This window comes from Dermacentor silvarum, chromosome 10 (assembly GCF_013339745.2).
Source record: "Dermacentor silvarum isolate Dsil-2018 chromosome 10, BIME_Dsil_1.4, whole genome shotgun sequence".
Taxonomy (NCBI): Eukaryota; Metazoa; Arthropoda; class Arachnida; order Ixodida; family Ixodidae; genus Dermacentor; species Dermacentor silvarum.
In genome coordinates, this window is record NC_051163.1 from 80447449 (window position 1) to 80519537 (window position 72089).

Sequence of the window (72089 nt, forward strand, 5' to 3'; positions counted from 1 at the left end):
CAAACTCATCCTTATGTCTTGCTCAATATTCTGCTATGAAGTTTAGCCAAGTTGTTATTGAGGTGGCTCGTATAGCAATTGCATTATTGCGGTAACTGCGCCTTTTATTTTAACACTACACAGCACCATACACTCGGCCTGCCCATTGTGTACTTCAAGAATTGGATGCGCACAATCCTGTGCTATCAAGTCTATAAAAGTATCTTGGCTGCTCCGTCGCATTGTGCGTGAATAATTCAAAGCAGTTTTGATCTTCCAGTGAAAAGTCCGAAACCTCAAGTCTCACATTTCGGATGTTCGGTCATTTGTATTTAAGAACGTATTCTCCATCATAACCATTTGCGAATCAATCCGTCACAGACGACTACCAGGCTGACATCGCCTATCTGCAACGACTGCAGTAAAATCATTGTTTTCAGCATGTGTGAGCCCTGCTATGACCTGCAAGCAGTGCCACTTCATGAAAGCCAGTACGTCTGCTTGACAGTAAAGCCCATGAACTTCACATTGACACCGAAGACAAAGAAATCAACTTGCATGAGCGCAATTCAGCTCCGTGTTTCTTTTGCTATTTCCGACAAGGCACGGACTCAGGGCTCAAAGGAACCTCCAAAACAGCCACCGGAAGTCTAGAGGCACCTATTGAGATTGACTGTGCTCCTAAGGGGGCATGGAGAATCGACAAGGTGCTCTGGATACCACCACCAACGATGCGGCAGGCAGCAGCCCTGTTGAGCATACGATCCCTGACCCAACATCGACGACTCAGTGGCCCCCGCTCACGCTGCGTTCCTGGGCTGACGCTGTCGAAATGACTTAACTGCACAAGAAAGCAGAAAACCCTTTTTTCTATTCTCGCTGATGACTCCAATTACCCTACCGATTGGGACACGGAACAGCAAACGCGGAGGCAAGGAAAACAGCTACGACCGCGGGAGCTGATAAGCACGTGCGCAATCGATACTGGAAGTGTGGCTTTGCAGAGGACGCTCTGCAATGCGGCTCAGATTCGGATCAATAAATTGAGATTACCAGCCAAACGCGCATTGAAAAGAGCTCTGCGCAGGCCATGAAAGCCACAGAAACAGCGAACATTTATGCGAATGAAGTTTCGCAGGACACCACCACTGTAATAGTCAGACCTATATAAGACCGCAGCGTCTATTTTGTCAATTCCAGACACGGTGCTAAATTCAACATTTTTTTGGGTAGCGTTTGGCTTGCTGTTGTGCCCTAAGCCCTGAACTTCTGCATGCTAAACGGATTTCCACATGCTAAGCCTCATGGTTTAGCATTTGGAAGTCCGCAGCAGGATCTTTCCAGCGCGTGCGCGTCACCTTTGTAGCCCTCTGCTTTGCTATTTTTTGTCTGCCCAGGAAAGAACTCGTGCAATCCACCTACAACTTGCGGAAACGGTCTCAGTTTCTCGTCTATGTCGTTCTACTCTTTCTGTAGAATCGACTGATGTTCTCTATGCTAAGCAGAATCGGATGATGGTCAGATCCGTCTCTATTTCCTTGTCGCCTGGCTCAAAGAACGCCTCCATAGCGAAACACCGGCCACCATCCGCAAACAGCTTCCCTCAAACATCATTGCCGTGGATATTCCTGCAGATGTAGTAACGCAACCATTTCTAAAGTTGGAGAAACTCGGCCCTGTTCCAGGGCAAGCCTACGTCGCTCCACCGAGAGGCGCAGTCAAAGGCGTCATATATGGCGTAAGCAGAGTTTACTGACGAAGACATTCGCGGTACAATTCACCAACTGCAATGCGGGCAAATAATTTTGGATGCCTACCGGCTTAGTAAAACAAAGCAGACTGTTCTCGTGGTGTTTGCCGGAAATAAGCTCCCGCGTCACGTACACATGGAGTATATTGCGCATCAAGTGCAACCTTTTCGGCCGAGGCTATCTTATGCTCGCACTGTCAAAGGATTGGTCACAAGGCGAACATTTGCCCTCATGAAGAAGGATGTGGCAGATGCGGAGGAGCACACACTGCAGGCGAAATCTACGCCGCTACGAAACCACGCTGTTTACATTGCCAAGATGAACATGTTACGGGTGATCCAAGCTGTTCACACTACAAGCGCGAACTTCTCATCTGTTACAAACAAGCTGCGCAGCTGTCACTCACCCGCCAGCAGGCAATTGCCAGAAATAAAAGTGACACGCGCGCTAACAAATATACGCCATCGGAAATCGCGGAACCTGGAGCAAAGTTAATACAAATGTTCAGATATTACCAAACGAACTTCTTCATGCGGAGGCACACTTGAAAGAGCGCCAAAAAGGGCCTACAAGGCAACCTTTGTCCAAAGGCACTTTGACACAGCTGAGAAGGAAATATACCGAGGTCGAACGGGACGGCACGATTGATACAGCAGAAGTAAAGAAAACTTTCGTCCAAGAGCACCATATGAAAGAGCGACAAAACACGCGGCCGGACAATAATTTGTCGACTGCCACCTTATCACAGCTATTAAGAGATGTAGCCAAAGCTATGTAACAACGCGAAGCTGAAATACGCGACTTGTTCGATATTCAATGGCGGCGGCTCGAAGTACTACTGGAGCGTATGCCGAGCGCTCTCATGAATATGCAGCAAACGATGGGCCAACTGGCAGCTCATATTCTAGCGCTAGAGTAACAGATACAACTCCGCGCGCCTACCGTAGCGAGTCTCGAAGAAACAAGAGGTGAACCAGGCTTAGCGGCTCGCCTGTAGATACAGTACAAGCTCAAGCATGAATCAGCCCCATGATACCATTCATCAACCACGTAACCGAATGCCCGTGATCCTCCATCAAGAAATGGACGCCCCACCAAGACTGCAGTTGACTGGCTAGAACAGATACCTCCAACCTAGTATACCACACATGCTGAAGGGCCGCCACATGGGCTCAAACCTCACCGCTAGAGTTTCAGCTGGCGTGTTCATCGACAACCGCCTTCCGCAAGCTGAGATCGACACCCTGATGTGTGCACACCCCACCGTGAGATCGTTCTAATTGCTATGACAATAGAAAATTCCCGACACACAGTTGCTTCAGTTTATATACGACCTGGTTGTCAGCCCGGAGACGACATGAGTTGGGTGTCGAGTCTAAAGCAGAGATGTCCCACTAGACATATCATTATAACTGGCGATTTCAACGTGCCACATACTCAGTGGGGTTTCCGAATAGACACAGCGCGCGGCAGAGCATTCATAGGTAGATGCTATGGAGAAAAGCCGACTTCAACATCACCAATGCCTTTGTAGTCTACACGAGAGCAGCGCTACATGCAGGCCTCGCAGGACTTGCGCTTACGTTGGCAACGACAAAAAAATAGAGATGGATCTGACCATCATCCAATTCTGCTTAGCATAAAGAACATCAGTCGAACCTGCAGAAAGAGTAAAACGACATGACAAACTGGGATCGTTTCCGCAAGTTGTAGGTGCATGGCACTGGTTATTTCCTGGACAGACAAAAAATAGCAAAGCAGAGGGCTACAAAGGCGACACGCACGAGCTGGAAAGATCCTGCTCCTGACTTGCACATGCTGAACCTAATAGCTTCGAGGCTTAGGGCAGAACAGCAAGCCAAACGCCACCCAAAAAATGTTGAATTTCGCATCATTCATAATCGTGCGAAGGCAGCAACCGGAAGATATGCGAAGGAGCTTTGCCGTTCGCGCTAACATCGTACCTGCAGTAGACTAAACCATCGTACTAACCCTACTCGTTTATGGCGCCTAGCATCTAGATTGATCAACTCGTCCAGGTAAAACAGCCCGCGCGCAGCATTGCCCTCAAACAGGAACTATCACAGCATGATTGCGTCAATCACAGCATGAATGCAGCTCGATCGGCAGAAGAAGTCGACGCTTTCGATGCTCACCTGTAGCTCCGACAACATAGACAGCTTGCACTACAGGCGCTTCTGCCCGAAGGCCATGAGCCCCTCCTTTCTGGGCTTCCACACCGGGAACGCGTGGCACTCCGCCGTCTACGCACCGGCACGGCAGTCACGTCTGCTTTCAAAGATCAATACATTGACAAGTCGCTTGACCCCACCTGTGGAACTTGCACCACGGGTGTGCCAGCCACAGCACAACACCTGCTATGGAGATGTCCTGGCCTATCCTCACGGCAAAGAATCCGCCTTTCTGGGTTACAGAGCTCAGTCACACTAAACGACTAGATCGCTCCAAAAGGGACTCCTTAACACCGCAAAGCTATATATGACAGCTTGCTGATCTACCTTATGATGAGCTAAACAACTAACCTAGCCAGCCTAGGCACGTCACCGGAAAAACGACTGCGGTTGCCTTTTAATACATATCTTTCTCTCTCACACACACACACATTCACGCCGTTGGTGTCCATAATTTCTGTTCAAGCCAGTTCGACATCGCTAGTTTAAGTGCACTTTTAGTAGTGACACCTGAGCTTTTATTTACTACCGCCGATTTCAAAGCTATATGTGAACTATGGGGAGGCTTGAGGAGGGATTATCAGCTGACGCGAGTACCAGCCTTGGCGTCGGATCATGAGCACTGCTGCCTGAACGACGGCAGTCTTTAATTCCTACGTAGATTGACTTATAGTATCTGTCCGAATGTAACGTTTCTGTCACGCGGCCTCAACGACAGCGTGCAGGAGCTTTCCGACGATGAAACCCGTGGCATTAAACGCACTTTCACTCATATTATTATCCAAGCCCTAGACAAGTTAAATACTACTACCGTTAGGCAGCGCATGAAAACAGACAGACACAGACAGACAGACGCAGACAGACGTAGACAGACACAGACAGACAGAAAGCTAAGCCTTGAAAAGTTCGTGAAGTACCTTAACATTGGTAATGCATTAACAAAAAATCCACGTTTTCCTTAGTACCGACAATGTATGTTCTCTTAAACTGGCAGTAACGATCAGCTCCAACCAATTAATAATTGCGGCTAATATTCTTGGAGTATCTATGAATCTAAACATTTTCCTCTAAGGCCAATCTAAGGCCTATTGGGTAGAGGATCTCTCTGACATCTCTGGCTATGAGCTATTGTATATTTGCCGCTCTTCTATAACAAAAAAATCATTCTTTAAATTTCTACGGTCAGGATGAAGTCCAACAGATCTCTTATATATTCAGCCAATCTTGTCGAAATATGAATTCGCGCAAGCCCCACATGGCGACTTCGCTGCTGCTGCATAACCAGCGCACCATGCCCAGAGGTAAAAATTAGAAAGACGCCTCATGCAAGACGCATTTCGGGGGTTGTAAAACGGCTTTTCAATAATTTGCCGCAGTGCTAATGGTATTCATCTTGAGGTGGGCTCTGTCAGATTTTGTTTTGTTTTGTTTTGTCCAACCCAAAGAAACCTTGGCCCACGCGTCTATATGTTAAAGGAACGAAATCAATCTTTACCTAACCTATCACCCTGTTCCGTCCAAATTTAAGCTCGGTGTATCAAGTGTTTCTCCCAGTACACTGGAAAGACCCGCATATACGACATTTTCGATCGCTTAGAGGCTCACTAACAGCGTAGCTGTAAAAAAAAAGGAAAGAAAACACCTGCAGAATCTATGACCAAAGGCCACGTAGATTTCAGCGTGATCTGAAAGATTAGCAGTCGACTTTATAGCGAAGAAAGGTTACGTAGAGATTGCACCACACGCAGTTGAGCAATTTTTTTAACGAACAGACTAGTATTTAAATACCTCGTGTAAGCACCCAAAAGTGTTTCTGACTCCGGGCAAGAGCAGGTTAGCTACGACCATTTTGTTTGTTACGATCCGCTTTAGAAAAACATGTCTCGCAGTAGATGTCGCACATTAACAACGTAAGCCAATGAACGGTGTCTTTACTTTCGCCTTTAGAACAGCTTGCCTTCATTTGTATAGAGATTATTATCAAACAAATTGAACAGGCGCCGAGATGAGAGAGCGAAAATAAGGTAGGCGGTTTGGTCACTACGGCTGCTTGCTATCCCTTTAACGACCTCTTCAACATTTCGTCTATCACGTGCATCGCAACTTCCACTAGAATATCATGTCGATACTGAGGCCTCAGTCTAGCTTGGAAGCTGAGCTCAGAAACTTGTTGCTTTGCCGCCTGCATGCCTCGGCAAACATAGTGTTGAATATGCCAATGACTAATCCATTTTGTTTAATGTCTACGGCAAGGACATGGCCTTTGCCCTAGAATGTATGAATAATGTACACTAAAAGTTCCAGCCTGTGTCTTCTCTAAGAAATGAACTAATTGGTACCCCAAAGAATACCTCTGTAAGTTTGCTTACATTTAGACGCGGTTGCTCAAATTTATTTCGGGGTATGATCCTAGTGCTTAGACTGCTTTTATTTCCACAATAATAACTTCCGCCGCAGTGTTATAACTAAGCCTAAATTGACTCTTTTTGTGAACATTTATGATTATCGTTGAATTTCGTTAACAACGTCAATAATGGCTTCTGAAACGAATGACAACTTCTTCCACTGCAATGATTTATTTGAATAATTTCTCGCTTCAGATCATGGTGCTGTTGCACTTGCAAAGTTTCCGTATATCGTATAGTTGTGCTTGCGCAATTTTAGGGTACATACAAACAACCGCGTTAACAAACGGGTGGTGTTAGCGCTCACTTTTGATGCTCATATGAAAATTGCAGCTGACAGTGATTTCAAATTATATATTTTATTTATGCACTGATGTGAAGCTTACCAGCAAAGCAAGTGGCTAATAAAGTACACGAGTTTATCAGAAATTTGAGCTCAGACCACGCGTACCTACGCAGATCACTGAAGCTATGTTTCAGCAGCCAACGTTTCTGCGTACACTGTTGCTCTGATCTCGGCATCCTGATCTCTCCAACAACCATGAAAGCATCTTGCGTCGTATCGGTAGTATTACTTGCAGGTAAGAAATCATTGTGTATTATCTTCCCTAGGTATTAGCAATGAGCATATTCCGGATGTGATGCGTAAATAAATGAAGCTGCACAGAAAATATTCACATTGTTGAGATTGGTGCTGTTGTATATATATATATATATATATATGCCATATATTTAATAAATATCGGGCACCTCGATACGCTTTCTTATCGTTCACACACACACACACACACATATATATATACATATATATATATATATATATATATATATATATATATATATATATATATATATATGTCTCTGTGTGTGTGTGTGAACGAGAAGAATATATATATATATTATCTTCATTTTTATGATGCTCAAGGTATAAATCAAATTTAGGATATTCCCATTTCCCATTTCTTTAACAGCGCACATGTTCGTTGCCGCAAGTTCTTTTGCGTATAGAGACAGCTCTTATTTGCAGAAGTGACATTTTCTAAAACACAGAGCATTTGGATTGATTTCACAGGCGCATGACTGTTGATGCAAACTCCACAGCGTGTGCCTCTTTGCCCTTTGTACAGAACAGTAGGCATTCCGTATTCGAGGAGACATACTGACAAAGTGGTACGAATAACAGTCAAGTTGCCCTCAATTACATGCTTCTACACTCTGACGTCTCAGTGACAATAGGGCGACTGGCTATATGAGACTAGTACCAATCATCATCATCATGATCAGCCTATTTTATGTCCACTGCAGGACGAAGGCCTCTCCCTGCGATCTCCAATTACCCCTGTCTTGCGCTAGCGTATTCCAACTTGCGCCTGCAAATTTCCTAACTTCATCATCCCATCTGGTTTTCAGCCGACATCGAATGCGCTTCCCTTCTCTTGGTATCCATTCTGTAACCCTAATGGTCCACCGGTTATCCATCCTACGCATTACATGGCCTGCCTAGCTCCATTTCCTTCGCTTAATGTCTACTAGAATATCGGCTATCCCCGTTTGTTCTCTGATCCACACCGCTCTCTTCCTGTCTCTTAACGTTAATCCTAAGATTTTTAGTTCCATCGCTCTTTGTGCGGTCCTTCACTTGTTCTCGAGCTTCTTTGTTAACCTCCAAGTTTCTGCCCCATATGTTAGCACCGGTATGGGGCAGAAACTTGGAGGTTAACTTGGAGTATCAATACCGCAGTCCTAGTGTTAATGTTGCGATGAGCTTTTTTTTAAAGTTTTTTTTTCAAATGACTCTTCTTTTTTGACGTTTTCTTATATATATTTTTTTCAAACTGGATCCGGCGATTCGGTGCAGAAGAGACCGGCTGAGAGATGAAGGCGGTTAGCGCATGCGTTTTCATTTGTTCCCCTTCGTTTTGTAGCCAACGTTTTTCTGCGCAGGTCCATTTTAACGCGATAGCGTTGAGGGCCCCGTGTCGCAGAAAACCCGGCGTCGGCAACCGGCGTAGGCGTGTGAGTTCGGCGGGTGGCGGAGAAAATCATACCCAACCAACATGACCCCGCAGGCCCTCCCCGTGGTGCAAGGTTTTGGTGAACAAATATTTCTTTTTCTCACAGTGAAATCCGTCATAAAATTGGTAAAGTGTCCTCTTTACCAATCGGCGTCAGGTTCGCCGTTGGATTCGCCGTCGTATTGTTTACCAATCGGCGTCGGATTGTAATTTGAATGTAGGATAAAACCTGATTCTGCTACGAGGAAACTCCTACATAAACCCATTTTCCAGCATTTCTACCAGACCCACAACTGTACGTTCAGGTACTTTACTTTCGAAAATGATATCCAGATGGCGCTCGCATCCTAGGCAGGTCAAACGTTCTGCGGTGCATGTGAAGAAGAAGAGGAAACGGTTGAACACCTCATACTTTTCTGTAAAGGGCTTAACCCTACACTGCGAAAGCAACGGGGCTGATTTTTTTCAAAGCATTGGGGTTTAGGGACAGTGAAGGCAAAATATACTTTAAGCGGGTAGAAATAACCAAACGGAGGTTATTTGATTGGTGGAAAAAATGAAGGCTGGGGTGAAATTTCACCCACCACAAAGTACAAAATATGTTAATAGTCATGGCTAGATCGCGTATGCCACCGACCGTTATAGAGGGGTTCACCCTCATCGATCCATCCGGTCAAATTGGGACTCCGCCTGCTAATTCGTTTTCGACACGTGCGCGCGTCGGGGCAATAGCAAACAATTAATAGAATAATAAAGAAGGTGCTAGGGCCTTCACATTTTAATATAAGACCACTAATATTGTCCCTGGAAAAACGTCTTTCCAGCAATACATTTCTGTTTAAAGAAATGCTTGGTCTTTGGTAAGCTTGGTCTTTGCAAGCTGGCTTTCCCACGTTCAGTGTTGCACTGAATGAAGCCTACTTGCCGTATGCAAACGATGTGATGCGAACGTGTCCCGATAACGCTATTGCGCTCTACTCTTAAAGGCGATGCTTAACCGTCCTCCAATTTTTATCAGCTTCATTGCTGCGTCGGAAATGTCGCGCTGGTGGGGGTTACTATCGTGTTGGAATTTTCCGTTTTTCTTTCCGAAGTGCACCTATCCTCTTTTGTCATGACGTACACATTTATTTGTGAGACTTAATATTGCTATTCAGTGTTAGCAAGAAAAAAATTAACCGCCCCTTCCACTCGATGAAGATGGTCGAACAGCGAAGCTGTGTCAGTTACACTGAGTGTTACACCCTGAAACTCAATGTTGAGGAGCAATCTATCTTGAAAATCTTTTGTTCCGCCATTCTTTCACCTCATTTTCACTTTTGCGTGCTTCGCGCGGTGATCATGCTTTAAAAAAAGACGTATGGCCTGCCGCATCAGGCCGGCTGCAATGGCAGCGAGCGTCCGAACCGTAGTTGCATTCACGGCCGCTTGGCTGGCCCGAACAGCGCTACTTGCGGGAGATGGGATGCGTCGGCGTCGACGGGCGATCGCGTTCCTAGTGAGTGCGGGGTATGGGACGCGTCGGCGTCCGCGGGTGACGGTGTTCGTAGCGCTACCTCACGCTTTTTTTCTACAACATTCCCAGACAGGAGTCCTTGACCAAAGCTCCGTACATACAACCACTAACGCGAACCCCTCTCACACCCCTATCTCCTCGAAGCTCCGTACATACAACCACTAACACGAACCCCTCTCACACCCCACTCCTCCGTTGACCTACTTTTTTTGCACATCGCCACTGGTTGGCGCACCCTAAGTCTCACCCTCCAACGCGAGTATTGGATGGCGCGACTTACGTCAACCCACCTCCCCGTTCTCCTTTTCATCTGCAACCTCTCACAGCGTTGAGCTCTTCCTTTCCTCTCCTCTCCCGATAGGTCACGGGGTTTTTACTGAACCGACAACGACGCCACAGTGTCCGCAGACGAAACTTCGCTGTAAAACCCCGCACAATAAGCTAAGCGTTGTGAGAACGCCGACTTAATTAGCGGCATCACAGCCAACTGTGGAATAAGAAGACGAGGGACGCGCAAACAATGAAGCCAGGGACGCGCTAGCTGCCACTGAGTGCCATTGGGCGCGGCCGGTGGAGACTGGAGCCTGCTGAAGGGTACTGTGGGATCGAGCCGTTTCCCACATTGGCAGCCATAACGTGGGGTCCCGACCACGCTCCGCGATGAACCATAGTCGTGGGGAAGGCTCACGGCGCCCGTACCACAGCCAGTAGCGACTCCTACTCCGGCATGGTGCGTGGTCATATCCGTGGCGCGAGCTGCACCTCTGATGTTCAGTGACGAGCGCTTGCGCCGGCTCCTCCTCCGTCGCCGTCATCGAGCCTGACGTGGGACCTGGTGCCGGCGTTGTCTCCTACGCGCTGCTGCAGTACCCGCCGGCGCCGCCGTTCGAGAACGGCACCGCCGGCGCAGATGACGTCATAAGCGCGATGGCGCCGACACCACTTCAAGAGCGGCTCCGTCCTTCGCCGCCGCAGTGCGCGGTTCTACACAGACGGCTCGAGAGGACGTGGTAAGCGGTGTCCAGTGTTCTGGTAAGATTTCGGGAGCTCGAGGCCAGTTGACAGCGGCGGTGGCGCCGTTGGAGCGACGATCGGGATCATCGGCGATCTTCCCCTCCTTTTAGCTGACCTGCGTGCTGCGGTGCGGATCAGTCTCTGTTGTGGCAAGGCATTGAACGGGCGGCGGCTCCTTCTGGCGACCTGTTGTGTCTACTCGTCAAAACGAGGTCGGAGAGGAAAACCAGACCAGGTGTGCGTCATGGGACGGCTTAGGGCCTTTAGGTTCCTGCAAGACCTAACCTCTGAGGCTCCACTACCTGGCTTGCCCAATCTGTGCGAGGAGTCCATCCAGGAAGCCAGCCAGGTTTAGGGCCGGCGGGTTCCTGGAAGACATTGGTGTCTGAGACGTGGCCGGCTCCTCCGATCCTCGTTCGGGGCTTTAGCAGTCTATAAGGTTCGCCCGCCGGTAGGGGTGTCATTCTGTCGTTGCCAGCCACCGTGGGCCAGTGCCGTCAGTGCCTTCGCAGAGAGAGCGGTAGTGTGGGAACGCCGACATGATTATCGGCATCAGAGCTTACTGTGGACGAAGAAGACGAGGGACGCGCGAGCTGCGGCTGGGCGCCCTTGGGAATGCCCGGCCGAAACTGGAGCCTGCTGGCGTGGACTGCGGGATCGAGCCGTTTCCCGCAGCGTATATTGAAGTTGCTGTTTACGGAAGTGCCTCCATTTCGTTTCATAGTGAGGATTATTACTACACTCATCAATTTTTCTCAAGGCACTATCACCCTACCTTTAACTTTGTCGGCCCAGGCGGTCTCAGGTGTCTTCTTGCCACCAGGTGCGGAGCCCCTTTCCTCGAAGCGCACCTGAGCTTCCCTTGACTTGGAACGGCTTCCTTCCCTGGATTGCGAACGACGCCTGGATCTAGTGCGGCTCCTGGAGCGTGAGCGCCCCCTGGTGCTCGGGTGATGGTGGGGCGCCGGCGGCAGCTCCTCCAAAGGCGCCCTCGTTATCGACCGGGATCTGTTGCGTTCTCTCCGACGAAGTCGTACAACGTACGGGATGTGGAATCTTTGCTTACATGACTTGTCACCAGTTGGATGATCCCCTTCACAGAATTTACACTGAAGCACGCACACATGGTCCTCTCCTGGGTTAACAATCCCACATCCTCTACATTGAACAAAGTCTGGAGTCGGGTACACATCTGAGCGGTGCCCTACCCTTCCGCAGGTATAGCAAACGTCAAATTGCTTCCTGAATAGGTAGCATCTCACTAGAGTGAAGGTAATTATGTTCCAGGAAACCTTAGCGGATGAAGTCAAGCTTACTGGGTACAAAACGACATGTAGGGGCAAAGAAACAGGGAGGGGATTGGCAACCCTCATTGATAAAAAGCTACCATACATAGAGCACAACATTCACCTTAGACATTCCAAAATTCAATGTATTTTAGTAGAAATAGTGCTCAAAAGGAATAGAGGCAAGGCGCAAAGCATTTTCTGTCTGAACATTTACAGTAGTCCCAACGACATGAGACAGAGCTTTAGAGCACTCTTCAACAAGGCACTTTCGGTTGCCAAAACTGCCCCGCTCATTATTGGAGGGGACTTTAATGCCCCCTATCACACATGGGGATACAGCTGGAATACAAAAAAGGAGAAGGGCTGTGGAGCCGTGCCGTAGATCTGGGGCTACTGCCTGATCACTGATCCAGCATATCCCACCCGTTGTGGCACGTCCACATGCAGGGACTCCACACCTGATCTCACTTTCGTTAACAACTCAAGAGGAGCTAGTTGGGAAATTTCGAATATGGATCTCGGCAGCGATCATTATATCTTACATATGACCATAGGCATGCCGAGGCAGGAAGCTAGATTCTTCAAGTGCACAGACTGGGACCTCTTCAGGAAAGTCAGAGCAAAAAGAAGGGAAATGGGAACATTAGGGGCTGAGAAAGAGCCCTTTAGATATGGGTCAACCAGCTCAGAGAGGACGTCAAAGAGGCCACGAAAGAAAGTAAGACAGAGGAAAGCGTTGAGATTATGGATAGATTAGCAGGCTGGCGCACTTGATTGAGGCCAAACAATCTATAGTACAAAGATGCAGAACGCAAAGACTCAACAGAAGGCTTAGGAAGAAGATAGCGCAACTAAATAAGCAGATTGAGGAGCACTCAAAGACACTCGCAAAGCAGCAATGGGACGAGATCTGCAGATCAGCTGATGGTAGAATTAAATACAGGGGTAACTGGAATCTCCTCAAGCACTTGCTTAACGAAAATCAAACAAAGGTGAACAAAAGAACAGCAATAGCTAAGTTGGTTCATCAAGAAAGTCGGGATAGAACTCAGGAGGAAATCATGGATCGATTGGCTGCCAAATATCTCCCGCTTAAGCGACCGAAGCGATGGTGATGAGTGCTATGAATATTCTGGTGGGAAATGTGAGGAAATGGACCGCGACTTTTCGGAGAGCGAAATCAGGGCGGCTCTCCACAGTCTTCACGGTAGGTCGGCGGCGGGAACCGACGGAATAACTAACAAGATCCTTAGGAATCTGGATGATGAATCAATCACTTATCTAACTGACCACTTCAATTATCTCTGGAAAAAAGGGGTATATCCGGAGGAATGGAGGGTGGCCAACACTATCCTCAAACCAAAACCAGGTAAACAACTCACTCTAGACAACCTCCGTCCTATTTCGCTAACATCATGTCTAGGTAAGGCTATGGAACACGTTATTCTCAATCGACTCACGAAATACGTTGGACAAAACGACATTTTACCGTACAACTTAATCGGCTTTCGCCCTGGTCTGTCGACTCAGGACGCTATGCTCCTGATCAAGCACCAGCTCATACATGTCCAGCCCAGCGCACACGAGAGCGCTCTTGGGTTTGGACGTTGAAAAAGCCTTTGACCGCATATATCGTAAGGCCATACTTGACGTTCTCTCTGCGATGGGGCTAGGCAAGAGATTTTTTAACATGGTTAAGGACTTTCTCGGAAATAGGTCTGCGCACCTCATGTTGGGGGAGCTTAAGTCTGAGGCAAAGAACTTGGGAAATAGGGGCACCCCGCAAGGAACAGTACTTTCGCCCATGCTATTTAATTTAGCAATGTCTAGGGTTGCCAGAAATTTGGAGAAAATTGAGGATATACATTACGTGATATATGCTGACGACATAACCATATGGAGTGCGAAAGGGTAACGTAGGACAGACGGAGACCAGATTACAGGAAAGTGTATATATTATAGAGAATACACTGAAAGATATGGGGCTGAAATGTTCGGCAGTCAAATCGGAACTTTTGGTTTTGAAACATCGTAGAAGAGGTCGAAAACCAAGAGGTTACATCCCGACAGATGAGCCCAGAGTGAACTTACACACTCACGAAGGAACTACAATCAGGCTAGTCGAAGGAATCAAAGTTCTTGGATTCTACATAGAAGTGAATAATGCGAACTATAGAACAATACAGCATATCTCAAATAAAACCGATGAAGTAATTAGGCTACTAAATAGAATTACCAATAGACACAGAGGCCTGGGGGAAGACAGTGCTTTGAGGCTAGTTCATGCTTTTGCTCTCTGTCATTTCACCTATGTTGCTGGATTATTCAAATGGACGCATGTAGAACTTAGCAAACTTAACACGATGATTAGGAAGCTCATTAAAGCTACCCTAGGGATACCGATTAACACTGCAACCGAGAGATTGATGAGTCTAGGGGTGCACAACACAATAGAGGAAATTGCAGAGGCTCAGCAGCTTGCGCAACAGGAAAGATTGACAAAAACACGAGCCCGCAGGAATATACTACAGGCAATAGGGGCAGAACTAAATAGGTCAAGGCGCCCACTGGAGGATGGAGTGGAGTTGCGAGCTGAGGTTAGGGATCTGATTAGAACCACCCCCTCCTTAGAAACATGCATCCAGAGCACAATATCAAAAGGAGAAAGGCAAGAGCTAAAGCACTCTTGCGGGAGATACAACAGCGGAATCAACAGGCGGCTTTCGTAGATGCTGCCTGGGTGACAGGGAAAGAAGCATATACTGCCGTAGTAGCAAACATTCAAGGAAAGGTGCAAGATGCCATAACTGTATTTACCAAAGATTCCATGGTGGCGGAGCAAGTGGCAATTGCTCTAGCCATCAGGAACAATAAATGGACTTTTATTTACAGCGATTCCAAAGCTGCTATAAAGGGTTTCGATAAACGCTACGTGGCCGCGGTTGCAGTTAAACTTATTGAAAACACTATGCGTATGAGAACTGAAATCCAATGGTTTCCTGCGCATATGGGAGAAGTGGACGAGACCCGGGCCAACCTCAATGAGGTTACTCATGACTTGGCACGAGGACTTGCTAGCCGTGACAGTCACAACCGAGACGTCCACCACCAGGCCGGGGAATTTAGAGATTATTTGTTAACGTATAACGAGATTACTAAACACTACTATCTAGGATGCAGACAATTTCCATTGCCACATTCAAAGCTGAACAGGGCTCCGGCAGTTTCAATGAGACTATTACAAGAAGGAACTTATCCCACCCGGTACCACCTTGTTAAAATGTATCCAGAAAGAGAGGTCAAGAAAGATTGTCATGCGTGTAATGGCATCATTGGGATCAGACACATGCTCGCGGGATGCCCTGCGACTCTCACCAACCCTGAACAAGAATGGCTCCATTGGAAGAAGATGCTTGAGAGTTCATCTTTTCAAGATCAGCTACGGGCTGTCCAGAGGGCCCACGATGTCGCTGAAGCGCTGGGCCTAACAGTGCCATCGTGGGAGTGGCCCGCCTCGACTTGAAATAGTCGAGCCTCAGGACTTTTGTAAATAAAAAGTTTTTACACATACACACTACCGTGCTTCAGCTGGTCGACCAGCGAATTTCCGCAAGCATTGCCGAAATAACAATTTTCCTTTCTCGGCGATGCTTACAGCTAATAAATTAGACGTGCGTACACTTTGAGCTAGGGATTCAATTCTATTCTTTTTATGAAGCAATACAGCGTGACTGCCTGTACAGTGCAAATATATTTCATAGTGACGTAATTGTGATGACTCAATACAAAATGCACAAGGAGTCATCGTACCGCTTTAACTTGTTTATAAATGAGTCTCCTGCACCTTGCAATAAATGTGTGTCAATTTGACGCGTTTATCCACAGTCAGTCATAATTAGTAATTAAAGAAGCTTATTAAAATTATTAGGTGTTTATATGAACTAAAATTTTCTCTTATCTTTATTTATGTTGTCACTTCCTCTTGTTTTTATCTCCTGGGCGGCACATCACTCTAGTGCGTATGAGCCAACTACTCTGACCGCATCAATTATAACACATCAAGGAAATGTGCGAACTCTCCAAGCTTTGTGGTCATCTTGTAGTGCCAATCATAACACACATACGCACAGAGATGGTATGGTAATTTACAGGTGCAGATCACAAGTTCTTTTTTACGTTTAGCTGAAGATAATTCTTAAAAAATTATGACGGAACTTACTATTGGGATAACAATAGATACTAACATAGTAATTTAGTCTACGCAAGACCACAATATTGATGTCATTTCCGGTTGTCTGGCGTTATGTTGCAGGATGCCTGCGGGCTAACAAAGTGGATTACCAACCGAACCTCCTCAATGCCCTGTTTGGTAACGTAATGAATAACAGATTCCCACTAAAGGACATGTATTTCACTATACGCCCAGATGGAGAACCGAAGAACAGTACGCTGTACCGCTTCAACTTGACGAATGGAAAGATGCAGAATATTGGACACCTGCTCAAACCAAAATACAAAGAAAAGGTTTGATATCTGCGTGATTTAGTGTGATTTCTGTGCGCATTTAGTTAGGCTACGTTTTGTTTTGAGCAGACTATGAAGGGGTATTTTAACTCCGGTTTAAAAATATATATTTTTGAGCGTGATGTTGACCCAGCATATTTGTACGCTTACACACACACACACACACACACACACACACACACACACACACACACACACACACACACACACACACACACACACGCACAAATGAAACTGGTAAGCTGCAGTAGCTAACATGGATTAGTTGCGACGGAAATACAAACCCAACAGGTCAACTTTCAAGCATACGCATTTACTTTGTCGAGGTGGTTAAACATGTACACGGGTCGCAACAATGAAGATTTAATAATATAACTACGTGTACTACGCCTACCAAACCGCCCAAAAGCGATCACAAGCTGTTTGTTTTAGCTGGGCCTGTAGAATAGGAAATATATTACAAATGTACTGAAGAACAACGCGCAGTATGCACTGCTTCGAGAAAGACGACGACGGCGAGTTGGGCGAAGCCTTGTACCTGTGTTGCCTGAGCTGTGTAACCTCTCGCTGCAGTGCTCTATGCTCTAATTAATTAAAACAGAGCGCCTCTGTGCCGTTGCCGACCGACCTGGAACTCCGTAGCCGGACGCTCCCTCCCGTTTCTGCCATGCCTGAGGACACCGCGCAGCCCGATCCTTCCGAGGCATCGCCTGTTGTCTGCTCCAGTGCTCTCCGCCAACGCGATCTTCCTGTATTGAACGGCACCGACGACCATGACGTCGAGGATTGGCTCTCGTCATACGACCGAGTCCGTGCGCATAACAAGTGGGATGACAAGGATAAACTGACTAAATCATCTTCTATCTTTCTGGAGTCGCTCATCTCTGGTTCCGGAATCGTGAATCCGACCTTTCCACCTGGACAGCATTTACTAATTGTTTAAAAGAAGTCTTCGGTCGCCCTGCTGTGCGAAAGCTTCGTCCGGAACAGCGCTTGCGTGGTCGCGCTCAGCAAAAGAGTGTAAACTTCACCAGTTACATTGAAGATGTCGTTGGTCTTTGTCGGCGCATTAAACCCACTATGCCAGATCTGAAAAGATAAAGAATGTCATGAAAAGCATAGATGATGATGGGTTTCAGATGCTCTTGGCGAAAAATACTCGAATGGTTGACGAGGTGATCACCCTGTGCCAGAGCTACGACAAGCCCCGCAAAGAACGCCTCACAACGCGCCGACCTGCCGCGCCGGACGACACGCTTTCGGCCCTAACCGACAGTTTCAATGGTGCTCCCGCCCACTCTTCGTTCCTCAACAAAGTCAAACAATTCGTTGGAGAGGAAGTCGCACGTCAACTGTCACTTCTGCTTGCTACCCAGTCGTCTGAATCCTCCTTGTCTCCGAAAGTACGTCGGGTCAAAGACGAACAAGTCAGCCACGCACAACCTCTCGCTTATCAGCCACCTCCAGCGCCGGTTCCGCTCACGTACGCTGCTGTCGTGGCCAGTCCAATACATCCGCCTGCAGTTCCGCACTACACGCCCACAAGCGGTTTCTATGCGTCGCCTTCTGAAGCTGCGAACTACATGCCCAGAAGCGACTTCGGCGCGCTCCGCAGCCCCTACACCCGGCTCAGCGTTGTGCACCTCAGCCTGGGCCCCCTGTTCACAATCCGTGGCGTACCCAAGGCAACCAGCCCATCTGCTACGCGTGTGGCTTTGCTGCCCACGTGGCACGATTTTGCCGCCGGCGAGGTTGCGTACCCTCTCGATACTGCGAGACCACAAGGACCGGACTCCCTGTCCCGCTATGTCCCACCTGTTCCGCACTTCGCTTCCTCGTCTCCTGCTCATCGAAGTTTCACCACTCGTCGGTCTCCATCTCCCCGTCGACGTTCCCTGTCCCCCATTATCTGCCGCCCTCCAGCTGTGGAGAAAGCTAAAAGGCGCAGTTCCGGAGGCAAGAACTGCGATCTCATCGAACTGCTCAAGCCCTCGTTTATTCCATGCGAACATAATTGAAGTTTATGCGGAAGGTATCGCTGTTCACGCGCTTGTCGACACCGGTGCCACGGTGTCAGTGATTACCGACCAGCTTCGCCGTACGCTCCGAAAGGTCGCGACGCCGTTTTCCGCTATTTCGCTACGTACAGCAAGCGGTGAGCCAATTGATCCTGTATGAACTTGCACCGTCCGTGTCGCCATACAAGACAGTGTATATCACATTGAGTTTGTTGCTCTTCCCCGCTGCTCGCATGCCATCATTCTAGGATGGGACTTCCTCTCTTCTCGCAGCGCTGTTATTGATTGTGCCCGCGCAGAATTTGCGCTGATTCCATTTTGCGGGAGTCTTTCTGAAGATTTGCCTCTATCTTATGCTAGAGTGTTCGTCGCCGCCGCACCGGTATCCCTGCTTTCTCTTCCGCCCTTGTGCCCGTTTCCTGTGCTGCTTTCTACGATTCCACAGTTCTCTTCACGCCGTCTAAACTTCAGCACGCCGTCATCCCTTCTTGCTTCCCTTTGCCGTCCTTCCTGTTCGCCAGGGCTCCAACGCACTTGACGTTTCGAATCCGTTTTCGTGTCCATCAAGCTTACACCATGGCGAGTGCATCGGGTGTGCTGACAAATTTGAGGCGAGCTTTCTCTACGATCTGCCTGATAACTCGACTCCTCTTCAGCTTGACGCCATGGCTCTTCCTGTCTCTCCGTCTGAGCCATCATGTGACAGAACGTTTGCTCGGTATTGATCCGAACCTCACTCCGAGTCAGCGCGCGCAGATCATCGACCTCCTTACCCGATTTCGCACTTCTTTTGACCTCCAACAACAATGTTTAGAACGTACCACCACAGTCGTTCATCACATCGACACAGGTAGCCATGTGCTACTGCGGCAGCGTCCATACCGTGTGTCCGCGACAGAGCGCCGTGTCATCGACGAGCACGTAGGCGACATGCTTCAACGCGGCATGATACAGCCTTCCCACAGTCCTTGGGCCTCTCCAGTAGTGCTCGTGAAAAAGAAAGATGGGACAACTCGTTTTTGTGTGGACTATTGACGCCTCAACAAGATAACCCGGAAAATGTATATCCTCTCCCCCGTATCAACGATGCACTGGACTGCCTCCAAGGCATTGAATTCTTTTCGTCCTTAGACTTATGGTCTGGCGCAAGTCCCGGTGGCTGAGTGAGATCGCCCGAAAACGGCATTCGTTACGCCTGACGGCTTATATGAATTTACTGGGATGCTCTTTGGCCTATGCAATGCGCCTGCCACATTTGAAAGAATAAAGGATAACATCCTCCGCGGCCTCAAATGGCAAACATGCCTTTGTTATCTCGACGACATTGTCATCTTTTCCCCGGACTTTTCTTCTCACCTGCTCCGACTCGAACGTGTCCTCACTTGCCTCGCCAATGGTGGAATCCAGCTCAACATCAAGAAGTGTCGCATCGCCGCCCGACAGTTAGTCATCCTTGGCCACGCTGTTTCGAAAGATGGTGTGCTTCCAGACCCTACCAAACTCCAAGCAGTCGCCGAATTCGCCCGACCAAAGACCACCAAAGAATTCCGCAGCTTCATCGGATTGTGCTCATACTTTCGCCGTTTAATCCGCAACTTCGCCACCATAGTAGCGCCTTTGATGCAGCTTCTCGCGGTTAACCTCTCGGCCTGATCGCCATTTTGCGATGCCACATTCACGACGCTGCGTCGTCTTCTAACCCCCCGATTCTGCGTCATTTCGACCCAAGCGCACCAGCAGAAATTCACACGGATGCTAGTGGTGTCGGCATTGGCGCTCTTAATTCTTGCGCGACGAAAGACTGGCTTTGATGAATACGTCGTTGCCTACGCCAGCCGCGCACTGACGAAAGCGGACGCCAACTATTCCGTTACAGAAAAGGAATGCTTGGATTTGGGCCACAACTAAATTCCCTGCTTACCTCTACGGCCGTCTATTCGACGTAATAACTGGCTATCATGCCACGCAGGCCAGCGTGGCGTCCCAGTCGCGGTTATCGTTCAAGACGTATATCGGCAGCATCTCTGTGAGTGTTTCGTTGAGACGTTCCGTAAGACCGTTCGTTTGTGGGTGGTAAGCGGTGGACAGCTTATGCTCTGTGGCATAACTCGAGAAAAGAACGAGAGGCCGCGATCTGCAAGTAACTGTCGAGGTGCACTGTGGGGGCGGATGATTTCATGGAGGAGAAAATATGTGACGTCAGTTGCACAACTAGTCGGCTCCGCCTTTGTTATCGCGTAGCGTGTCGCGTAATAGGTAGCGATGACGACGACGTCTCGTCGTCGGAAAAGGGCCAAGCATGTCAAGGCCTCCACGTTCAGCATGCGATACCCGATAGAGACGCCGACGAATAGGATTCGTGTCTCGAGTGTTTATACGATGGTGGAGAACACGTGTTTGGCCCGAAGGCCTGTCGCCGAAATCAAAGATGCCACTGTGCGATTCATGCAGGAGACGTATGGCCGTGGCCTGAGCAGAGGTTAGGTCAGCTGCAATCATTTCCCAAAAGTCATCCGCGAAAGAACGAGAGCTGTGAACTGCAACTGGCGCTAGTAAATCCCTCTCGGCATGCAGACTCTGAATGTCACATTCGTCAGTACTAAAAAGGGCTGGCCAAGAACATGTCAGCCGGAAGCACTTGAGGACACAGGCTGAAATTCAGGAGCGGAAAAACGTTTTGATTGGTAACCGTGACCAGCGTATGCGGAACAGCGACGTTCCGGTTCAAAAGCACGTCGACGATGGTGCGAAGCGCATATTCACCGTCAGGAACCGGTGGCTGCGTGGTCATAGTGACGTAAGTGACTGCCTCGACGTTGATCCCGCATGCTCACAGTCAGTCATGGTGGGGGCGGTGATGCGACGTCCACTGCGGAGCTTCGTTCCCAGCCGTGGTACCCCGCTCCTCCCACCAATGTATTACGGGGATGTCGGGAGTAAAGACAGGATTTATTTACTAGATATGTACATGCAGAGTTAATGTGGACAAAATGGCTGACCAGCAACAACACGCAGCAGCCAACGTCTCGCGATCTTCTTTTCTCTTCTTGTATCCTTCCGTAACAATATATAACCTAGAATTATTACGCACCGCAGCCAATAAGACAAGAAAAACTGACCGCTAGAATTTTTTTAAATGTCGCACTAATTGCTGATTCCACTTGCTAAGCAATATACCTGCCTCGACTGCTAAATGCACACATCAAAGCTGAAATGGATGTTGTAGACCTAAACTTCCGCAGACTGAAAGCGCTGTTTTATTAACTCAGATGCGCATGTTCCTAATACACAGCGCATATATAGACTGTTGCATCAGAAAAGTCGCTCTAATGAATGTGTTACTTTAGTTGTATTGTTAACATCGCACCGTGTCATTCGTTAAAATATCATGTTATTACTGTTTTCTTTTTACCGTTTTGGCCTGTGTTGTTTGTTGCCGTCAGTGCCAAGGGGACCAAGATTTTTTTTCACGCCGTAATGGAATGAATTTTATTCTTGGTCCCTTTCAAAATGTGTGCGTAATGTTGTGAAGAACAAATATAATGAATGAATAAATAATACACTGTTTCTTAATAAATTAGGTAAAACAACAGTGCATTCTACAGAAAGTTTGACAGTGCAAATCTAGAAACCATTGCCATCGTCAGAATTCGTTCTAATTTTACGTACCTTGCGTACTCAGTAGCTTCAATTCGTAGATTGAAATATGTGCCATAAAATAAATAAATAAAAAGCTAATTAGTGTAATTATGTTAATGCTGTAAGAAAGCAGTTGCACTTCTTGCAGCAGAAAGGGCCGCCTCTTTGAGTAATTCAGCTCCAGTGTTAGAATTGCTGCAGGCAATTATAAAAATTGTGTGCAGCTAAAAAAATTTCAGGACGCTTAAGCTTGACCTTTAAGGAACGCGATAGCCTTATCGGGCCCCGTTCACATCGCATTTTTCTTTCAGTAGGCTTCACTGCAATACTGAACGTGGGAGAGCCAGCTTACAATGACCAAGCTTACACCGGTCCCTTTAAAGTCGGCTTCACTTTTAAACAGAAAAGCATTGCAGGGAAGGCGTTTTTCTAGGGGCAATATAAGTCGTTCTATATTAAAATGTGAAGGCCCTAGCACCTTTTTGATTATTTATTTATTATTTGCTATTGCTCCGACGCGCGCGCGTGTCCAAAACGTATTAGGCAGGTCAAGTCCCAATTTGACCTGGCGAGGATGCGAACGCCATCAGAGGCTCTATTCTGGACACGCATGGCGGCTGCACGGCCGCCATTATCCGCCATCTTGGCTGTCTCATTGGCTGTCCAGAGGTCACGTGTTTTGAATTTTGTGCCGGGAAACGGAAGTTTTGCAAAATGCAATTTTGCGTTTTCGTCAGAATGATGAAACGTGACGTGCAGCTGCAAGTTTTATCGACTAATACTTTTTTGTGGTCATTGGCACCTATATTGCGACTTTAGCGCTTTAAAAAGAAAGTGGATGGTAGCGTGCAGAAGCCCGTGCAATCCATCTCCAATTTCGCGAATATGTGCTGGCGTACCAAGATAACCGGCATGCCAGTTGTTGATTGGCTGAAGGAATATCCCGTGAGGAGCGTCACATGAAGGGCCGTTTCGTAAATGTCAATTTGACGTTTCGTGACATTGCGCTGGGCCGCCATTGCTGAGATTTTCCGCCATAATTTGTGGTGCGACGAGCCGCGCGAATTATGGTAATGAGCGGCCATATGCAATGGCAGTGGCAACGCTAAGTAGGCGGCCGCTGCGTACCCGCATTGCAGCATACAAATATTAATGCAAACAATACGAAAGGCAAATTTACGTATTTGTGTTTATTAAAAGCAGACACACAAAAAATGTTAGTGTTCGTGTATTTGCAGGGCAATTTCTGTTATTACTGTAACGTACGTTCCAGAAGGCATCCCGTAGTTCGAGCCATAGCCCGCGATCGCCGCGGTAGTCTTTCAGAACGTAGACGCAATGGCGGTGCCTTTCGTTGTTCAGTGGCTTGAGTTGCAAGAAGACCGAGAGTTTCGGGAGCATCGCGATGCGTTCCAGATGCCCGAGGAAATGTTCCGGTCTCGTTACCGACTCAGCAAAAACTTGGCACGGTGGCTATGCGAAGAGATCCGTCCAGTGCTTGTGCGAGAACGTGTGAACACTGCCACAGCGTTGACTGTAGAAATGCAGGTGCTGTGCGCACTTCGCTTCCTTGCCACCGGCGGATTTCAAGGTGCGATTGCCAGCGATGAAAGCTTGGCTACTAGTCAATCTAGTGTAAGCCGCTCGATTCACGCAGTCGTCGAGGCGATCGTGGACTGCATCGGTGACGCGTGGATCTCGTTTCCGGACAGCGCAGCGGCATTGACTTCTGCATCCGAAGCGTTCGTGCGTACGGACTGCAGATTCCAAGGTTGCGTCGGGGCTGTGGACGGCACATTTGTGTGCATACGCGCACCATCGGACAGGGACGTTGCCAACAAGGCGGCTTACTTCTGCTGGAAGGGCTATTACACCTTGAACGTCATGGTGGTAAGTCTTTATGAAACGTTTCGATGCTCATTACGGAATCGGAGAGAAAAATTAAATGTGCTTTTACGTGCGAAACTACGTTATGAGTATGAGGCACGCCGTTTAATAATTTTGACCACCTGGGATTCTTTATTGTGTGCCTAATGTACGGTACACGGGCGTTTTTGCATTTCGCCCCCATCGAAATGTGGCCGGGATTTTATCCCGTGCCCTCAGGCTTAGCAGCTCAACGTCAAAGCCACTACGGCACCACCGCGGGTGTCAGAGAGAAAGGAAATGATTGCAGAGAAGAAAGGGCAGTTAACGAAAGTGAAAGGTCAGTGTGACCCGTAAGTGAAAGAGGCCCAGTTTCTTTTATGTAGTTTGCAAAAGGGTTCGTTAAAAATCAAACATTGCGTAATACCACACGGGAATGTTCGATCGCGATTGACAATGATCGCTGCTAAGCGGTACGTCGATTCGAATTAAGTTATACCCCAGTCACACGGGGCATTTTTGATCGCGATCAAGGCAAATCCTGATCGAATTTCTAAATCGTGATTGGCTCCCATGTGCTGCTGGCGCTGTTGAAGGAATCGTAATCGACAAGTTCGATACAATATCGAGCGCGGTCGCGGTTGAAGGGCCCGTGTGAGACCAGTTTTAGGCTACTTCTAGGTCCAAAACACTTGACATTTCTTACTAATAACCAGTGATGGTATAGTTATTAGGTGACGATCGCTAACGAGAAACTCAAGCACGATGCACGGAACAGATCATGATTCAATGAAACCGGGTCGAACAATATGCAATGGAAAGTGACCATTTGACATCGGTATAAATGTGACGCCCCATTCACAGAGAGAGATACTTATGAACAGTTCAGACACAAGTTTTATTTCCGATGCACATGATCGCCTAAGAAAGAAAGTATTTGGTTAAATGGAACAATGCACACGATCGTTTTGAAAAATGTTTATTTAAATAAAAAAATGGCAGTAGTCTATATTTCTCGAAAAAAGGCACAAAAAACATATCCAGACACTGCTGCAAGCGAGGGCTCCGAAGAGAAGTCGGCGATGGCCCACGCCGGTACTGAGTTTGACTTTCTGCACTGCTTTGATACGTCGGCACTAGTCTGTGTGCGTTGTTCGCGGTGACGGAAACAAAGACCTGGAATACATTGAATTATTGTGAGCGCTGGGGGATTGAAGGGACGGTTGGACAATAATAGCATAGGTGCAATTATAGCATCTCACAATGTAGACAATCCATTGTGTATGTTTTGTTGCTTCTTACACACGGACATCATGTTGCCCCTTACAAAATGCGAAGCCAACGGTAAAAACAAAAGAAAGAAAAGGATTGTCTGGCAGCTGTGTTTGGTAGTCAATAAGAGTGACCTAATACACTGCGCATACACAAGAGCGAGTCGTACAAACTGAGGGGAAAGCTCTTGCAAGGGATTTGCTGGTGTTTCATCTCATTCTCACCGTAGAATGTAAATCGCATTGTCGGATCAGCGTTGCAGAATTCAGATCTAGAGGGCAAGGATTAGGCTCGACAGCATATGACAAGTATTTCACTAGTGGACTGCCAAGCTTTCAGCTTTTTCCGCCGTCATGGAGTGCACTCTGCCTCGGAAGAAAGGAACACATTGTCTTTGATGGACAGTATAAATAAATTTGACCGGATGATTATTCAAGTCTATCATCGTTGTGTCCGGCCTTTTCTGTGCAAAGTATTAGTTGAAATGTAAGTAGTTCACAATTTTTTGCAGGTATGCGACGCAAGTCTGAAAATAACAGCCCTTGAAACGTCGTACCCAGGATCTGTGCACGACTCATTCGTGTGGAAAGCGTCAAGCCTGTACAGAGAGTGCCGTTCTGGGAGCCTCCTTGATGGTGGCGAATACCTGCTCGGTATGTGATGTCACGAACATTTACCAAATTTAGTAACATTCTTAATATCACTCACATTTTGCTCGCGAAATGTACAGTAATGCTGGGCAGTTAAATGAGAAAGCATAGTTGCCGTAAGTTGTAAGGTGAAACAATATGAAATCAGTCATGCGCTTAAGTTGAGATGCACTTAACACTTGGTGACTGAAAGTAATCGTATTCGTCAAGGCAGTATCCCATATTGTAATTGCAGTTCTTAGATGCTAAGCTCCTTTAAATAAGAATATGTGCTATTTAAATATATTCTCTAAGCTATGAAAAGGTTACTTGTCGTCTGATGTCTTCAAATGAGGTACTTGTTTAGTGTGCAATGCCTTGTTAAATAATGTGCAGGTGACAGCGCTTATCCACTGCAGCCATGACTTGTCACACCCGTTCCTGGTAGTCACATCTCTGGCAGTCCTGCAGCTGCGTTCAACACTGCCCACTCTTCGCTGCGGTCACTTGTAGAGCGCTGTATTGGTGTCCTTAAGATGCGCTTCAGGTGTCTGCAGCGGCACTGGGCGCTCTACTATGGGTCAGTGTTCACATCAAAAATCATTGCAGCCTGCGCAGTGCTGCACAACTTGTGCATGCGTGCTGGGCTTCCAGAGCCAGATGACACCTCTGAGATCGACAACATTGCTGGAGACGCAGGAACATATGATGACGAAGGTTTGGCTGCGGCGGGACTCTACTGGGCGGGCAGGCAGAAGCGTCACAGGATGCTGCAGATGTTCTGAACAGGCCAGCAATTCACCACATTTGAGTAGTCACCCTGCAAATGGCAGCCATAAAGATTGTATATAGTCAGTGCAAGCACACCTTTAAACAAATTTTTTTTTCGTTCGTTGCAGCAAGACGCAGCATATTTCGGTAGCTAGTGTCCTGTTGTGTAAGTGGCAGGTAGTCAAAGACAGTTGTTATTTTCTTCGCGCGACTATAGTGTGAAATTTAATGTACTCCTCATTTTTAATAGAGCACAAGAGTAATTATATAGAGGACAAGAGTGATTATTTTGTTTTTATGTGCCACAAGATTCCATGTCATTGCACGCTACGATAGCGGCAAAAATATAAGAAGCCTCGAGTATGCTCCATTTCTGTCCAGTATTTATGCAAGACGACAGACCATTGGTGGTTTGTTTTTCTACATGCCGCAGTAACTTGTGCTTCTGGCGATGCACTCGTTTTATATTTTTGACCCTTCACGCTGAGCAAGGATATGTAAACTCTCATGAGCAGGATGAGCACGCCCTGGACTGGCATCTTGTTTTATTGTCTCGGTGAAGGATAAATGACCACCTCATGGGAGCATGGGAGAGTGCAAATGTGATACCGAAAAGGTAGTCTTTCTACAGCAGCGCGTGAGAGTATCTGTTTGGTTTACCTGGTCAACAAAAGACCTGCAGCCCCGACGAGCAGCTAGCAACGTTATCTTCGCTGTACCATTGACTTCTACTTCACAAGACCTGCAGTGCAGTCACTCTTCCAACATTTGGTGTGCAGGATGCAAAGCCTCCAGTGTGATGCCTTGGTGTATTCTCTAAGTGTGCTGTGTGTATGCTGGCTTAGAGCTTAGGTGTGTTTTTTTCTCGTGTGCCACATGAGCACATTCTTCTCCATCTGGTGATGTGCTAGGTGTGCCTGATGATGAGCCTACACTGTGATGCCCTGGTGTGTGTTTCTTCAGTGTACTTGCAAGACAAGACCTTTGGTGATTTGGTTGTGATGTGCAAGAACAAGTGATTCATCTGTTGGTGTGCTGGACATGCAGGATAAGCTTGCAGTGAGTGGTTTGTTTAGCTTGTATACTGCCCGAGTGCTCTCTTTTATGTCTTAACATTTCGTGCTTGCTCTAAACCTTGTTCATTTATGTAGGCTTCAGTAGCGAAATGAAAGTAAGCCAGTGTCTGCGGAGGATCTACTGTTGCTGTGTGCACCTCTTATAATGGAGGATAAGATGCGACGGTTGATATGCGCCGCAGAGAATGTGCTTACCTGCATGGGAATGAACCTGGATAGTCCCAGAGATTCTAGTGAGAGCCACAATGAAGAAATAGACACAGCGGCGTCATGTCAGGCAGTATGTTTTCACTACAAAGGAGGCTCATTGCTATTGGTCACCATGTTTAATCATCTTGTCCCTTCTCCGTCCACATTCATTGGCCTTGACTTGCGTCATTCTGAAATGCCTCGATCGTTGTCACTGTGATGTGGATGATTTCTAAGTGTCTAATTTGCTATGCATTGAACAAAATGTCATCGCATGAGGTTTCACAACCACATGGTTGCCAGCAGTCCTAGAGTTTTGTATTAAAGTAAAGAAAAAAAGCTGTCTAATCTCATGCTACAGCGTCGCAAACTTTTTCTAATTTCCAAGATGCCAAATCGCGTCACAAGCTTCAAAAAGACGGTACGTTGACCATGTTGGTAATACATACTGAAACCACTGACGGCTCGAAACGACAATGACTTCTTCTTTCTGGAGTTTTACATGCCAAAATCAGTTCTGATTATGAGGCACGCCGTAGTGGACGGCTCTGGATTAATGTCGACCACCTGGAGTTCTTTAACGTGCCCCACAACGCAAGGACACGGGTGTTCTTGCATTTCGCCTCCATCAAAATACGGCCCTGCGGCCGGCATTCGATCCCGCGACCTCGACAAGAACTACACGGATCTGTCCGTGTATCTTTTCTGTGTAGTTCGGATCTGTCCGTGTTTCTGTGTAGTTCTTGTCATTTCGCGCTGTCAATGGTTTCAGTCGCATCACAAGCACCCACAAGTTTACTGCTGTCAATAGTCACTTTGGCCTGCTCATAAAAACAATTAACCATATTTCATTGTTTAGTGCAGTGGTCAGCATGCATTGTCTATATCCAGAGAAGTATGTATACAAAGCACCTTATTCGGTGAACACCATGCATCAATATGTTATGCACTCCCTTTCATAGCTTTGACGTGCTTGTAGGAATACCAGTGCCCTACTCACCTGACAGTTAGTTTTGACTTTGCAAAACTGCAAGAATTTGCTGCAGGGTGGCAACTAACTGGCCGAGTGTTTGGGTCTGCTCCGTCTACTGGGTTGCGATTTGTTTAAAGCAACAGCAATGAAAGTTTGTTGTTTAAAATGCACGTGATATGAAGTATAGTACCGTTGCCATGCTTTGGTCTATTTGCTGCATGAACATCGTCTGCAGCTGAAGGTGCTGCTCTTGCACCTCTAACAGCCTACGCTGGTCCGCAGCCAAAGTGGCAGCACTGTCGTGCATTCTTTGCACTGCAGTCATCCGGCCACGTGGTTGTAGGGGCGGAAGGGTGCGAACCACTTAGGGAGTGCGCAGACGTCGTCCTGCTGCTACGTCTGCATACATATTAGTGTGCTGGTTAAGGATGCGTTAGCGTCTGCAAGTCATCATTTAATTTGCAAAATTGATGATCACAAAGCATGTACTAGTTATTCCAAGCTCTGTTATATTGCTTCACTTGTGCTGAAGAGGCTTCTGCATGCTCCCTGATGTGAGAATAATTGCTTCATAAGCCAAAAGAATGAACAAAAAGAAAAACAAGGTGTCTTCTGCAATGAGTAAAAACAAATGCGCCCTGCATAATGGGAACTCACCCGTTTTCACATTAGCAAAGCTACTGCTTTTGCACATAACATGGGCATCACTATGTCTAGTATTGACGTCAACAAATCGTAATTTTTTTTCTATGATCTCACTTGCAAAAGTTGAGGACTATAGACCATTTCCATATTTTGTATATTTCACATTTTTTTACTGTCAGTACAGTAACATAGCAAATTATTACTTTCATTCGTGTTCCTTGAGGTGCGTCTTAGAAGTTTCACGTGTGAATTCTCAAAATTTTTATGAGCAATTATTCGTGCTGTACATTAATTGAAACAACAGTGATCAGGCTATAATTTCATGTATCACAGTATGCATTGCAACTGCTACGTCATGACATAATATGTCGAAACATACAAGCCGCCAAAGTGAGGACATTTCTAGCAGTAACGAAAGATTTAACCCCTTGATGCGCTGTGTATACAATTGTTCACACAGAGCTAGTGCACCAAAAGCAAGGGCACTAATGAAAATAATTCTTTTTATAATATGTCGCAAACGTCTTAAGTCGCTTCACATTGGACCTGTGTTGCAAGTTTGAGTGATATGCATAAGGTGTTTAAGTTAAATGTGTTGAAAGGCTACATGTTTGCTCGCACTACCAGTATGTTGTCATGTGCCGTGGTTGTCGTTCATTGTTTTTGCACAATATTTTTCATCCACCATATATTTGCATATGCTGGATGGGTGTGTTCCAAGAAGGCTCAATGAAGAATGGTACATGTTTAATATTCTATTCAGTATGCTTTTTAGCAGTACAGTCATCACAATCCCCAAAGGTACAAAAAAGGACAGAAAAATCAGTGCAGTTTTCATGCTGTCATATCAACTGTACACATTATGCCACCACAACTCTGAACACTTCTTGAACTCACGGAAGTAAAATGCTTATTTAGTACACAGCATCACTGTAAAACTGTGATTAACAAACGCAGATTTGTGATCTCTCGTTCCCCCTTTCCCCCTTTTCTTTTTCCCCACACTTATGACAATTTATTTTAAGGTGAGGACGTACCAACTAGGACACCAAAAGCCTGGCAAAGGAGGCAATACCTTCTCTGTTAGTTTGTAAAAAAAGTTCAATAACAATTATGCATTTACCCTCATACTTAAATATGCAACAGTACCTAGCATGCCCTCCAGCGCAAAGCTTGTACCATGCATTCAACATAAAGCTGTATTCACACTACATCAGCAGAGACAAATCGTAAGGAATTCTCGTCCCTCTGCATGAAGGTTTGTGTAACTGTTCTATTCTATTAACTCGCCATGTATTTCATGAAGTACAAGGGTCCCATTCTTTTAACAGCACCGCCCGTGCGCCTGCTGGCCCGCCAGTGAGCATCTTTTAATGTCGCAAAGGGATGACATCAGGAAGATATTGCTGATCTGTCTTGCTCTTCCCTATCTCGTCGCTTTGAGACGTTAGAAAGGACTGACCGGCCCGCTAGTGCAGTATTATTAAACGATCGTTTCACTGTAGAGGCAATTTCAATGAAGCGCAACACTCGGTTGCTGCATTCTCACATTTTTCGTATAGGTGAGTTAGGCTTGTACAAAACGAATGTCAATGAAAAAAATTGAGTCCATGTTTAAGCTTTTCCCGGTAACATGAAGCATGCAAAAGTACTGTTATGCGTAAAAAGAAAACTCCACTCACAGCTGCTTATTGTCAGGATCGCCTAACATACCTATTTTAGAAGCACGCAAAAAACTAAATAACATGCATTTGTGTTGATTACTTACTCTTACGTCAGCTTTATTTTGTGCAATGGTAAGCAATAGCAACTCCCCAGCGCTAGTTGCCACACGATACCTTCATATAAAGAGCTCGTTATTGAGACCATCACTAACCTGGCACTGTCACAGAAGCATAGTCATGCTCGTGCAGTGCTGCAATGCTGCTGCTCCTGCTGCTCGCAACATTGTCATGTTCCTGCTGCACTGGTTATGGTAGGGGACTTTGATATAGACAGGCTGTGACGCAAGACTAGCACGTGCACTCTGGAATACAATAGGATTCGGCCAAGAAAGAAAGACAAGCACAATTTGTGCAAAATGCCAGAATTATTTTTCTGTTTAATTTGACCTCTGTGGAGTTAGCCTGTGTATTGTGTTGTGTAGCAATAACACAATATTTCATCTCATGTTCCAGCACTGCACTGTCGTCTATGACGGAAGCCATAGGCAAGGGCTGAGCTTTATTTCAGAGCCCTTAATATGTTCAGTGCACACCTATACCCAAGTGTGCAGAAATATTCTTCGCAAACCTGCGTATGACTTTCTAAGCATTTCCACATTTCAACACTGTCTACATCACAATGCAGTCTACGCTATGCTGTATGGAATGTAAATTGTTTTCACTTGTGATGGCTCTACTGTGAAAGTTCAGTTACATAAAAGTGCTACTGTGATTTTTTACATAATCTACACACTGATATTTACACTTGTGGTGTTGTTCTTACTGTTTTCTCTGGTAAAAAACTTGTTAACAGTTTGGTGCATCATTCATTTGTCGTGTTTATACATCACATCTTGCAGTTTGTCGTTCCACTGATTTCTTCAACAGGTATGTCAGTGGCATGCTTTGTGTAGATGCAAAAGGCGGTCTCATTTCAAATGAAGATGCATAGAGAAAAATATGTACTTTATCTCCATTCTACTCCTGGAGGTCAACCACTGCCTAATACTATTTTATAATAGCCTTGGAATGGCGTGTCTGCTATATGATAGGGTACTCTGCAAATTCATTGACACAGATAAGGGGCATAAGCATGGTTTCTCACTTGGCTGCAGACAGGGGATGTTAATTGGCGCCGGGGGAAGGAGGGGCCGCCACAGCCCAAGGCGGAGTCTACGCCGACGATACTGAGTACCTGGGCGTCGTCTTCCCCTAGCAAGGAGGACAAATTTGGCGTCCCTCCGCCGGTACCCCTGTAATGTTGAAGCGCACCTTCGTGAAGGCACGGAAACTTTGCATTGAACCTATCGCTAACCTGAATTCAGCCGCCTGCTCAGCAGCTTTCGCACGCACAGCTGCCACACGTGTCTGTCACAGGCGTTGCCATTCATGTGGTGAATGGCTCGCAGGCCCCACCTCGTTCAGCTCATTTGTGAGCTCTTGCCACATCTGTTGGCGCAAGTCGGCTCGCAGGTTTGAGGCTACTCGGTCCATTGCCGAGTTCGCGGTAATATAATTTAGCATAAATTGCCACTGTTCCGTGCTCATGCGCGGCGAGTACGGGGGGCGGTTGAGCGACATGTTCGCGGCGGCCATCGTTTCACGTGGGTTACTAGCAGACGATGCGGTCACGTGGATCTTAATACCTTCAAAGGTAACATTCTCACTATTGTTATTTTTTACGCTGCTTATTTTGTGTGGTACGTTTATAATGCATCAACGTATTTGCTCTGTGCAACAACCGCTTGTACGTAGCAGACGACGGAAGTGAGAGGCATTTCGAACGGAATAATTGTACACTTTGAGCTAGCTGCTTTATTTTTACTGAGGAGAAAAACTGTTTTGTTTTATCAGGAACGATAGGTTGAGAGCCTTCATTTCAGTTTCTTAGGCGAAACGTCAAGTTTACGTCACGTTACGAAAGCAATTTGGGGCTATCGGCGCCATTTTGTGAGCGTCACGCCTACGTCACGCCTCGAAGAAAATGGCGGAATGTCCAGAATAGCGGCTCTGGATAGCATTTCGGCAAGTAAACTACCCGAGCGCACCGCTGTTGGTATTGTAGAAATGCTGCAAAAGGGGTTTGTGTAGGAGTTTCCTCGTAACAGGATTTTGTTTTCTCGTGCATTCAAATTACAATCCCACGCCACCATGTCTGCAGGTTGTGGTTAATTCGTACTTTACCATTTTTTCTGACGGATTTCACTGTGAGAAATTCAATTTTCGTTCACCAAAACCTTGCACCACGCGGAGGGCCTGCGTGGTCGGGGTGGTTGGGGACGATTTTCTCCTCCACGGATGCCGGCATTCACGCCGAAGCCGGCGTCGATGCCGGATTATCTGTGACATGGGGCCTTTAACGCTATCGCGTAAAAATACCCTATATAAGAACCTCCCAAATCCACGCTCAAGCGACGACTGTATTGGAGTAACAGAGAACTTTCTCTAAGGCAATGCTTTTTTTTTTACTTGCATGCACCGGACGGAATTGAAGAGCCGGAAACACGTCATAAATCCCATGTTCTGACTCACGTTTTTAACAGTTGCTTCAAATGTTGGCTTTACAGAATGTAAGAAAACTTCGAGATCAAAACAACTATTCGCTATTATCATAAGAGTATACCTGCCGTTCAAGAAGCATTAACTTACTGATGGACTTCTTTAACACACAAAAGAATAATTCCTTACATTTCGGGTCACACTTACTGTAGACTTATATATCACTCCAGTGTGCGGTCGCTATTGCACGTATGTCACTTTATTCAGCATATGGCTACGTAAACACGATCATAACTGCAGATAAAAAAAAAGGTATTACAATTTTTTCTATGACATTTCCCGCGTTATCGGAGTAGGATTATGCGCTCTGGACGCTAACTATTTCGTTAAAATTTATATCATAACTATGGGTTCTCGATCCCTTTAATAAGTGGACTGGCTTATATCGTAAATAGTGCTGCTAGTTCCCGTGTTCACATAAAAATGTCGTGACTCACTCCTCTAAAAGGTACCTCAAATTTTCGCGCTTGCTTCGCAGATTGACAGAAAACGCCCACATGAAAACAAGTGTTCGCTATAATGCATAAACTCACTCTCTTCTTTTTCTACAGACCTGTTACGCAGAATGGACAAGAGGTATCTTGACTGCACGCTGCGAGTTTAACCTCAAGGACTGCCGCAATTTCATACGAAGGCACAATGTCCTTCGGAAGGCCTGTAGTGCAGCACTTCAACCTTTACGCATTGATCACCGAGTTCATATGGGGTAGACATCGGAACCCTGCATTGCTATCCATGTTCATTTATTACAACGAGGGATGCAAGGGCAAAATGTGTACGACTGCTTTCGTCAATCTACTCTTTATTTCCGCTGAGCGAAATTTCTATATTTTTTTCGTATTGTAGAATGTGGCCAAGCGCACTCACAGCTGCCTTCCAGATGCTGTCATTCTACTTTGTAGAAGCCCAGATATTTAATTCTGTGTAGTAGACGATGTTCAAGAGCAAGGAATTTTAGAAAAAACGGCAGTGCGGTTTTATTTGAGTGTTGAGACGGAGTGCCAAAGGGTGCACATTAACGCAAAAAAACCTACAGCAACTTCTCCGACAGTGCCAGAAAAAACAAAAAGCTTAGAGTAGCATCCAAAACTATCAGACCATTGAACATACCAAAAAAAGTCGCAGTTTCACCCAAGAGGCGTATCATCGATTGCGATAGCAAATTAGTGGACAGCTATACAAAGTAAGGGTAGTAAGGTTATCGGCTGTGTAAGCTTGCAGACATAGGCAAATTGACAAGCATGGTGTCATGCGCGCACAAGGAACCATAAACGCATCTCACTAGATGACCGCGAGAACTCCCTGTCAAAACACTGTAGTGAATAAGCGCAGCAGCAGCAGCTACCGAATTGAGCTTCGTTCCGGCTATTGCATCAACGCGACCTTAGCCCCAAAAACAGCGGGAGGGCGGACTTTGACCCGCCGAGGGTGGCTTTCAAGATACAGCCGCGTGGGTGAGCCCCTCCTCCCCCCGACCCTCCCCCGAAGCCTCCCGGCCAGGCGGGAACGCGCGGCCCCAGTAAAGCGTTGCCCCTCCAACTGCCCACCCTCCCACTGGAGCTTTCGGGCGCGGCGGGAGCCCGCGGCTGTATAAAGCGCGGCCCCTCCACTTCCCTACCCGCCCTCTGGAGCGTTGTGTGCGACTGGAAGACTGTGCTTCCTTCCCGCTTCCCACTCTTGTGTGCGCGAGCCTCGATTGCCGGGTCACCGTCGCATGCTTTCACTCGCACATACAGCGTACGGCACGCGGCGACGATTTTGTTGTCCGTGGACTTTATACGGAACCTCATGGCGAGGACAACGGCGGAAATTCGTTTAGGGTGTCCATATAATTGCCATCGCAATAAATATATGGCGGCACCTGAGCTATTCGTATCATGTGTAAATACGAGAGTATTAATTTTCGCTGAGTGTGTCGCTGAGTTATGTCGATGAGTGTAGCTGTCCGGCAAGATTACATTTAGTTTAGTGCTTATACGCTGTGTTTCCGAGTGTAATGTTGCTGCATATGAAGTCTCAACCATGCTAGACGAAAAACCCGCCATACTGCTATCTCTCAGCAGAGTTTTGTTTGCGGAGTGTTCATTAAAGTAGTATTTTTGTACATGGAATTCTCACCGTATAGACGATTTTATTTTTAGTTAGATGAACATGAGGTAATTTTCCGCTGTTTATTTGCCACGGCTTTCGGATAACGGCGGCATCGCGCAATGAGCTCCCCCCCCTTCCCGATTAATGATATCATATTAAAATATACTCCTATAAGAGCGTTATAGGTAATGTTTCCGAAACAGTTAAGCAAAACTTGCGTGCGACCGGAGACCGGCGGTGCTGGGCGCTTAGTTCTCTTCTACCTAGTAATTATACCATGTAGATTAGAGACTAATGTTTTAAGGTATTTATCGATTTTTTTATTATTGGGATCAATTTCGATGCAAAAACAGTTATTCTGTCGTAAGCCATTTCATTCAGCCTTCTTGAGCGCGCATGTCCTCCGTAATTACTTTTTCGTGTGTTGCTCTTGCCGCAAGAAGTACAGGGGGTATATGAGCACTAGGGTACAAAAGTTATGTTAAATTACACAAGTTACATTTACTCATGCATAACATAGCCTTCATGCTTAACTTGTGTTAGAGTTAGCGGAGGTATTAAAGTTGCAGTCGTGTTCATTGCCGATTTGTAATGGGCCCGTTTATTTTGCAAAGGCTTGTGCGGTTACCAAAATCCGCCCTCTCCCCACTCCGCTTCTAGTATTGGCGCCCTAGGCAGCTCTGCGCGGCTCGATCCCGTCGCAATTTCAGAACTGCGGGGATAATGAGCTTGCCTAAATCCCCTGCGGTTACGCTCCCTATAGATATCCCTCTCTCTTGCTGCCCCAGTCTCGTCGCGCCCTTTCGGATCCCTACATGTCGACTCAGGGGCACCATACCCGAACAAATGTGAAATTTCAGCAAAATATTGCGTACTTGTAAGACTTACAACTCCTGCTCTTGATGAGCAGTGCTTTGAGCTCTATGGAATATATATACATTGTGACTGGCCTGAACTCTATAATACGCGGCCGCTCCCTCTTTGAACGCCGAGTCAAAGGCTAGATTGAGCTCCCCTTGCATCATGGGTGGTTGGACAAGAAGCTAAACATTTCGACAGAATTACCTGTCTGGTTGTGAAAATTGATTAAGACTTAGAGATTGACTCCAACCAAATAAGGAAATTTACTAGCCCAACGTTTCGGAACCAATTCGGCTCCTTCTTCAGGGGGTATTCTTCGGAGGTGGCGGTGTGCCGCTTTTAAAGGTCCGTCGTAACAAAGGAGAGGAAGGGGGAGAGAGCGTAAGGTGCGGAGACACTTGGCAGGGCACCTGCTCTAGACAGGCAAACAGACAGACGCCGAAGCCCCCCCCCCCCCCCCATCCCCCCTACCCCACCCCACCACCTATTTTGCCTGTCTAGAGCAGGTGCCCTGCCAAGTGTCTCCGCACCTTACGCTCTCTCCCCCTTCTGCTCCTTTGTTACGACGGACCTTTAAAAGCGGCACACCGCCACCTCCGAAGAATACCCCCTGAAGAAGGAGCCGAATAGGTTCCGAAACGTCGGGCTAGTAAATTTCCTTATTTGGTTGGAGTCAATCTCTAAGTCTTAGTGGTTGGACAATGACGTAATCTATGCACACAACACATGCATGATCGAGTAATGACGTTTTGTGTCCACACAACAATACCAACGCAAGGCCCATGGGTAGTACGAATTCAAAAATGTAAGCGATAATGCTTTAAAATGTTTTCGTTACATGTCATTTTAGCAAGCGACCCCCACTGGCCCGTTATACATACGTTTCACGTTAAAACCTGCTTGGCTTGATTATTTCGTGGCATCACAGTGCTGCTCTTTGTTCATTGACCACTGGAAGATGAAGGCACTGTTTCTAAATTAGAGTCCGTAATAGTCACACAGCGGCGATCAAGATGGAGGTCAGGTGATGCTAGCGCGCCTTCAGAACCTAGGCAGAGAATTATCACTTCTACAATTTTCCATCCATGCTGTACATCGATGATGGGCGGGAAGGCACACGGGTTCTCCTAGAACATATGGCCGTCCACAGCAATGATTATTACAGTGAGTGAGAAGCGCACCGGCAGCTGAAATCTCGGGCATTCATGAGAATGATTGTCCAAGTAACACATTCCCTAAGTGCCCTCACAAGGTACAATGTCTGCGAAGTCAAGCAATACGGACTAACATTTCACGTTAATAGAAATACCATGTCTACAAGGAGAAACATCATAGGTTAAGTGGCTCTGGGTAGAACCAAGAGTACAAATACAGAAGAAGAAATAGGGCCAAATTTGTGGTTATTTCTGTCTCCGCTTATTTCTTTTATTGGTTTTCACCTTGCGCCACACATCCTTCTTAAGCTATGGGCCGAATAGCCCAACGTAGTACTTCGATAAACATCTTAGTGTGTACATTATATTTGAGTTCTTCACCCCTTCTCTTAAATGCATGTGACGACTGTCATAGAAAAGCTACCGCATTTACAGTTTTTGCGGTGATGACTGCTGATGATAGCATGCACATGTGTGGATGCTATCAGAAGTATTTCATGTGGCAGAAGTATTTCGTTTAGACTAAAATGTATGCTACAGAAATATGACTTTTGGCAGCTCAAGCCAGTTATTTATTCAATGTAAATGTAACGGTAGAAAAGAAAGAACTTCGATAAACAAATAAGAGCAGAAAAACCACAATGCCTAACGGAGAGTCTGATTTGCAAAAATTGTAGCAACCCGAAACACCAGTAACAACGCATGAATGTATTCAACAAATACAAGAAATAAGGCACTATTATACCATGCCTAATTATATACTCCATCAGTACAACAATAAATGTACTTGAGTGAGTTATTTCAATGACTCACCTAGGTTTTAATCAACATATTTATTAAACGCAGTCATGTCCATACGACGTATTTCGAGTACCACGTGTACAACGAATAAGCAGGTGGTATGATCTTCTGTTCATTTTAAATAAAATGAGTTATGTAGTGGCATATGTTTCATGTTATACGTGCAGTGTTTCTGACAATGCTATAAATCACCATCCTTTGGCTGCCATTATATCTGTCAATTTACCAGAGTTCTTTTTTTTCAGGCGATATACGGTCGTGCTTTATTACGGACTTCATGTTGAGTGCAGCGACGTTTCCTACGTTCTGGAATTTTGACTTCAACCGGTTTCGAACCAATGCGACTCTAGCTGGTATAGTGTGGGAAGACTTCGAAGTGAAAATGTTCACTGAAGTTAGGCTTAATGTGATGCGAACCATCAACTATACATGTCAACAAGAATTGCCTAAAAGAAATATAAAAAGAAGTACGCTTTAAAATAATTCTAGAAATTTACTAAAGTTATGATGCGATGAATATCCCGAGTGAACACTTTAGGAGAGCCCTGATAGTGTCCCATCTTGCCGAAAATGTGAGAGCGTTTCGAAGTCAATATCTACGTGATTTAACTGTACACTGAACATAGTCTCATGGGACCTTTATCCGGAACACTTTTCAAACAACACAGACTGTTCATCACCATTCACCTACACTTACATTCGATAGATTTACCGTTTCCTGTTCAGTAGCAATAACTTGGTATCATGGTCTCCATATATTCTTAAACAAAAAAAAATTGACGCAGAAACTGAAGTGCAGTTGTCTGAAAAAATACGTAAGCATTGTGCCACTTGCTCATCTCCACGCAGCGTGGTGTCATTATCAATTTTTTTTATATGATATGAGGAGATGTTGACGCACAAGTACGGCGCCGGCTACTCCTTAACTCTTGAATACGTCTAACCTACAACATACAGGGTTTAAAATAGCCTTCTCATATAAGCAACGTTTGCACAGGAACACGGTGAGGGAAAAAAAGTGGTACATACAATGTAGAAGTTCAATCACTCCACTGCACTGGAGAAGAAAGTATGAAGAATATAAACAATAATGGCACCTTACAATACAGTCTAATCAGCGGGTGGTGCACACATCGTGTACATGCATTTTCACATATAGTCAGCACAGAATATAAACATAAATCACAAATCCACAAATCATAATCCCAACACATACAAACAATCATACATACAACACAATCATAATCCACACACACATACACAGCTACATTGAAATAAAAGAAACATTATAAGCGTTAATAACGGCCAACAGTGCCGCTCTCTTCGAGAAATGTTGTTAACGCTTTTAGAGCGCTATTTTGCAAGGCCGTTGTTGACCAAGGGCCCAAAAGTTTCCGTAAACTGAAAGGTCTGCGGTCTAATGCCAATAAAGTTGATTTAAGTCGGCGTCTTGGTGTGTCGTGATGTGGACAATCTAATAGGAGGTGATATACATCTTCATCTACAAATCCACAATCACATTCGGGGGTTTCCGCACGGCCAATTTTATGTAAGAAATGTTTTGTGTAGGCAGTGCCTAGTCGTAATCGATGAATAAGGGTTTCCATATTTCTGTCTAATGACAACGGAAATCTGAATTCAATAAGCGGATCAATATGGTATAAATCAGAGCTCTTCGAATTCTGGTCAAACCACGTATTTCTACACATTTTAAAAGACGTTGCCCTTATGATACAGCGTAATTCATTTTTTGATATTGGGAGCAAAATTGTATCATCTTTGAGGTGTGCTTGTCGTGCTGCTTTATTGGCTGCTGTGTTGCCAGAAATGTTGCAATGTCCAGGTATCCACTGGAATCTTATTTCATGCTTCTCTTGGCTTGCCTTGGTGAGGTCTCTAAGTGTTTCATATATTATACTATCACTGATTGTTTTTGATTTCGTGCTGCAGAGTGATATGAGTGCCGCCTGTGAATCGCTGAAAATTACCCATTTTTGCGCATCTCGTACTGAAGTTATAATTTTAACGCACATAGGATTGCGAACAGTTCAGCCGTTGTGGACGAAGTCGCGCGAGATAACTTAAACGATTCGTGTTTATTGTGGCGCGGTATATAGAATGCTGAAGTTGACGAGGTTGCTGTACTGGAGCCATCTGTATAGACGTGTACGTATCCTGAATACCGCATATAAATCTGGTAAAGTGCTAGTTGTTGAGAAGCTTGAATGCACATGTCTCTTTTTCTGAATATGCCATCTACTGACAATTCGATTTTTGGACGAGTAAGCAGCCATGGAGGATATTCGACATCTGAGTTCCAAAATTCATTTATTGGTAATACATGAAGATTTTCTTGAATTTCTTTATTAACATAACATCTATCTCGTTTCATTATGTCTAGAGCCAATGGGTGCTTTTTATGCTGTGTTTGAAGACGAAAATAATGCCGACATGTTTCTGTAGTTCTCATAACTGGAAACGGTGATTGGCGAGCCTCAGCTATTACAAGACGGCTAGAAGTCGCTCGTGGCACTCCTAGACATATGCGCAGTCCTCTAGCTAAAAGTCTTTGAAGTCGCTCTTCTGACGTGTGTGAAAGTCCGTGCAAGATGGGTGCGGAATACGCAATTTTTTGTCGTATTAATGCATTGTAAACAGTTACCATGGTCGATACTGATCCACCCCATGATGTGCCAGCAAGTCTGCGAAGTACATTCACTATCGCATTGACCTCGTTTTTGAGTTTTTTTATGTGGGGTACCCAGGATAGTTGCCGATCAAGTATTATTCCAAGAAAACGATGCTGTTTGACTATCATTAGAGGTTGTCCTTCCAGATTAAGAGTGCAATTTTTTAACTGACTCCGACTGAAGGGCAATACAGCAGTCTTCGCATGTGATAGAACCATTCCTCTCTCTCTCAAAAAGCGGTTAATAATATTTATGATGTCTTGTAACGCCATCTGAAGTAATTGAACATTAGTTCCAGATGTCCAAATGCACACATCGTCTGCATACAGTGAGAATATTAACTGTGATGGCAGTCTTCTCGCTAAATCAGCCATGACGCAGTTAAAAAGAAAACGGCTGAGTACACTTCCCTGTGGTACTCCCTGCTTGACAGCATGTTCAGCACTCTTTCCTTCACTCGTCTGAACAAATATCTTGCGTCCTGATAAAAATTCAGAAATCCATCGCAAGGACCTGCCGGACATTCCGAGTTCTAACATACTTAGCAGAACATGAACGTGACTGACAGTGTCAAATGCCCTCCTGATGTCTAAGAATACTGCTATCGTCAAGTTTCCACATGCACGTTCATGTTCCACACAGGTTACTATATCCAATATTGCATCCATTGTGCATCTCTGTTTTCGAAAACCTGTTAAGTAGTTGGACAACACATCCGTTTCATTACACCACCACTGTAGTCGCGCGTCAATCATTTTCTCCATTACTTTGCATAAACAACTTGTCAAACTAATGGGGCGGAAGGATTCAAGGCACAAGGGCGTCTTACCCGATTTTAAAATTGGTATAATTCGAGCAACTTTCCAAGAATCAGGTACACTTTCTTCTATCCATAGATTAATATAAATGTCTAAGAGAGCATTTGTACCTGTCGGCCCAAGGTTTTTAGCATATTGTATGTAATGCCGTCCGGCCCAGCAATCTTATCAAACTTGTTCCGACCAGCCTAAACATTTACCGAGCTTTATAGGCCGTTAAACTTATCGGACCACATCCGACACTTATCAACCCTTATCGGTTGTTGTCACCCTCGTCGGACTCGATCCGACCCTTATCAACCGTAATCAGTCGTTATCACCCTGCTAATGGGGATGTCCAGCGAAGCTGTTGCAAAACCACTACGACTGTTGATGGGTGTGTGCAATACTTTATGGATGGTTGAGATGCTTGTTTTCAGCTTGTCCTTTAATAAAGCGCATGCTGTTCTGTGTGTTGTAAGGGGGATTTCAATGAATGTATGCGTTGTTCGCTTCACAATGCGGAGTGCTTGTAGCCTCAGCCTTACGGCCGTTTAAGCCATTGCATTTTTTTATTTCTCACGGCGGTATGAGCCATTGCATTCGTCTTACGTGACGGACAGGTTTCTCGTTTCTCGTGTTGGTTTCGGACGTGTCTCGGACAGGTTCCTCGTGCGTATTTTTAACTGCTCACGCAGTTAAAAGTACGCACGTGGGTTTTGGCAGCGAAGGTTTCTTGGACTATTCACGTCAACACTATTAACAGCAATGCTTCCCGGTTATTGAGTTGTCTACTTCGAAATCTAGTAATACATCAACTTAACTATATCATACGAAGCCAACGAGCGTAGGCACTAAGGAAAACATAGGGAAAATGACGGGTCCTTAATAATTGAAATAAAGAAATGATAAATTAATGGAAATTAAAGCGGATGAAAGTGGATGGGAAAACGGCGCCCCGGTAGCTCAATGGTAAGAGCATCGCACGCTTAATGCGAAGATGTGAGATCGTTCCCCACCTGCAGCAAATTTTTTTCATCCAGTTCAATTTGTTTCAATTTATCATTCATTTATTTCAATTATTAGGTACCCGTATTTCCCCTATGTAGTCCTTGGTGTCTATGTTTCTTGGTTTCTTATTATATGATGAATAAAAACCGGGCCCCTTGGTTCCCTTTCTTCTCGTTCATCGACTGAACTCTGCACTTTAGCTTACCAAACATTTGTGTGCTCTCAACTTGATTTCACGTCTTCGACATTGTCCACTCATCGCTTACATTTAATCAATATGCTAGTAGCAGCTCACAACAGAGCCGCTTGATTTATCTGGGAAAACTTTTACTCCAGAACTAGAGGCGTAACAAATTATTTATCAATTACACCCCTAAGTACACATCGTCACATAAAACTATTATCATAGTTTCACAATAGCGTTCACAGAAACCGGCTATCGTCGGCAAGTCTACTAATATGCCTATTCATATTACGAGGATTGCACAATCATTTCCGTATTCACGCGCGTCCTACGGCGGAACCGATACTTTTATTTCACCCACCCTTCCACGTGCGTTCGTTTGTGGGACGACCTTCTCGATGGCATTGTTGCCGAACCTAACGAAGAAAAATTTCGTCAGCACCAAAAATAGACACCTTGTATGCGATACACATTGTTTTTTCTTTCCTCGAACCTAACATTCTTATACTTTTAACGGCCGTTTGTAGTTATCGACATTTTTTTGCGTCTTGCAGCCATCTATGTGTGTTCACTCTTAGTTTTTTCACCCTTCTCATAATGATGGGGATCTTGAATAAAAATTGCGCGGAAGACTATACTGCTGTGAGCTGTGCCTCATGTATTACGTCACATTCTTTTATGTATTGAAAACAATGTCGTGAAGCTCCCTTTATGCCATGGCTATTGTTTGACTTGCGTGTTATTTGGAATAAATAAATAAATACTATCAATAAACTCATTATTGCATGTATTAACGCCATGAAAATGGGATACGTGGTATTTCATTTTTCTCATAACGCATACATTTTTATTTGGAGTATTCGCTGATTCTTTCAACTATGCATTTACGCTTTAGTTATTAACCTTGCTCTGCATTATTTAAAAAAATGTTTGCGCCATTTCCTGTTCGAAGGAGTTTCAGCTTATATAGAAGGAAAATAAATCCACAACAATATTACCGGCTGAACCAGGAACTTCAACAAGGAGCCAAATATGTGTGACTGAATAGGTAAGACGAGCAACACGAGAACAAGGTTTCTAAATACTGCGGGCTATGTGTAGGCTTACGGCAAAATGTTGTTCTTATCCATTTTCTATGTAAACCATCGGGTCGAGGAAGTTGATCTGACTAGGAGAGTGGTGAGCAGTAAACCTAATACTCGGGTGAAAGCGGTTGAAATGGCTAATTAGGTCGGTTAGCGCGTTTGTGCCGTGTTCTTATATTATGAATATGTCGTCAATGTAATGCAGGTAGGTGGGGGGTTTCAAAGAGTATGATTTTATCAGGTTTGCTTCAAGCTGTCCCATCAAAATGTTTGCATACGTGGGAGTGAATAGTGTTCCCATGCTTGTGCCGACAGTTTGTAGGTAGTGAATAGAATCGAATTCGAAAGAGTTGAGCGTGAAAACTAACTCGAGAAGTGACAGGTAAACTTCAGGAGCGTGCGCTTGAGGATTGACTGCGAGGGACTTCGACACGGCTTCAATTCCTTCCCTCAAGGATATGTTAGTGTAAAGAGCAGAAACATCTAAAGTTACTAGAATAGCGTGGTCGCAGAGGATTAGGTTATCGTTAATCGCGTTGATCATTCGACGGAAGTGGGGCGTATCTTGAGCAAAAGATGGTAGGGTGCTTGGGATGTTTGACAGATAAGTGATTTAAGGAATTTAGACAATGACTTGGTAGGGGTATGTTGTTATTACACAGTATAGGTGTGGTGGCTAGAAGGGGGAGTGTGCCGGGCGTGGTGGGAGAGGAGCGCAAGAATCGTTATGCAAATTTTCAGTACCGCGAGGGGCGCTGTTGTCGTCAGGAGCGCGAAGAATCTCCAACGCGGCGGCCATCAGAGCGTTGGAGATTCTATGCGCAAAATGCGCTCACACTAACTTCCCCCCCCTTCAGGAACGCGGTCAGCAAGACCGCAAGCTAGAAAGGGTAGGTGCGGCGCATGTAGGGTTTCAGGCGAGATACGTGAACGATTTCCGTAGTGCGGCGGCAGCGGTCAGTAGCTGAGCTGACAGGAGTGACGCGGTAGTTAACGGCCGAAGTTCTTTGCAAAACGGTGTAGGGGCTGAGATATCTGTGGAGAAACTTTTCACAGAGACCCGGTGTGCGAACAGGTGTCCAGAAAAGAACTTCGTCGCCTGGGCGGAACGAAGCAACACAACGCGTCGCATCATAGCGAATTTTCCTTTTGTCCTGAATGGTAGCGGTGTTGGCGCGGGCAAGTTCACGGCACCGGGAGAGGCGAGCGGCAAATTCCTCAGGAAGAGACGCGGATGGAGCACCAGGTGCTGAAAGGAGTGTAGTGTCCAAGACAAAAGACGGCGCACGACCGTACACAAGGAAGAAGGGACTGTAATTGGTTGTACGTTGGACGGCAGTATTATACGCAAACGTCACAAAAGGTAGGATGGTGTTCCAGTTGGTGTGATCGGGTCGAACATACATTGACATCATGTCAGACAAAGTTCGATGAAAACGCTCCGTAAGACCATTTGTTTGCGGATGGTACGATGATGTGGTCTTATGGGTGGTGTCCGAGGCCTGGAGGACTTCACGTAGGACACGCGATAGGAACGTCTTGCCACGGTCACTCAGGAGGACACGAGGTGCGCCGTGGCGCAAAACGATACTGTGCACGAAAAACTCGGCGACTTCGGAGGCAGTACCAGAGCGAACAGCAGCTGTCTCAGCGTACCGCGTTAGATGATCCACTGCGGTAACGATCCAGCGGTGACCAGCGGGCGTGAGTGGGAGGGGCCCGTACAAGTCTATGCCCACAATTTCGAAGGGGGTGGACGGGCATGGTAGAGCCTGCAGAGGACCGGCTGGAAGGGATGTCGAGCGTTTTCTGTGCTGGCATGACGCGCAGGATCCAACGTATTTGGCGACAGAGGTGGAAAGGCCCGGCCAGAAACAACGCGTTTTGATGCGGCCGTAGGTCTTATGAAAGCCCAAGTGGCCAGCCGTCGCGTCGTCGTGAAATGCTTCTAATACTTGGAGTCGAAGTGAGCCAGGTATGACTGGTACCCATCGGTTACCGGAAGGATGGTAGATTGATCGAAATAACGCTCCACCTTGAAGCTTAAAACGCGAAAGTTGTCGTCTTAAGCGACTGTTGGGGGGTCGTACCAAGCCAGTGAGTCGGTCGATCAGCGTACGGCACTATGGGTCAGTACGTTGGAGTGAGACGAGGTCAGTAGACGGGAGAAAGTCAACTGAGGCAACTGACTGTCCCGGGCTACTGGGCGTGTGCTGAGACGTGTGGCTAGATGGTGACGTGCATACCGAAGGTGAAGCATGGGCGTTTGGGGACAGCGGGCAGCGCGACAAAGCGTCGGGATCTTGATGTTGTTTGCCGGACCTATACGTGACAGTGAAGTCATATTCCTGTAAGTGCAGTACCCAACGACCGAGGCGTCCAGACAAGTTTTTCAGGGACGACAACCAACAGAGAGCATGATGGTCGGTCACAACTGTGAAATGGCGGCCGTAGAGATAGGGACGAAATTTTTGTATTGACCACACGATGGCGAGGCATTCCTGTTCTGTAATCGTGTAGTTGCGCTCAGCAGGAGAAAGAGCACGACTTGCATAAGCCACGACTTGCTCTTCGGACTTCTGATTCCACTGCAGCAGGACAGCGCCAATTCCATGCCCACTGACATCAGTGTGTAGAATAGTCGGGGCCGTTGCATCGAAATGACGGAGCACGGGCCCTGACGTGAGAACTCGTTTGAGGGTCTGGAAGGCGGCTTCACAGTCGTTCGACCACACAAAGGACGCGCTCGAAGTCAGAAGTTTGTGTAGAGGAGCGGCGATGGTGGCGAAGTCACGGACAAAGTGGCGGAAGTAGGACGCCAGTCCTAGAAAGCTGCGGAGTTCTTTAAGTGCGGTTGGTGGCGGAAATTGCTGTACTGCAGCGATTTTATCGGGATCAGGCTGGATGCCATGCTTACTGACGACGTGGCCCAATACTTTAATGCTTCGGCTTGCAAAGCGACACTTTTTAGTATTGAGTTGGAGACCAGCTTTTACTAGACACCCAAGAACTTGGTCTAGACGTTGTAGGTGCTGATAGAAACTCGACGAAAAGATGACAATGTCGTCCAAGTAACAAAGGCAGGTCTTCCATTTTAAGCCACGGAGTACTGTATCTATCATACATTCAAACGTAGCTGGTGCATTGCACAGTCCAAAAGGCACCACGTTAAATTCAAAAAGGCCATCAGGTGTAGCAAACGCAGTCTTTTCTTTATCTGGCTCATGCATGGGAATCTGCCAATATCCAGAGCGCAAGTCGAGGCTCGAGAAATACTCGGCACCTTGTAAGGTATCCAAAGCATCGTCAATACGAGGCATTGGATAAACATCCTTACGGGTAATTTTGTTTAGTGCCCTATAATCGATGCAAAAGCGCACAGAACCATCCTGAGGCTGGCATAGCCACTCGAGAACCGGACCAAGCTAGAAGCGATCGCGAGTCCTCGAGAAATGCAACGCTGAGAAGGTACAACCACTGCGTCTCCGTCGACAATGTCTGTTGACCCAACGGTAAGAATACGTTCTTCGTCTGTTGGGATAAGAAAATCCGCTTCTGCAATAAGGTTGGGACACGGGGAATCGAACACTAGATAAGTCTCGGTCTCGCTGATGTGAATCCTTGGGTCGCCGCACGAAATTAGTGCAGAAGCAGTGGACAGAAAGTCCCATCCTAATATAATCTGATGAGCGCACGTCGAAAGCACTGCAAGTTGCACATGATGACGAATACCGTCTATCAGAACGCGAGCTGTGCACTGTCCGGTAGGAAAGATGGGAACGTCATTGGCACCACATAGGAGCGGACCAACATACGGCGTTTGCACTTTTCGCAGACGAAAGCACAGTTCACGATTTATAACAGAAATAGCGGCTCCAGTATCTACAAGCGCGTTGATGGAAACACCTTCCACACAAACCGAGAGCAAATTGGCTGGGCGAGCAGGAGGAATTGGGATAGTCCGACACGATGCAGTATCTCCTCCAAAAACTGCAGCCTCTAGTTTTCCGTGCGGGTGTCCACAACATGGGAAGCAGCGCGCAAGGGCGATGAGGAACGGCGGTAAGGTGAAGGAGAGCGACGCCGGGGCGAGCGGGATGCTCGAGCCATGTCCTGGGAAGGTGAAGGATGCGACCAGAGGAGGTTGTGTACGGTCCGGGAACGTAGGAATCTGGCCCTAGTGTCCTGTCTCGCTCAAAGTTGGCGTAGCCTCGCCTTTCACCTGGGTGACGCCCGGGAACGTAGTAATCAAACCTAGGTGCGCTGTCTCGCTCAGAGGTAGCATAGCCCCGCCTTTCATCCTGCTGACGCCGACGGCAGTAGCGCGAACTGTGGCCGGGAGGCCACATTTCTCGCTACTGCCGGCGGCGTCACGGTCGAGGGAGGCCGGGAGGCAATTTCGGCATAACTTGGCGGACGAAATGGTCCAGTAGACTTTTCTATTTGGGCGTTTGTCATCGACGCCAGTTCGTCCTTGATGATGTCACGCAGTCCAGTAGGAGCGGGGCGAACGGTCGCAAGCGTCGCAGGTCCAGAAAGGTGTCCGTGAAGTTCTTCCCTGATGAGAGTGCGTATCAGGGCTCGCAACTCAGCATCACCGTTGAGACGAGGGTCGCAAGAGGCGCGTGGCAGGCGAATAGATTGGAGCATGTCTAGACGTTGCCATGCTGTGATAATATCACCAACGCAGTTTGGGCTCTGCATGACGAGAGCATTAAAGGCGACTGTGTTGATGCCCTTCAGTATGTGGCGAACGCGGTCAGCTTCCGCCATGTCACTCTGTGCGCGGCAGCAGAGAGCGAGGACGTCCTCAATGTAGGATGTATAGGACTCGTCCTGTTCTTGTACGCGCGTTGCCAGCCTCTGTTTCGGGATTTCGGAGCGTCCAGACGACATGCCGAATATCTGGCGAAATTGCTGGGTGAACGATGGCCAGTCCGAAAAGTCACTTTCGTGGTTAAAAAAACCACGTCTTCGCAACTTCGGTTAGGTAAAAGGAAAGGAAACAAACAGCGCTAGGACGGGACGAAGTGAAAAGACAGACAAGGCGCTGACACTAACAACCACTGGTTTATTGCTGTAAAAGCAATATATACAAAGCACAGGTTCAGCGCAGAAGGCCACAAAAACACGGTTTCTGCGCCGGAAAGGGAATAAAATCATCACATCACGCGTGTCGTCAAGGCAGGTTATCATGTTTTAACAAGTAGTTAATCACGCGCGTCGTCATGGCAGCTCGTCATGTTTTTAACAAGTAGTTTATCTCGCAGCTATGCAGAGAGACAGAGGGCACACTGACGCAGGAGTTTCAGTGCGATTGAATGCAAAACGCTTCCCAAATCTCGCGTGCTCTTTGATCTTTATACCTACCTATTATTGTGCAATCTTCAAAGAGAGGTTTGCAGCCGCATTCTTTGCAGTGCTGGGCTAAATGGCTCCGTACAGACCCTTTCATTGCGTACGCATGTTCCCTCAGCCGGTGATTCAAACATCGGCCTGTTTGGCCAATGTAGCAGCGTTTGCACTTGAGTGGGATCTTATACACAACAGCACATGCGCACTGTGTTGCTTCTCGCAGGTTGCTTTTTGGGGGCCTTCCTTGTTTACTTGCGGCATAGCGCCGACAACTTGTCCCTTGCGCTGAACAAAACGCGTGTGCCTATTTTTCCGGCCACCTTCTTTAACCTATGCGAGACCCCATGGACATAGGACAGTGGTGCTCACATGAGGTCCCTTGTCTTGGGCGTCACGTCCTGCCCTCCCTCTGGTGAGGATCACCAAAAGCTTTTCCGAGATTCTCATCAGCAGGGCCATGGGGTACCCAGCCTGGATGAGCCGGTGCACTTGGTGCATGAAGCTGCTAGCCACCCTGTGGTGGCATGAACGGGTCAGAGCTGCTCTGAGACATGAGACGGCAATGCTTGTTTTAACTATTTTTGAGTGCGCAGACGTGAAGGGGAGAATACTTTTCTTCGACCGGGGGTTGTAAGACCAACAAACGTGTTCCCTTTCTAGCGATATCTCTAGGTCGAGAAACCTTATCTTATTATCGGAGGCATGCTCGAACGTTAGTTCTAAAGGTTTCATTACCGATTGAAAGATGGCGAAAATTTCGTTAGCACGCGAGAGTTGACCTGTTCCGTCAGTATAGTGTAGCACAAGGAAATCATCCACAAAGCGAAATACTTTTGTTACGCTGGTTGGTAGTAGGCAGCCCATGAAGCTTCTGTTAAAACGTGCTAGCAGAAGGTTGCTAAGAACAGGAGCGATACAAGATCCAATGCACACGCCATCCCGTTGGATGAAAATGGCACCATTGTAGCTTATGAACGTCGACTCTAGGTAAAAACTAAGAAGCTCTAAAAACTTGTCAATATGTATACCACATGCATTCTGAAACTTAGTGGTCCCATACCTATCAATGCACTGGCTAACTTCATCACACACGAGGTTGTGGGGCAAGGAATAGAATAAGTCTTTCACGTCAACTGAGAACGCACCTACTTGCTCCGAGCACTCATTCTGAAGGTATTCGGAAACACTGGTCGGGCTCATGATGATACAGGGATCATCAACGGGGAGGACGTCTAGGGACGACTGCAAGTAGGAAGCCACGCACCGTTGCCAAGTACCACGCTCCCAGACTATGACTCGGAAAGGATTGTCTTCTTTGTGGGTTTTCACGGAAAAGAACACCGAAAGGCACAAATTTCCTGCTGCCTTGACAGACTTGGCCAGGGCAGAGAGACCCACCTCTTCACAAATCTTGGCCGCTCTGGTTCTAGTTTTTGTCTGGTTGACGCCGACCAGCCCTTTGAAGTTCTTTGAGATGGCCTCTTCAGCTTTGCAGTCGTATTCCCGCCTTGGCATAAGCACGAAGTCCCCCTCCTTATCGGCCTGGAGGAGTCTGGCGTCAGCTCTTCGTAGCGAGGCCACAACGAAGCGAGAGCGTTGGCCAGTTTTCTTGACCTCTTGCGGTAGGCACTCGACGCCTTCCTGAACTAACCGGCCAACTTCATCCTCCTTTGCCCTTCCCACGGTGTTTCTCACCAGGCTGAGCAGCTCCACCCGGTCCAGCTTCGGGTGCTCGCAAAATTTTGGCCCCTTCCGTAGCACTTGTTTTACGTCATTCTGTAGGTGCACGTCTCCAAGGAAGACCACCTCCTGGCCTGGCTCCTTGTCTCGGCGGTTCTTCTTCGGTAGCCAAGGCAAAAGTTGCAGCCAAAGGAAATCCGCTGTTTTCTGTGCTACTCGAACATCCCGGAGGAAGATCCTCTCGCCAGATTCCCTGGGTGCCTGTTCCATACTGGCGCAGTGCAGGCATTCTGTGAAGAAGCGGATTTGACGCCATGCTTCGGATCGCAGGATGCGGCAAACTCTCTTTGCGTGTCCCTCTGAAGGTGCGAGCCCTCCGAATAGGCGGATGACTTCTGGGGCCAATAAGAATTCTTCAGTGAAAAGGTGTACAACCTTGCCTTGCACGTCGCGGCGGCGAGCAAGCTCACACAATTGACTGATGATTTCAGAAGGAAGGGGAACAGGAGTGAAGAGCCCGATGAACTAGAAATGAACTGAAGAAGTGTGCTGGACTGGGCTGGTTGGTACATCATTGGTAAGGGAACAAACAGCGCTAGGGCGGGATGAAGTGAGAAGACAGACAAGGCGCTGATGCGCTGATGAGACATCAGCGCCTTGTCTGTCTTCTCACTTCGTCCTGTCCTAGCGCTGTTTGTTCCCTTACCAATGATGTACCAACCAGCCCAGACCAGCACACTCCTTTAGGTAAAAGGAGACATACCGCATTTTGTGCGTGTCGTCCCAATGGTTGGCGTCGCTGACTCTGTTGTAGTGATCGAGCCAATCGTACACGTCGTCGCCGCGGAGGCCGGCAAAGACGGGAGGATCGCGGTGTGTGGTATTCACCATCCAGGTAGGCCCAGCTGGCTGAGCAGAGGTAGTAGCAGCACTGGTGGATGGGTTGGTTTCTGCCATCACCCTGGTAGGCGAGAGCAAACGACGACCGTACCGGAGCTCCAGGGGAATCGGGAAAGTAAGAGGACGTGGGAATCGAAGCACGCTCCACCACTTGTGAGACGTCGACCGATGCGATGCCGTTATTTCCGAGCAGTCGCCCGAGTCAGAGACGAAGCACTGCAGGAGACAAAAGATGATGATGAGTCGTATGTACAGATGACGACGACGATATGCGCAAAATGCGCTCACAATATAATTACTCAGTCACAGAGCGTGAGTGCCTCACTCTTGTGTGGGCTGTTCTGAAGTTCCCTCTATACTTGTACAGACGCCCATTCTGTCTCATCACTGATCAACACGCTCTCAGCTGGCTATCCTCGCTCAAGGATCCCACGGGACGACTCGATCGCTGGGCTTTGCGCCTGCGAGAATATACCTTACTCATCATATATAAGACGGACGCTTGACACAGGATGCAGATTCTTTGTCCCGCTACTCCATGGAAGAACCGGCAGATGTGGACGCCATCGCTTCCGGTTTATCTGTGTCACAGTTGCTTCAAATCGTCATCGAGCAACGCCGTGATCCTTTGCTACGAACCCTCATGGACCGACTGGATTCAACGTCTGGTGACGCCTCTCTCTGGATGTTTCTGCTCAATGAGGGGACATTATACCACCATAATTTTCCCCCACGGCCCTGACTTTCTGCTCGTCATTCCATCACACCTGCGCTCGACTGCCCTCAGCCAACTTCACGACGCTCCCTTAGCTGGGCCCTTGGGCGTCTCGCGCACGTACGACCGTGTGCGCCAGAAGTTGCTGCTTGTGAGCCCTGTTAGCGCCGGAAGAAGCCTTCTGCGTTTCCAGCTGGATGTTTCGAGCCAATAGGCATCCCGCCCGAACCATTTTTCCGAGTTTGTCTAGACCTTCTTGGGCCGTTTACTCTTTCGCGCTCCGGAAATAAATGGGTCACCGTCGCTACCGATTACGTTACACGGTACGCCATCACCAGAGCCCTCCTGAAAGGTACGCTACGGACGTCGCTGACTTTATACTCTATGGCATCATTTTAGTGCATGGTGTTCCGCGCTAATTGCAATTTTATCGTGGTCGTAGCTTTCTCTCGGCAGTCGTCAAAGAAATATCCTCCGCCCCTGCTCTACAAAGCCCAAATTCAGCACGTCATACCACCCACAGACCACCCGCCTAACGGCGCACCTCAACCGGACCATCACCGACATGCTTTAGAAGTACGTTGCGGCCGAGCAAAACGACTGGAAATTTCATTTACCATATGTGACGTTCGGGTATATTTCATCGCGTCACGACCACGTCGACTATACTCCATTCTATCTCCTATACGGCCGAGAAACCGCGTTGCCCTTGGAAACCTTGCTGCCATCGCCCGCACGTTCTGCCACTGAATACGCCCGCGATGCGATCGCACGCGCCGACCACGTGCGGCGCCTCTCCCGCACCGTCTAGAGGCGTCGCAGGAGCATTAGAGGAATAGTGTTAGTCCCGTTGCTCTATCGTTGCCACCATCGCGACGTACACTTCTCTCCGGGTTCTCTCGTGCTTCTCTCTTCATATATCCACCATGTGGGCCTTTCCGTAAAGCAGGCGTCACGTTATACTGGTCCATACCACGCCGTGCGACAAGTGACCAATGTCACATATGTAATCATCGCCGTCGAGCCCTCATCGTTGTCGTCAGCTGCGTCATCGTTCACGTAGCAAGACTAAAGCCCTGTCACTCACCTTTCGCCATGGTTGTGTAGGTTAAGCACTGAGACGCTGCTTCTACCGCCGGGGCTGATGAAACGGAGCACCAGCCACGGTCAGAGAGGCGGAAGACGATGTGTTCCCGACTGATATAGGGTCACCATCTTGGCCTTCGTTGGCCTACGTATAAATATTTTGTAAGTACTATAGCCTTGGGCATGAGTTCATCATCATCATAATCGTCAGCCTATCATCATCATCATCATCAGCCTAGTGTATTCCAACTTGCGCCTGCAAATTTCCTAAATTCATCATCTCACCTGGTTTTGTGCCGTCCTCGACTGCGCTTCACTTCTCTTGGTATGCATTCTGTAACCCTAATGGTCCACCGGTTATCCATCCTACGCATTACATGGCCCGCCCAGCTCCATTTCTTCCGCTCAATTTCAACTAGAATATCGGCTATCCCCGTATGTTCTCTGATCCACACCGCTCTCTGCCTCTCTCTTAACGTTATTCCTAAGATTATTCGTGCCATCGCTCTTTGTGTGGTCCTTAACTTGTTCTCGAGCTTCTTTGTTAACCTCCAGGCTTCTGCCCCATATGTTAGCACCGCTAGAATGCAATGAATGTACACTTTTTTTTTCAACGACATTGGCAAGCTCCCAGTCAGGATTTGGAAATGCCTGCAGTATGCCCTATAACGCAATTTTATTCTTCTACAAATTTCTTTCTCATGATCAGGGTCCCCTGTGAGTAATTGACCTAGGTAAACGTACTCCTTTACAGACTCTAGAGGCTGACTGGCGATCCTGAATTCTTGTTCCCTTGCCAGGCTATTCAGCATTATCTTTGTCTTCTTCATATTCATCCTCAACCCAATTTTTACACTTTCTCGATTAAGGTCCTCAATCATTTGTTGTAATTCGTCTCCATTGTTGCTGAATACGACGACGTCATCTGCAAACCGAAGGTTGCTTAGATATTCGCCATTGATCCTCCCTCCTAAGCCTTCCTAGTATAAGAGCTTCAATACTTCTTCTAAGCATGCAGTGAAGAGCATTGGAGAGATTGTGTCTCCTTGCCTGACCTCTTTCTTGATAGGTAACTTTCTACTTTTCTTGTGGAGAATCAAGGTAGCTGTGGAATCCTTGTAGATGTTTGCTAAGATATTCACGTATGCCTCCTGTACTCATTGATTACGCAATGCCTCTACTCTGCTGGTATCTCTACTGAATCAAATGCCTTTTCATAATCTATGAAAGCCATATGGAGAGGTTGACTGTACTCCGCACATTTCTCGATTACCTGATTGATGACATGGATATGATCCATCGTAGAATATCCCTTCCTGAAGCCAGCCTGTTCTCTTGGTTGGCTGAAGTCAAGTGTTTCCCTGATTCTATTGGAAATTATCTTGGTGAATATTTTACACAATACTGAAAGCAGGCTAATAGGTCTATAATTCTTTAATTCGTTAATGTCTCCCTTCATATGGATTAGTATAATGTTGGCGTTCTTCCAGTTCTCTAGTACACTTGAAGTTGTGAGGCATTGTGTATAAAGGACCGCAAGCTTTTCAAGCATATCTCCTCCATCTTTGATTAAATCTACGGTTATTCCATCTTCTCCTGCAGCTTTTCCCTGGTCATGTGTTTTAAGGCCCTTCTAACTTCAGCGCTAGTTATAGAAGGAGCCTCTGTATCCCGTTCATCACTATTTCGAATGAAAGTAGCTTGGCTGTTTTGGGCACTGTACAGGTCAGTATAGAACTCTTTCGCTGCTTTTACTATGTCATCGAAATTGCTGATGATATTATCATGCTTATCTTGCCTAGTCCTATGCAAAGCTTCCTTCTTACTGATTTCATGCTGCGTCCATATTTTACGGCTTCTTCGATCTTTCCCACGTTATAATTTTGAATATCCCTTACTTTCTTCTTGTTGTTAAGTATTAACAGTTCAGCGAATTCTGTCTGATCTCTTGAATTGGACACTTTCATGTTTTGTCGTTTCTTTATTAGGTCCTCTGTTTCTTGGGAGAGCTTACCTACTGGTTGCCTTGGTGCCTTACCTCCCACCTCAATTGCTGCTTCTGAGACCAACCTAGTTACGGTTTCATTCATTGCCTCTATGTTATCTTCTTCTTCTTGTTCTAAAGTTGCATATTTGTTTGCGAGCGCCAGTCTGAATTGGTCGGCTTTTACCCTTACTGCGTCTAGGTTGGCATGTTTCCTCTTCACTAATTTCACTCTTTTTCTCTTCAAATTGAGAGAAATGCTAGACCTCATTAACCTATGGTCACTGCACTTTACCTTACCTAACACTTCTGCATTCTGCACTATGCTTGGATCGGCAGAGAGTATGAAATCTATTTCATTCCTTGTTTCTCCATTAGGGCTTTTCCAGGTCCAATTCCTGTTGCTGCGCTTCCTGAAGAATGTATTCATTAGTCGGAGCCTATTCCTTTCCGCGAATTCTACAAACATTTCTCCAATTGCATTCCTAGAATCGATGCCGTAGTTGCCAATTGCTTGCTCACCAACCTGCTTTCCCCCCACTTTTGCATTGAAGTCGCCCATGACTATAGTATACTGAGTTTGCACCTTTCTCATTGCTAATTCAACATCTTCATAAAACTGTTCTATTTCTTCATCACCGTGACTGGAGGTTGGGGCATAGGCTTGTACTACCTTCATTTTGTACCTCCTATTGAGCTTTATTACGATGACTGCTACCCTCTCATTAATGCTGTAGAATTCATCAATGTTGTCCGCTATGTTGTTATGAACTAGAAATCCTACCCCGGATTTTCTCTTATCTGGAAGACCTTTGTAGCAGAGGACGTGGCCATTAGTCAGCACTGTGTAAGCCTAACCAGTTCTTCTAACCTCACTAAGGCCAATAATATCCCAGGTAATGCGTGATATTTCGTCAAATAGTCCCGCTAAGCTAGCCTCACTCGAGAGGGTGCGCGTGTTGAACGTTGTCAGGTTCAGTTTCCATTGGCGGCCTGTCCAGACCCAGAGACTCTTAGCACCCTCTGCCACCTCGCAGATCTCACCCCCACCTTGGTCAGGTGCTCCGCAGCCACTGGGGACAGAGGGCCATGGGTTAATTGTCGGAGTCATGAGGAAGGTAGTGGCCGAATACTGCACCAGGGAGGCCAATTCCTGTTCTGGTCTCCCTGGTGCAGTATTCGGCCACTACCTCCCTCACTACCTCCCTCGTGAGTTACACGTTACAATATACCCGCCGGGGTGGCTTAGTCAGCTAAGGCGTTGCGCTGCTGAGCACGAGATCGCGGGATCGAATCCCGGCCACGGCGGCCGCATTTCTATGGAAGCGAAATGCAAAAACGCCCGTGTGCTTGCGTTGTAGTGCACTTTAAAGAACCCCAGGTGGTCAAAATTGATCCGCAGCCCTCCACTACGGCGTGCCTCATAATCAGAACTGGTTCTGGCACGTAAAACCCCCGAAAGAAGAAGAAGAACCTTACAATATACCCTGAGAGATGCCGGCGCTACTATTGCCGCCGGCCGCTCCTTGTCGAAGTTATATGCGTTGCTGCCTGTCACATAGTACTCGCATTTCCAAAACTATACCCCCAGAAAAAAGAAAGGACAATAAAAGACATACCCACTATCGTAAAGAACGACTGAAAGTGCACAAAAAAGTCTGAGAACACGCGATATGGTCAGGTTATATCTACACAGCAAGACAAATAAAAGCACATAACAACGCTGAACGTTAGCAACACGCATAGAACAAACTATACTACTGTGGCGACACACTGCGCACAAACCGGCGCAGCCTCCGCCTCGCCAGTTGCTAGCCCGGCGTGACACGGCTGCATGCGCACCACGCCTCCGATAAGGGACAGCGCCACCGCAGCGTCACGGGAGGCTTACGTCACCAACGGTGGCTATAAAACCAAGCTGCCAAGCTCCAGAGGCATTCCAAGGTCGATCCACATAGGTCGCCAAGCTTCGGGCGAAAAGCGGTTCAGATCCAATTGTCACCAACATCGGCAAGGGTGGTTATGGGAGCAGCGATTGAAGCGCGATATGTTTGGAGGGAATAAACACTGGGAAAGAAAAAGACGTTTTTTTGAATTAAAGCGACACGCAGTTATATTCATTCAACAAGAATAAAGTTCCTAATCCATTTTATATGCGCATGGCGAGAAGACAGAACTCTATTTTACTTGATCATTATGAATAAATACATTTTTTCAGCGCCCATCGATAGCGGCGGGCGTTGACGCCGCTATCGCTTGCAATGCAATGCAGCTCTTGGAGTGCGTGGAAAGGCACGCTCGTAAAGTTCACCTGTTACAATACGCCCCCCTCACATGTTGTGTTGTTTTGCATGTCAACGTTTGTCTGATGTAGGTAACGTGGGTAGTTTTATTGTTTCTTAACCTGCACAGTCAAAAGCAGTGAGTTGCGACCGTCAGATACTTGTTTACTTTTGTTGTTTTCGTGCGACAGCGCTGGCCGACGGGCTTGGCGTCCGACGAAAGGACGAGCACTCTACGCAATCTACGCCCAAAGCGTTCGTCGGCCTCCAAAGAAAGTATGTTCTGTGCAGCGATGCAATTTCGGCTGACCTTTTTTTTTTCCTGCATCGCTTTCCGCGCTGAAAGCTCGGAACGCCCATCAAGTCGAATGGCGGGGCATACGAATATACAGCTCTAATGGCAGGCCTCCGAAAACAAATTTCGCCCCTATGAGAGCAAAATGACGTCACTTCTGTTTTTAACGGATATGACGTCAAATTATTTTTCTTCCGCCAGAAGTGTTCCCTCCTCACACAGATGGCGCTAAGCCCCATGAACCGCCGATAAGCCGCCATGTTTTGAACGTATGGGCTTCTATGGAAGCTTCGCTACCAGTTTACATATACCTTGGGCCTTCCTTCCTTCGCTAACCGTTCGAGCGCGGCGGTGGTATGCTCGCCCCGCCGCTGCTACTACGCTAATGAACAGTCGTTATGTTTTATGTTGGGATGCGTCCTTCCATCGACACGGCATCCCACACTACCCTTGATATTCTTGGAAACTGTAATAGTGCGGTCCAACACAACGAATTTAGGAATAACATAATATTTCTGTGTTTTCCTAAGAATGTTTTAAAAGCGATAAGTGTTTTTTTTTCTTTTCTGTACCTGCATTGTTCGCCATGTTCCAAGTTTTTTTTTTTCTTTTTTTGAGGTTCAGATTGAGATGTCAACGTTCACACAACAATAAACCAGCCTGTAGTCTTCGCCTCGCGGTATCGTGCCGTGAGCACACGAGAGGAGGGTGCTCTACGTCTTTATAAGCCTGGCCACAATCATTGCGGACGAGAAACGCGTTGTACCCTGCGGAAAAAGTGACCGGTGAATCTAGTCCCAAGCCGCAGATGGTGCAATGAAGTTACAAAATGTCTATTGTTGCTGAGCAATGGGGGCGGGGGAGGGGGATTTGATGTTAGGATGTATAAAGAATAACTCTGAGGATTTTGATTTGAACCAGGAGCTTGTGCTAAGTCGGTAGGATATCTGTCGCAACAACAGACGCATTTCAGTATGGGTAAGAGCGCTGTGCCTGTCGTGCAGCAGCGTCTACTGCAGTGTTTCCAGGCATATTGCAGTTTGCTGGAATCCACTGATATGATATACTGTATGTCATTTGTGGGAGTTGCATTTATGTGTACCTTTATGGTTTCTTTAGCCAAATGTTTATTCAACGCTTGTCGGTCTGTGCTATTTACTGACATGAGGGCGGCTTGGCAAGCACTAAAGTAAACCCATGTCTTTCAGCTCTCCACTGTGGCTATGAAACGCAATGTAGAAAGGATAGAAAATAGTTCAGTGACTGCAGAGGTGTCACTCAAGATGATACAAACATTTATTCTAGCTTAAGGTCTGGTATGGTGAATCCAGCTGCAGAGGAATTATTTTGGTGACGTCCATTCGTATACGCATGAATATACGGTGCTTATCAGGAATAAATTTGGAATAGTGCAAGCTGTTGTGCGGCTGTCGTCAACATATCTCTTTTGCGTATGATATCCTAGACTGATAAGGCTTTCTTTGGCGTTGACAGCATTCAAGGAGGATAACCGAGATCCATTCTGCACACCTCAAAACTCGGCAATAAATCTTTCTGATCTCGAATAACGTTAAGTATTTCATTTATGCTTTTTTAAGGAAGAGTCATGTTTATTGGATGCTGTCACGGAGCGGCATAGTTTCGAGTCATGGACAGGCCGATTAACGGGCGTCAAAAAAGTCGTGGTCTCACGATGCGGCATATAGTTCGAGATAGCGAAGCGCTGATTAACGGGCGTCAAAAAAACGTCGTGGGCCCACGGTGCGGCATATAGTTTCGACATAGCGACACGCCGATTAACGGACCCAAGTATGTGCGTGTGCGTCCGTGTGGTGCAGTGCGGGGGTGCGACTTCGGACAGCGAGGGGGAATAAACCGTTCCCTCGCCCCTAATTAAAAGGGGCGCGGCCAAGACTTTTGGGAGGAGTCATGAAATAATTAGGTGAACTCTGCATACCTGCAGTTACCCGACATAGGAGACTAGGGAAAGGAGAGGCTATTTAAGCGCAGGTTTTTGGCCCTGCTAACCAGTCTCGAAGCTGAGACTGTAAACTGCTGAGAAGCAGTCGGGGGGCTAGTGCTGTCCAGTATCGCCTGGGCCGCCTAGCCATGTCGGAGCTCCGCGTAACTAGTTGACGTACGAGACGGCAAACCAACGTCTGCAATGAAGCTCATGGTAGTTCGCCTCAAGTTAGCTCAACCTGCTTGAGAGAAGTCGTCAGATCTAGACTCCCGGAAAACCCAGCCCAGCAATCGCATCCACCTCAACAAGATCGGCTCGCCAGCATTTTTCGGGAAAGCTCTGTGCGCCGACTTCACGGTTTATCGGCTTGCTGCTGCTGCCCGGCCATGCGTATGACATCATTTGTTTCTTTTTAACTTTGTTTTCGCTTGAACTTTGTTTTAGTGAACTTCTTTTAGGTGTATTCTTGTATAATTGATCCACGCCCAGTTTAGTTTTTATTCTATTGTTAATTGCTCGTCGTATTTATTTGCCGCCATCATTGTGCTATATTAAGTTCAGGTGTGTTAGTTTGTCTAGTGTGTTTTTATTTTATTTTATTTGTGTGTATCTATCAGTCGATAAAACTCTTGTTTTTTTGTTTACTCCCGACTCTCACTATTTTCACTGTGTTCGCTTAAGTACGGAACGACCAACCGGCTTGTATACCCCGTCGATCGACTTCGCGCCGACGACGAACAGGTGACAGCCGTGACAGATGCCGTTCGTGGTACGTTAGGATGTGGTACGGATCTCTTCAGCTTTCTACAGCTCGCATAACTGAAAGTGTGGAAGACGAGCCTCAGCGATTGCAACAGGACTCGATCTTCCTTGGGGGACGCCAACACACTCTAAGCCCTCTTGCCAATAAACGCTGCAGCCTCTCCTCCGAAGTTCGCGATAGACCATAGAGAATGGTTGCCGAATAAGTAATTTTTCTGCTTTATGAGTGCATTTTCAACTCGCAGCCGCTATGAATGTAATCCTCCACGTGTTGTTCCGGCTAGTCGGCGAAGTCCGTTTATAATAGAATTTACTTGCTTTTCAAGTGTACCGATGTGCGAGACCCAAGACAAATGGTGATCGAAAATAATGCCAAGGAATTGTGCTACTTCACAGTCTCAAAGTTCTTTTTTACTTCTAGACGCTTATTTATAGATCCTAACACCAAATTTTATATTGCGCCAAAGTTCAGCAACAATAGAAAATTCGTAAATTTATAGCACCGTCTTCGGCTAAGGATAGCATCCACGCGTCACTTTTTATAAAGGATTCAACGGATTGCTAGTCCGCAATGTCATTGTGGCCAGGCTGATGAAGACCTTCTTAAGTGCCGCCATCACGATACCGCGAGGCGTGGACTACAGGGCAATTTAGTGTTGTTAGACCACGAGCCCTTCATTCTGAAAAGAAAAATTGCTTGGGCCATAGCCAACAATGGAGCTACAGAAAAAAAGTACTTGTGATTTTTAAAAGCTTCCTAGAAAAAAATGAAGTTATTACCATATGCATCGTGGTTGACCCCAGTATATTTTCTGAGAATGTCAAGAATGTCATGGCTTGTATAGTTTGTTCTAAGAGTGTCCCTCATGCCTAGCGTTGTTATATGTTTTTATATGTCTTTCTCTGCGGATATGAGCTGGCCTTATCGCGCGTTCTCAGACTTTTTTTCTGCATTGTCGTTTGTTTACGGAGCTGTGTATGTGTTTTATTGTCCTTTGTACTTCTTTCTACGGGCATCGCTTTGAAAATTTGAGTAATATTTGACTGTAAGCAGTTATTATATCTTTGAGCTCTTGTTCACTCCCCCCCCCCCCCCCCCCCCCCGAGAAGGAGCAGACGGCGCCATTAGCAGTGCCACCATCTCCTTTCTTTTGATATCTTTAAAGAAAAAAGATCAATGGAACGACGAATGCAGTAAAACGCCGACGGTAGGAGGACAATGGGATGATGCTACTGAAGTGATGACGAGGGTAAGGGTCCATTCACACTTTCGACTAGGCGAGGTCTCGCGACCGATTGCGACTGGGGACCAGATAGCTACCACAAACCGAACGATGTTCACACTGACAAATGCGACCGACGAGTCGATGCACCGAAATGTCTCGCGATGTACCGTTCACGTCTGCTTGAAATGTCATCGCCGCGTATAATAAGCGTCAGCGTATGCGGACGTCCTGTTCGTTCGTCTCTGATTGGTTCAGCTGTTCTGCGACTGTGGTCGCGCGACTGAAAAATCGAGCAGTGAGCGACTGGCCCGAAACGATCACCTTTCGAGAAAAGCGACCATTTGCGACCACCTGCGATTGGTCGCTTTGCGTCTAACTTGGTCGTGCGACCTCGCCTAGTCGCAAGTGTGAATGGGCCCTTAAACGACAGACCAACGATGACGGCATGCCGACAGTAGTATGACGACCACTCTGTGACAACGGTGGCATGACGACGGTTGGATGGCAAAGAAAATGACGCGGATAGAACGACTGCGACGCTATTACGACCATGGTGTGAGGACGATCGAATGATGATGATTGCATGGCGACACAACGATGAAACTGTACTGATAACGGTATGAGGACAATCGGATGACGACGCGTGTATGACGACAATGTCGTAACGATGATTGTTTCACAAAGCCTGTATGACGGCGATGGCCTGACGGCCATGGGGGGCGACGACGGCACGATGAGAGGCGATTGATGCAACTGGAATGACGATGTTGCAATCAACTCGACGGCCCAAGCTAGTAAACAATGTCGCCCACCGGGTAGGCGTAGAAGACGTGACGATGGCGGCATGGTGAGACAGGTGACAAAGCTGAAAGGACAGTGGTGAAATCACCATCGCCGCAGCACAACCACGAAGACATACTTAGGGGCCGAATTGCTAGACAACTTGGTCCACTAGGTCGGCTTAGAAGGCATAGTGACGATGGGGTGACGAGAGTGAGACGACAAAGCTGGAAGGGCGTTGATGGAACAACACTGACGGGATCACGTCTATTAGCACTTACTTAGTGGCCCGAGCTAGTAGACAGCAATGGTCACTGTATCGACGTAAGAGGATTAATCGAAGCAGGTATTGTAGGTGTTCATCGAATAAGAAAGCTAATCGAAACAGGTATTGCCAAGCGGGCAAAGCCTAGCCAACCAGTTGCTTGATTGTAAAGGGTAATGAATTCATCGAGTATCGAACTTGAAATCTTGGATGACAATATTTTTTTTCAGTAAAAATATTATCTGTGCAACTTTCACACTTTTTTGTCTAATTACTAAGAGAGATTCAACTTTCTGTGGTGCAAGCAATCACGAGGGCGGACGCAGCCTCGCTCCGCCTAGCAGACGGCCGAGATCCCCTGGGTCTTAGAGGCTGCCTCGGCTAGTTGGACGGCCCAGACCTGGTCTTGCTGTTCCGAGCTGAGCAGCAGGGTCACCCACTGCTGCCGGTTTTGAATTTTGCGGCCCTCGAAAGGAGCCGCTTAATTGCGCATTGGGTGCCAGTCAAAACTCCAGACAGCCTAAATTTATCCGGAGTGTCACGTACCGGTGCGCCTCATGATAATATCGCAGTTTCGCCACGTAAAATTCCAGAATTTAGTTTTTTTAGAATAAAATGAATATGCCCTTGTGGTGGAATCCTCGCACTTTTCCTATTTTTAAGGAGTTTCGAACACATGGCGTAAGCCGCGAGTATGATCGGAAAGCTTCATTATTACATTTTTTTTGTTACTTTCGAAGTGTCTAAGTGCAACATTTAATTGTCCGGACACCCCGGCCGGAAGTATGGCAAAAGAACATACTTTACAATGCAAGCATGCGGCTAACCGAGCTTACACGTAATTTCATTACCAGAGACGAGCAACCAGAAGCACGCAGTTATCGGTGCCTATGAAGCACCAATAACGAACGTATTTGTGATTAAGCATTACAATGCGTGTAACGCCGAAATATCTGTGATAGGGCGCACGAACTCTGCTTATTCCTACTCCGGATTCGCAGCTGTGGAGATGTCCAGCAGCAGTGTACACTGATGTCGTATTCACTTTTCCATTTCTTAGTAATTTTCACGCTGCAGAAATCCTGCTTAGAGAAGCTGTCCTATGCTTTTGTAACTTTTCCGTGACGAATTGTCACAATCGAATAAGTGCTCCAGCTGTATGTTATAAATAACGCGTCGGAGCACATTTTGATATTGAGTGTGAGCCGAGCTACAGTTTCCATGAATATCACTGTATGTTATAAATAACACGTCGGAGCACATTTTCATATTGATTGTGAGCCGAGCTACAGTTTCCATGAATATCACCGGCACTTCCCGCCACAAAAAAAAAAGTGTTCACGAGCTAGTGATGTGTTCTTATTCTCCTCGTAACACCGATTCTATTTAACAGTGGAAACGAAAGATCTTCATTCTCGTGTTTATTAACGAAACCGGAAAAAAGGGTGAGTACATGAAAAGCTCAAAATACATCGTGTCTCGACATTGAGAATATAATATTTGCGGCCATGGGCTGAACAGGTTTACTTGAAAAAAGCTTTTACATGATAGCTTTCGTCGTTCTTGTGCTTAAATTTAAACGAACCTCTCCTACTCATAATTTGTTTACGACATGAAGTATAACCTGGAGAAATATTATGGGCGCAACAACGAAAGGTAAGAAAATATGAAGTTAAGTCGCTAACAGCACCCCTCATGTGAGACCGACTGCTTGGCTCATTGTATGACATAGAGGTTTGAATTTTATTGGATTATTTTGTTGCATTCATTGCCGAAAAAAAAAAGACGGTCCTAGATCGTTTTCCGTGTTCCCATAGTGGCCTTACACAACTTATGGCATTGTAGAACTAAGAAGAAAGAACCCCCTGAAAAAGTCAAAAAAAAGACAGCTATACTTATGCCAACAATGTTATTTCGCTTGTAGGACAAAACATGGTGAACAGCGCTTTGCTGTAAGTTTACAAATCCGTAACTCTGCGTCAAATATAGATGTCATAGTACTATATATTAACTGCTCCCGTTAGAACATTCAAAGCAAACAAATTTGATCTAATAAATTTGAATCTTAAGTACATTTGTGACAAGGTATACAAGGACTTTATAAAACTCCTCTTCAGATATTAGCAATACATTTAAAGGTCATGCATATTAGTTAGTATTTTCTCCTTTAGATGCTGTAATAAGCACAATTGACAGAATTGTGATATCCTTTTTATAATAGAGTTACAGAGTTGTAATGCTGATAGCTTTGTTCTGAGAAAATTTGCCATTTTCAACATTTTTTATAACAATATGACGAGCTAAAGAAAAAACCTTGTACTCGGCCGCGCGACGCTTGAAACAGCGAAGCTGGGCGATCGTAGCCCAGCATTTTCCGGAAGTACGCGTGAACTTTTCATCTTATTGCTCATGATCATGATAATTTCTTTTCGCGCGTCTCGGACTTACACCGTCACGCGCTGCATAGCGTAGCTTGCAGCACCGACATCGCGTTCCAATGCCGACACCGCGTTCCAGGTGACCTGCTCCGTGAATGCGTCTCTCTCTCTCAATCTCATAGCGCGCAAAACCTCTTCACCTCGCAGAGCACGAGCGTATAGAACGCGCCAGCTATGGACGGAGACGACGACGCTCGAACGCAATCACATGGTTCGCATAAATGCATGCTCTGCATGCGTGGCTGCCATTGTATCGATTATTGTACCGTGAAGGCCAAGGGAAAGATGACCTAAAACGTGTGAAACGAATGATGGTTCCAAGGGGAGTGAAAACGTTCTTTTTTAACTACACACCGATACCTTGACTGTAAAATTATGGCTAGAAGAAAAAGGAGAGTATTTACCATGGGGTACTAACTGTTTACTTTGCAAGAAACCAGAATCTATAGAACACGTGTTTCTAGATTGTTGGAGTGCGGTCTTCTTTTGGGATATTATGCAATGAACTATTATAAAAAAGTCACTGGTCAGCGCCGCACACGCAGCACAGTCACAGCGTAAGCTGGTTCAACGACGCAAGAGTAGCTCCAATTTCGGCACCACGCACAACAGGGTCTTCGCGGCAAAGTGTCTTCGCCTCGATTTTGACCAGAACGATCTGAACTGTCCGCCCGGCGTCGACGGCGAGCTGCGGCTTTAATGCTCTCAGCACAGCAGTCTGCTGAGCCCGATGATGCCTGGTTGTAGCCGCGCACGTAGCTCTACGATTCGCTTCATTAGCAGCGGTTCGTACCTTGCGAGGAGACGTCATAACGTGTACCGAAGAGGTACCCAGAATACGTGGCGTACATCTAACATCAAGACAGCGTTGATTGCGCGCCTCGTCTGAATCGCATTTCGTCGTCCGCGCCTGCGTGCGCGGTGATTGCAGGCACTTCAACTAAATGGCGCCACCATACTGATGGAGGCTCGGGTCATCTGCGCCTGCACGCCTGCCTATAAAGAGAATATTTCTGCTGCCTGACAGCAAGCGCTTGCGTGGCTCAGTGGTAAAGTGTCCGACTCCCACGCAGCGGGCCTGGGCTTGAACCCGGCGGAGAGCGGGTACTTATTTTCCCGTTTCCGGCGATAGCGGTTACGGCCAAATGCCGGCGGCGGCATCATCGCGAACTGAAACGGCTATTGGAATGAGCCCACAACAGCTTACGCTGTAAAAAGAATTACGGTTAACACCACATGGTATTCGTTACCTAACTACAGGGTAAGAAAGTATACCTTGTGACACGTTCTTTCTCCTCGGCCTTCACAGCGTCTGGAGAAACCTAATGGCTGTAAGAAATTGTCATATTAATCCGAGAACAGTAAACTCTTACTTTACTGAAAATGTGAGTCAACTTCGTGAAGTGTTTCAGAAATTAGGTTATGACTATGAACCATTGATCTTGATGGATGCTCTTGTCAAAATAAAAGTTTTGTAATGTCAATTAACCGCAAGTTAAACTTGAGAAAGTGAATATTGTCAGCTCAGGAAGTAGTTGGTATTAATGTGTTTGCGAATGTCTAGAAATAAAGAAGACAAAAAGTGGCTGTATAGCCTAGTGGTTACGCCGCTTGCTTTGGGACCGCGGGTACGCGGGTCCGAATCCCACCTCGGCGAGAAAGTTTATTTTCTTTCTTGGTAGTTTCTTGCTACGCACCACAAATTACGGCTGGCTTAAACAGCTTCACTGTTGCAAAATCCACTTTCACAAATCAATACACTCTAACGTTTCCTTCATATGGAACAAACATAATGAGAATTGGTCCAGTGGTTGCCGATAAAAGCTATTGATCATTTTCCATGTATTCATATAGGACGCTCCGTGCTAAAGCTTCCTCCTAAACCATCGTAGTCGCCATTACGTCATGTCATCGTCATTATGACACTGCCCTCATGACAAACCTATCATGACTATGCATGACAACGTGATCATCCTGTGGTCATTGCCATTGTTATGCTTTTTTTTCTTCGCCGTCATCCAATGCCATTGCCCTTTCCATTGACGTCACGCAAACTTCATCGCCATCTTGTCGCCGTCTTGTAATCTACACAACCAAGTTAGTGCCTCGGACACATAATTGCTCCCTTTACACGAACAGGCTGTTCTACCAGGTAGCATTTTGCTCAATCGCAGACAAGGCTAGCTAACCAGATACCAATAAAACGCTTCCCTATAAGGTTAACTCCCACACTGTACAATTTCCGTTCTTTTTTTTTCTCACTTTATAGAATGAAGCTATCAAGCTACGCACTTGGCATTGTATGGGCTACTGACAGGTTGCAGCGTGGTCTCGAAAACCGTAGTCACGAGCGCACTAATTTTGCAGAAAACGGCAAATGGTTCGCCCAAGCAGACAGAATTAGCACTCACCGTGTGTTAACAAAATCTGGAAGAATTTAAATTCACAGAGTAAATAATTCGATATGACACATTTGTATCATGATGTGCATGATTACACGAAGAAGACTGAGAGCGCGTATGCCTGGTTGGCAGCTGGGAAATACAAGATCACGCATGGCAAGAGAGCCCGAGGGCAGCCTGCCACGCGATGGTAATACCTACCGAGCCGAACAATCCTGACTTGTGGCTATTGGTAAAGAAGGCTACTTCTTGCCTCGATGTCGTTGTGAGAGCCTCGGCCAAATCCCAGTAGCCACGTTCCTACAATTTCAATGATTTGATAAGTAAATACTCTTGACAGAGGTAGAGACTAATATGACAGCCACTCCTGTTTTGCTACTTCATAACCACCACAGTACACACCCATTTACCCGCAATTCTATACTGCGTTGACAGCTGCAGAAGCGGTTCATTAATGCGCAGCTGCAATGATGAATAAACACCTTTACAGGAGCATGCACGTAGCCATACACAACAGATAGAGTATCTTGTTGCCCAGTACGGCACGTATTGATAATTCTTTGAAGCTTAAGAGCAACCAAGGTAAGCCAAGAAATTTATGTGGAGGCCTATTGATAATCACCAATAACAAACCATCAAACACTAAAAACGATAGATCTACAAACAGCCTCTACCTCTGTCGACATCTCTGTCGCAAGGACAGCAGCCGAATATTTGCAGGCAGTTGGCATTCTGTACTACCTCAATGATTTTGGTTCACTGACGCATAGTACGAAGTGCTATGTTCGTTTTGCTTCCAAAGAAGCTACATTCTGACGGCGTAAGTAGGCAACAACGCTTGTTGTTTGTGAATTCGACATATGATAAACCTGATTTTGTCAAATATATCCTCCAGCATTCAAAATGAGAAGTTTATGTAGTGAGGGGGCAGAGGCGCTTGCTACATATAGCCAGTTTCTCAGTGAGTCCTCCGCATTCTAAGATAGAGGAAAAAACAGAAACGCAGCAGAAAAAAAATGACAAAAGAGGAGTGTGAAGGTGCTGATATGCATAGAAAGTGACATTCAAAAAAGACAAGTATAACCACTTTGGCGGCTTAGGGATTATTGGCCGCACTCTGAAGGTTCCACGGGTTAGAAATTTTGTGCTGTTTTGCTGCGCTCTATGTGAACTGGAAAATGACGAACATTCCTATTTATCAGCTTTGACGCATCTTGCATTTGCGTCAAAGAAAAAAAGAGTGAGAAAAAGGCCACGAATGTTTACAGAACACGAATAGCATGAAAAAAAAGCCGGTAGATCACACGCCCTGTGGAAATCGATGCTATGCAAAGCAGTGTGCGGGGTAGCCTACCAAGTTGACCAAATGACCATGAGCGAACCATGAGCGAATAAGACGTAGGCGGTGTAGAAAAATACAGAACAGAAAAGAAGCGGGAACCATCTTCGGCAGAAGGCGCGAGAACAACCCCGGGAACGAAGAGGGGTCCGAAGAAAGAAAACCGCAAGCGAGGAGGAAACCCTCTCCCCAACTAGAAGGGAGCGACGGCGGCTCGGACCGACGGCGAGAGCGGACCAAGGGACAGTGAAAAGAAGACGTTTTGTATTGATGCTGTGAATATAGTTACATGTTGCCTTTGTTACCAAAGATTTCTCGTGTGACTTCCTGACGAGTTTCCATCAACAAAGTGTATTCCACAAAATACGACATGGTGCCGAAACCCGGGATGGATGACATCGTCTGAGAGGTGCGCGAAGGCCCACGAGAAAGAACAAAGGAAAGGCGACATGGAGAAGCTCAAGGCAAAGCGAAGGACTCTGCGGCGACAGCACACCATCATAATCAAAGAGGCTATACCACAGCGTTAGAAGGTGCAGACGTCGTGCAGTTATCGGCTCTTCTACAAAGGCTTGAAGTGAACAACAGCGAACTACGAAAGGTCAACAGTGGCTTGGAAACGTGCCTTCCGGACGATATCTTCGAAGAAGACTACGCCGAATGCGTGGTGTATGACGACAAAGCGAACAACACCATGGGTCTCCTCAAGGCTAGGATTGCAGCTCCTGTCACGACAATCGCTTCGCCAGGCAACGTGCAAACAACGCCGCCAATGCACACATCTATGCCAGTCCAACAGCATGGAATCAAACTACCGACGCTGCGTTTGGAGACCTTCAGCGGTGAGCTATCCTCTTGGCAGGCTTTTTGGGAATGTTACAAGCAGGCAGTGCATGACAACGACGGTCTATCAAAGTCACAGAAGTTTCACTACCTAAGGTCGCTTCTCACGGGACCAGCTATGACCGCCATTAAAGGACTGCAAGCGACAGAAGCATGCTACGAGGATGCCATAGACATATTGCAACGCAGATACGGCGACAAAGAAAGGATACAACAAGAACATCTTGGGAAATTAAGGGCACTACCACAGGTATCTTCGTCGGCTGACGCATGGGGACTGCGTCGATTGTTTGACCACATACAGACGCACGTTCGTGGTCTGCGAGGACTAGGCGTCAGCGCATCCACGTACTCTGCGATGCTATGCGACATAATCCTATCATCACTCCCTCATGATATGATCGTCGAATTCCACAGACAAGCAAGCCGAGTCAGCAAATCTAACGTGTCTGCGGATCAATCGGAAGGACAAGCATCGTCCTCCCCGAGTGTAATGGCGACCGGGGTTGACGGAAAGCTTTCGGAAATACTTGACTTTCTTCTTCTTGAAACAGAAAGCAGGGAGCGGTGCAGGGAGTTTGCGCATTCCGAGAAGGAGAACAGTAAACCAAAGCAAACACGCCAAGAAAATCACGAAAGACGCCAGCCACCCCGAACCCCGAGTGCAGCAGTTCTTCACGCGCACCCGGAGCGGGTGAGGAGGTGTTTCTTCTGCGAGTCAGGGGAACACGACACCGAGGCCTGCACGGCTCCCGTCCCTTTGAAAGAAAAGCTAGCGAAGATGGGACGAGCGGGGCGCTGCTTTCGCTGCACAGTTGGAGGGCACCAGTCGAAGCAGTGCAAAAGAAAAGTAAACTGCGTTCACTGCAATAAACGACATGCCTCCTCTGTTTGCAACCCTGACTGGAGAGCAAGAGAGCTTAAGGAGGTACTCGCAACTAACGTGCATGCTGCCTTAAAAGAAGGGAAAGACAAAGAAGTCGCTCTTCAAACGTTCCGTACTTGGACCATTGGTAAAAGTAGGTGGGGCTACCTCAGAGGCGTCATAGACGGTGGCAGCCAGAGGACTTTTATT

At 46.7% G+C, this 72089-nt stretch overlaps 1 long non-coding RNA gene across 1 annotated transcript; it reads left to right on the top strand.

Moving 5' to 3' along the window:
* The first annotated feature begins 6805 nt into the window (after positions 1–6805).
* On the top strand, positions 6806–39657 carry LOC125940635 (uncharacterized). Its single transcript, XR_007463832.1, has 4 exons — positions 6806–6908; positions 16474–16685; positions 34577–34800; positions 39178–39657. It is a non-coding gene; the product is annotated as an uncharacterized LOC125940635 (long non-coding RNA).
* Positions 39658–72089: the final 32432 nt, after the last annotated feature.